At 41.1% G+C, this 72,089-nt stretch overlaps 1 protein-coding gene across 5 annotated transcripts; it reads right to left on the bottom strand.

Moving 5' to 3' along the window:
• Window positions 1-14,414: 14,414 nt before the first annotated feature.
• On the bottom strand, window positions 14,415-53,591 carry MAP3K7CL (MAP3K7 C-terminal like). Of its 5 annotated transcripts, none has more exons than XM_032353578.1 (6): window positions 53,308-53,591; window positions 52,744-52,797; window positions 51,146-51,254; window positions 38,359-38,420; window positions 27,090-27,205; window positions 14,415-15,567 (listed from the first exon to the last, which is right to left on the bottom strand). In XM_032353578.1, the coding sequence occupies exons 2-6, from the start codon at window positions 52,777-52,779 to the stop codon at window positions 15,387-15,389; spliced, it is 504 nt and encodes a 167-aa protein (XP_032209469.1). In that variant the 5' UTR covers window positions 52,780-52,797; window positions 53,308-53,591; the 3' UTR covers window positions 14,415-15,386. The 5 variants fall into 5 exon arrangements, with proteins under 5 accessions (XP_032209469.1, XP_032209459.1, XP_032209479.1 ...); XM_032353568.1 differs by lacking the exon at window positions 53,308-53,591 and having other exon boundaries at window positions 14,415-15,119; window positions 15,358-15,567; XM_032353608.1 differs by lacking the exons at window positions 14,415-15,567; window positions 53,308-53,591 and adding exons at window positions 20,223-21,977; window positions 52,904-52,912.
• Between the last annotated feature and the right edge of the window lie 18,498 nt (window positions 53,592-72,089).

The following is a 72,089-nucleotide window of genomic DNA, read 5'->3' as shown; positions in this document are numbered from 1 at the left end:
TAATAAACTACAGAAGGTCAAGTCAAACCTTTATTTTAATAAATAATGCATAATTATCAGCATTAGTATGCCCTCAAGATTCCATGAGACATGTGTGGACTATGAGTTGCTTATCTGAAACTCAAATTTAACTGGACACCGTATATTTTTATTGACTTAAATCGGGCACTCCTGCTGTCCTATATTGTATCATTTCACTTGTCTTAAGTTACAGCATGAGTCACAGCTGTGACCAGGCTCTCAAAGGCCAAGCTGAGTGTCCAACTGCTTTGTCTCACCTTCAATTCTACCTCAGTCTTCCTAACGCTCCATCACCAAATGCCCAGCGCGGTGCCTTAAAGACCACCGGGAGGACAAGAGTAGGGTCCTCATGCATTCTTCCATTCCTACAGATAGCAAATACCTATTCAACGCCCATACAGCGCCAGGCACTGAAGGATGTTCTGGAGATGCAAGTTTAAACAAGACACAACCCTTATCATAAAGGAGCTTCCAGAAGCTCCTTCAGGAAAACAGACGTGGCAGAAAGCAATCTCAATCAGTACAATAAGTTCCAAAACAGGCTGAGTTGAGCACACGGGAAGAAGGCACGAAACCCAGTCTTCAGGGGTCAGAGGGGTCTTCTGGGCAGAAAAGTAGCTAGGTGAAGACCTAATAATGAACAGGCATGAACCAGAGGGCGTCAGAGCGGGAAGGGACTCCAGGTCCCAGCAGGGAGAACAACCTGAACAAAGCCCTAAGGTAAGTAAGACCATGACATTCATGCTTCACTATTGAATCAGATCTGTCCGTTAGTTCAAGCTTGTTTGACCCATGGATGCCACTGTCTTTTAAGCTGCTTCTTAATAGTTTTTTGTGTTTTTTTTCCTCAAGGACTTCAGTGATGACCGCTCTTTTTCCTCTCCTATCACCTGAGTCTTCTCCAAGCTCCAGGCTGGTTTCTCTCTCCTGCTGTAATCTGTGCATCTTCTTTAAGAATGTAAAGCTGAGGGGAGCCTGGGTGGCTCAGCCCGGGAAGCATCTTGTCTGCCTTCGACTCAGGTCTTGATCCCAGGGTCCTAGGACTGAGTTCCCGATGGGCTCCCTGCTCAGCGGGGAGCCTGCTTCTCCTTCTCCCTCGCCTCTCCCACCCCCGCTCATGATCTCTCTCAAATACATAAATAAAATATTTTTTTAAAAATCAAATTAAAAGAATGTAGAGCTGACCGTGGCCAGCTCACCCGGGCTCACGTCACGCCGTCCAGCCTTCCCGTCTCTGCTCCTTCCAACATTGTTCCCTATCCTCTCCTCAGCTTACTCCTTCCAACTCTCCTTGCCCCGCGGTGATGGGTGCCGGCACCCACAGCTCACCCGCTTTCCACGATGCACCCTCATTCTGTACGTCCTACCTAACCCAGCCTCGTCCGTACAGCAGCAGAGAGGACCCTCGCTCAGTTCCAGCCCTAAAATGGCAAACACGAGAGAAAACAAAGTCACGACCCTGGCAAGAGGGCTGACAGGTGAAAGAGGGAAGTTGGTAGGTAACACCCACTTAAATAAAGCTGCGTCGTCACCAGTATTCTTTGTAGAAATCAACTATTGTTGGTTAGTTTCTCCTCCCTGGCTTGTGCTTCACACTCAGTAAACTTTGATGTAGGAATTCACCATTTTTTTTTAATAAAATTTTTTAATTTATTTTCAGCATAACAGTATCATTATTTTTTCACCATACCCAGTGCTCCATGCAATCCGTGCCCTCTATAATACCCACCACCTGGTACCCCGACCTCCCCCCCCCGCCCCTTCAAAACCCTCAGATTGTTTTTCAGAGTCCATAGTCTCTCATGATTCACCTCCCCTTCCAATTTACCCCAACCCACTTCTCTCTAACTCCTCGTGTCCTCCATGTTATTTGTTATGCTCCACACGTAAGTGAAACCATATGATAATTGACTCTGTCTGCTTGACTTATTTCACTCAGCATAATCTCTTCCAGTCCCGTCCATGTTGCTACAAAAGTTGGGTATTCATCCTTTCTGATGGAGGCATAATACTCCATAGTGTATATGGACCACATCTTCCTTATCCATTCGTCCGTTGAAGGGCATCTTGGTTCTTTCCACAGTTTGGTGACCATGGCCATTGCTACTATAAACATTGGGGTACAAATGGCCCTTCTTTTCACGAAATCTGTATCTTTAGGGTAAATACCCAGTAGTGCAATTGCAGGGTCATAGGGAAGCTCTATTTTTAATTTCTTGAGGAATCTCCACACTGTTCTCCAAAGTGGCTGCACCAACTTGCATTCCCACCAACAGTGTAAGAGGGTTCCCCTTTCTCCACATCCCTTCCAACACATGTTGTTTCCTGTCTTGCTAATTTTGGCCATTCTAACTGGTGTAAGGTGTTATCTCAATGTAGTTTTAATTTGAATCTCCCTGATGGCTAGTGATGATGAACATTTTTTCATGTGTCTGATAGCCATTTGTATGACTTCACTGGAGAAGTGTCTGTCCATATCTTCTGCCCAGGAATTCACCTTTTGTTCTCATTAGCTCTTCCATTACGGCGGGTGACAGACCTAAACAAATGGCATAAACAGTAGCTTGTTTTCTGTACCACATGGGAAGCCAGGAATTTTAAGTGCCGGGTGAAGTGTGTGACAACAGGGTATCTGTAATGGTTAACTTTATGTGACAACTTGCCTGGGCCCCAGAAGGCCCAGATATTGGGTCAGACATTAGCTTGGGTGTTTCTATAGGGGTGTTTGGGGATGAGATTAGCCGTTAAAGTGATAGAATAAAGCACACTGCACCTTCCAAAGTGGGCGTGCTTCACGCTGCACGCGAGGCTTGAATGGAACAGAATGGAGGACCCCCTCCCAAACGGAAGGGAATTCTTTCTGCCTGAAAGCCAGCTCCTCCTAGGTCTCCAAGGACCTGCCTTCAGACAGGAGCCACACCACTGGCTGCCCTGGTTCTCAGGCCTTCGGACTCAGATTGGATACGTACTGCTCTCCGGATGCTCTCCGGAGCCTCCAGCTTACTGACTCACCCTGGAGATTTGGGAACTTGCCCACCTTCGTAACTGCATGAGCCAGTTCCTTGTACTGGTTTTGCTTCTCTGGAGAGCCCTAACAAATACAGTAGAACAGGAAACAAAGCAATCAGAAGCTATTTTGATTAGAATATGTGCTTTTCACAAGATGGGATTGGGAGAGAGACAAACCATAAGTGACTCTTAATCTCACAAAACAAACTGAGGGTTGCTGGGGGGAGGGGGATCATGAGAGGGGGGTGGGGTTATGGACATTGGGGAGGGTATGTGCTATGGTGAGTGCTGTGAAGTGTGTAAACCTGGCGATTCACAGACCTGTAGCCCTGGGGATAAAAATATATTTTATGTTTATAAAAAATTAAAATTAAATTAAAAAAAAGAATATGTGCTTTTCAGTGTGCCTGGGTGGCTCAGTGGGTTAAGCCGCTGCCTTCGGCTCAGGTCATGATCTCAGGGTCCTGGGATCGAGTCCCGCATCGGGCTCTCTGCTCAGCAGGGAGCCTGCTTCCTCCTCTCTCTCTCTCTCTGCCTGCCTCTCTGCCTACTTGTGATCTCTCTCTGTCAAATAAATAAATAAAATCTTTAAAAAAAAAAAAGAAAAAAGAGACTCTTAACTCTAGGAAACAACCTGAGGGCTGCTGGAAAGGGGATGGGGGATGAGGTAACTGGGTGATGGCATGAAGGAGGCACTTGATGGAATGAGCACTGGGTGTTACATGCAACTGATGAATCACTGAATTCTACCCTTAAAACTAATAATAATAATAAAAAAATCCCCAGTCTAGGAACTGAAAAATTTCTCACCATTGTCAAAACTTTTTGTCATCCATCTTTCACCCTTGACAGTTACCTGGTGTAAGAAAAAGAAAATGCCAAGAAGCTGGGGGTCTATTACTTGGTACACAAAAGTAATCACCCTTACTTCCATTTCAGTCATTAAAACAGACCAAATATCCTATTTGCATGTTTTATACACATATATTCGCATCAATACCAACATGCATCACTGCACAAAGTGACAGAGCTTTCTATTTGTAGAGATATTTGTATTAACATACTCTGGATAGATATTGAAAATGAAGGAATGTGGATATGATTAATATTTTCCAAGAACTTTGAACTGGTAGGACAAAGGAAGACACTGCTGTCCAAATAGATAAATGGAGAGCCTGCCTGCTGATATGACTGTGCTCTTGGTCAGCTCCCCCAGTGAAAGGCTGCACCCCTGCTGACTCACACATAGCCTGAAGCGTTTGCATTTCCTTCCTGTGGCAGAATCTTCTGCTTGCACCCCCCCACATAGTTCACTCCACATACTTGCTCTTTTTCTTTCATACTAAGTTCCAGACAATAAGATTGTATTAGTAAGCATTCCCCCAGAGAAAGAGAACCAACAGGAGATACAGAAGGAGAGGGGGATTTATGATAAGGAATTGGCTCATGTGTTTATGGAGGCTGACAAGTTCCCAGATTTGTCATCTGAAAGCTAGAGTCCCAGGCAAGCAATGGTGTCATTCTCCTCTGAAAGCCAGCAGGCTTGAGAGCCAGAAAGAGCCAATGTTTCTGTCCTCGTCTGAAGGCAGGAAAGAGCCAACATCCTAACTCAAGGTAGGCAGGCAGGCAGGAGAAGGATTTCCCTCTTACTCAGAGCCTTTATGTTCTATTCAACTGATCAAATGAAATCTTCCCACAGGGACGCCTGGGTGGCTCAGTCGGTTAAGCCACTGCCTTTAGCTCAGGTCATGATCCCAGAGTCCTGGGATGGAGTCCCACATCGGGCTCCTTCCTCAGTAGGGAGCCTGTTTCTCTCTCTGCCTCTGCCTCCACTCTGCCTACTTATGTTCTCTCTCTCTCTCTCTCTGAAAAATAAATAAATAAATAAAATCTTAAAAAAAAAAAAACTTCCCACATTAGGGAGGACAATCTGCTTTATTCAATTTACTCATTTAAAAGCAAATCTCATGCAAACACATTCTCACACACCCAGAATAACGTTTGAGCAAATATCAAGCACCCCATGGCCCAGAAGCATCTTGTGGCACCTCCCAGGATAGCCAGACCACCCTGTCAGCTGCTCTTCTTCTATGTCCCTTCCTTGCGTAGCCATCTTAAACCATAACAATGAGCTGCTGCCATCTTGGACCTTAATAATGAGGGAGATCCCTCAATAATGACAGAGAAATTTGAGGCTTCCAAGATTTTATGGAGTGGAACCTCCAACTCAACCCAGGGATCTACATCTCCAGTTTTTCATATCATAGAAAAAAACATCTTTCCACTGTTACTTGATGGTGGTGACAGGGGGTAAGGGGCAAGCATGGAATCTGCCCTTCGAAGCTGATTCTTTCTTTTTTTTTTTTTTTTAAGATTTTATTTGTTTGTTTGACAGAGATCACAGGTAGGCGGAGAGGCAGGCAGAGAGCGAGAGAGAGGTGGGGAAGCAGGCTCCCTGCTGAGCAGAGAGCCCGATGTGGGGCTCCATCCCAGAACTCTGGAATCATGACCTGAGCCAAAGGCAGAGGTTTTAACACACTAAGCCAGGTGCCCCTGATTCTTTTTTTATTTAAATCAGTTAATGAACACATAGTGTATTATTAGTTTCAGAGGTAGAGTTTAATGATTTCTTCGTTCCATACAACACCCAGTGCTCATCCCATCAAGTGCCTCCTTCATGCCATCACCCAGTTACCCCCTCCAGCAGCCCTCAGTGTTTCCTGGAGTTAAGAGTGTCTTATAGTTTACCGCCCTCTTTGATTTCATCTTATTTTTCCTTCCCTTCCCCTATATTGGTCAGTTTTATTTCTTAAACTTCACATATGAGGGGCACCTGGGTGGCTCAGTGGGTTAAAGCCTCTGCCTTCCGCTCAGGTCATGATCCCAGGGTCCTGGGATCGAGCCCCACGTCGGGCTCTCTGCTCAGAGGGGAGCCTGCTTCCTTTCCTTTCTTTCTGCCTGCCTCTCTGCCTACTTGTGATCTCTGTCAAAAAAAAAAAAAAAAAATCCACATACGAGTGGAATCGTATGGTATTTGTCTTTCTCTGACTGACTTATTTCACAGCAGATTCTAATCCTAACCTGATGTGCCTCCCTTTTTCTCCCATTGCACATTACAGAATAAGGTTACAAATTGGACAGTAAGTTAGCTAAAATACTTAGGACTGGAAAGAAGGAAAACCGTAAGACCTGCATAGCTCACCAACAGTACAGTGAGGGTAAGAAGAAAACTTCATTCAGCACAGTAATCTTTTGTGTGTCTTTCACAACATCCCATTTCTTTCCAAAAATAACCTTGCGAAGCAGAGAAAGCTTATATTTTTGTCCTCGTTTTTCTCTCTGAAAAATCCAGGATCGCTCCTGCTTGGATGATAATTTGGTTTTAAATGATTCCTCATTTTAAGCTAAGCAAAACCATGCGCTATCAAGTGAACAATCTAATATCTTATTCAATACATTGCTATCAGTTTACAAACATTTATGGGGACCTTTAAAAACCTCTTTATAAATGCAGATTAAGCCTTAAAGCAAGATTCTGAGGTACTGGCAAAATTCTGTTTTAACATGATGGACATCAAAATGACTGCTAAATTTAAATTGCATTTCAATGGAACCCTCTGGTCACTGTGGAGCAAAAGAATCTTGGGCCTGTCATTTGTTGGCTGTACTGAGTTTTCAATAAAGCCGGAAAGCCCCATTGTTGGTGTCACAGTGCATAGTGGCATTAAAGGCCAGGAGAGGGGGCCTGGCTGGTTCAGTCAATGGAGCATGCGACTCTTGATGTCGGGCTTGTGAGTTCAAGCCCTATGTTGGGTGTAGAGATTACTTAAAAGTGAAATCTATGGGATGCCTGGGTGGCTCAGTCAGTTAAATATCTGTCTTCAACTCAGGTCATGATTTCAGGGTCCTGGGATGGAGTCCCGAATTGCATCATCGGGCTCCTTGCTCAGCAGGGAGCCCGCTTCTCCCTCTGCCTGCTGCTCCCCCTGCTTGTACTCTCTCTCTCTCTCTCTCACTCTGACAGATAAATAAATAAGAGCCTTAAAAATAAATAAATACAAATAAAATAGAATCTATAAATAAATAAATAAAAAGTTCAGGAGAAGGCCTAAAGCTGGGAGAGCTCTTTAACTTTAACCCTGTGTTACTCTAACTTATTTGATCATGAAACAGTGTTTTCTTCTCCTTTTTTTTTTTTTTTAATGCTTCACACGTCAAACACTGATGTTGCAAGAGCATGGTTTCAGAAATCCTATACCACTTTCTACTTCCAGAGCACTTTCTTCTAAACAAATGGCAGTTAAGGTCAAGGTTGAGACAGGGCAGGGTACACCCACAGAGCCATCTCCACACCAACCTCCCTAATTAGGATCGATAGATTTATCCAATTAAAAATACCGGAGTTCTCAGTTAAAACTGAACAGCAGATAAGCAGCTTTTTTTTTTTTTTAAACGCAGTGTTTGGGACATACTAATACTATATATATTTATATATCTATTCATTGTTTATCTGATTTCTGAAATTCAGTTTTTTTTTTTTTTTTAAAGATTTTATTCATTAATTTGACAGAGAGAAATCACAAGTAGACGGAGAGGCAGGCGGGGGGTGGGGGGGGGTGGAGCAGGCTCCCTGCCGAGCAGAGAGTCCGATGCGGGACTCGATCCCAGGACCCTGAGATCATGACCTGAGCCGAAGGCAGCGGCTTAACCCACTGAGCCACCCAGGTGCCCCCTGAAATTCAGTTTTAACTGGGCATCTCATATTTGTTTGGCATCCCTGCCCCTAATCCCTCCTCAGGGAGGAGGAGCTGAGGGCCCTCTTGGTTTGTGTTTCTGGACATTTAATGGGGTTTTACAAAGTAGAAAGGATGCTGGGTTAAAATCACAAGCGTGGCTATCCTACTTTTCTTATGCACTTCTGAGCTATTTTTACCTTTTTTAGCTTGTTGGTCATCTGTGCTAAACACCCTCCATGCGCCCCTGCTGATCCCCTGTCCCTGCCTTTCCCTCCTGCTATGTTCCCCCAGGGGACTGCCTATCTGAACTAAAGCCACAAAGTTGACTTGTGATTGGGTTTGCGCCCTGGGAGCCACCAGCAGAAGAGGGAAGGACAAGTATTTATTGCCCAGGCCTCTCCCTGCTAAGCTCAGGCCTCTCCCTGCTAAGCCCTGGGAGCCCTGTGGCCTCCCATTCCCACCAAAGCACAAGTTCTTGAGGATGTGATGGGGAGAAACCTCCCCTCCAGACACAGTCTCTGCCAGGTCCTAGTCCTGCTTCTTCTCCCCTTCATTTTCGGAAGCTTAAGAGAGACTTTCCCGAGGCTACCAGTCCCCAGGGCTTCACCAACCCTCCCGGTTTCCCTTAACTCTCCCCCAGCTTTGTCAATATTCCCTTTGTTAGGTCTTTTCTATTGGCCCCTTTTGAATGTGCTCCTGTTCCCCACCAGGACATTGATTATTCAAGGTAAGACTGAGATTTGGGAAATTCCTCACCTGTACCTTAATCCTAAATCTCAAACTGAAACGAGGTTTGCAGAAAGTCTTGCTTTGGGGATTTTAGCACCACTAATAAAGAGGTTCCTGACTTCACATTTCTGGATCAGCTAGCTAAAAATCAGTGAATGCCAATCAGTAGGTTTTTGGTTTTGGTTTTGGTTTTGTTTTGTTTTAAGATTTTATTTATTTGACAGAGAGAAACACAGCAAGAGAGGGAACACAAGCGGGGGAGTGGGCAACGGAGAAGCAGGCTTCCTGCCCAGCAGGGAGACCAATACGAGCTCAATCCCAGAACACTGGGATCTTGACCTGAGCTGAAGGCAGACCTTTAACAACTGAGCCACCCAGGCACCCCAATCAGTAGGTGTTTATAGTTACTGTTATTTCAACCGCTATTATTGTAGTTAGCACCCTAAATATCTGTATTTATAATGTTGCAATGGTTGTGCAACAGTTTGGGGGTGCAGGCCAGTGTATTCAAATGCTGCAACACTCATTTCTCTCTGTGAAAAGAAGAACATATAATCAGATAGAGATTTGCCTGTAGACCACAGTGACTCCTGGAAAGTCTTGAGTCTTGCTTCTTGCCTAGGATCTGACCACTGTGTTCACCGTGTTAGTTCCCAGAAAACCCTAAATTGTGATTGGTAAACCAGATGTTGTCAGGATCCTTGGGGCCTGACACAATTGCAAGTTAAATGAAAAACAAAAACAAAAGTGGGGAGGAAAAAATGAAAGAAAGAAAGAAAGAAAGAAAGAAAGAAAGAAAGAAAGAAAGAAAGAAACCCTCCCAACTTACCCATGGCCGATTTCTTGCTTTTTCCCAGCTATTTTTAAATGATCAAATCACCATAGTATCTATGGCATTCTAAAGATTGCAGGGCTTGTGAGTCATATCCTTATTTACAGGAATGATGGGGAAAGTCAGCATGTTCAGTATTTACTCCATTTTTGAGAAATGAGCCGACCAGAAGCTGGGGGCAGGGGCGGGGAGGACAGTCTCTTTCACACATAATTTTACCTTGTCCTGCTATCTCTTTATCTTTCCCTTTCCAAGAGTCTGATCTGAGAGAACAGCCACTGCCCGGACATGTTCCGTGACAGACAAAATTGGTTCAGAGAAGCCGATTGCTAATGTGAATTCTTTCTCTCATTCCGCTGTTGAAAACCTTGGTTCCTCCTTTATTCCCACTGGCTCGGTGCTTCGGCTCAGAATTCTTGTCCTGAACGCCTTAGTCCAAAAGCAGCCAATGACGAGTTTTTAGAAGACAGACTCCAGAGGGAACAACTGTGTGTTCTGGCTTGTGTGACTCAGGCCATCGCCTCCCCATCATTATCGTATTATCTACACTTGCAAAGCCACCCACACACAAGGACTGACTAGGAAGGGATGTTTTCAAGGTTTCCAAGAGCAAAATGAAACATATGATTTTAACACTGTAACCTAAAACCTTTTTGAGTATAAGATATCTTTCTTTGAGGGAGCATTTGTTGTTAGCTGTGAGAAATAATATATTCACCCTATGATGTAATATGGACAGTCAGAATGGGAAGAAATTCAAGGAATCGAATGGTTCATGTATCAGCATCATGGTTACTTCACCTCGGATTATGTGCATTTTGAGTTTCTACGTTCACGTGTGATTTAATTTCACTCCGGCTCTGATTGTTATGGTTCTTTAAAATAACAAGAGGGGTGAAAACATTGTCTTAGAAGTTCGAATTGCTTCAGAGGATTCTCTTGCCCATTCTAGGCTTGGAAACTTTGAAATGTTTATTAAACATTTTTTAAAAGGTGGCAGGTAGAAATAGTCATGGAAAAGCAGGAATATTTGTCATCAAATTAAACATATTAATGGTGACTGTGAAGGTAGACTCAGTCTGTCTTTTATTCTGTCAGGACACATGATACTACTGAGGGTTTATTATTCTCTAAGGAGAAAAATATTCATTGAAATGAATTATCAAGTAAAATGTATGCAATAACCTATATAACTAACCCCATCTTCAGACTTTCTGGCCAGCTAGCCAAATACATACAACATAAATACCCTCTATAGCATTTCCAACAATGGAAGGTAAGGTAACTTAAAAAAGAAAAACTCTTAAAACATGTCACTGTAGAAGATAATGTGTTCACATGGTACTCCCTGTGCTTAAAATTCAATGACTTCCTAATGCTTTGGGGATTAAGGCCAAAATTTTTAATGTAATCTTCAAGTTTCTGCTTTATTCTACAAACTCATCCCAAATCACACTCTCCCAACATCTTCATAATCAGCCACATTTGTCTTCCTTCAAGGCTTTGAATATGCCACAGGGCCTTTGCACATTTTCATTCTGTCTAGATGCCTTCCTCCACCTGCCTCCACTTGTGTCTTAAGCTCTTATTCATCCACCAGATCTTAGCTCAGTACTTATCACCTTTAGGAAATCATTCCAGACTCCTTATCTCAGTTAGATTCTCTTTCATATGTGCATTCATAAAGTATGTTTCTTTTCTGCTTGGCATTTACTTACCTCATTTCTATGGTATATCTGTTATCTATTGCTGCATAACAAATCCCCTTGAAATTTAGTGGCTTCATACAACAAACATTTATTATCTCTTGGTTCCTGTTAATCAGGATCTAAAAGCAGCTGGGTTGGGTGGTTCTGGCTCAGAGTCTTGTTACATTGCATCAAGACGTCAGCCAGGGGGGTGCCTGGGTGACTCAATCAATTAAGCATCTGACACTTGATTTCAGCTCAGATTGTGATCTCAGGATTGTGAGATGGAGACCCTCATTGGACTCCACACTGGGTGTGGACACTGATTAAGATTCTCTCTCTCCCTCTCCCTCTGCCCCTTCCCACTTTCCTCTCTTAAAAAAAATAACAATTTAAAAAAAAAAAAAAAAAGGAAAGAGAGAGAGAGAGAGAGAAGATGATGTTGGCCCAGCTATAGTCATTTGAAGTCCTGCCTGGAGATGGGGGGACTGCTTCCAGGTTTACTAGTGTGGCCTCAGTTTTCCTTACCATGGGGGCCGCTCCAGGACTTGCTTGAATCTTTTCAGAACAATGGAAGCCGGCTCATCCCAGAGCAAGTGATCCAAGAAAACAGAAGAGAAGGAAGCCCTAGGTCTTTTATAACCTGGTCTTAGAAGTCACATACTCTACTCCTCCATTCTGTTTGTGAGAAACAAGTCTTCAAGTCCAGCTCACAGTGAAGGGCCGGGAAATTAAGCTCCACCTTTAGAAGGGATTTTTGGATATATTTTAAGACTAACCCAAGACGACTTTTGGGTAAATGTCTACCTCCCTTACTAGACCAAGGGTATCTTGAGAATAGGACCCATGTTTCTCTTGTTCACTGTTGTATCCCTGGCACCTTCTGGAATGCCTGGCAAAGTACAGCATTCAGGAAATCGTTAAAAGAATGGATTAAATGATAAAGGAATGAACCTTTGTATTTCAATCCCAGTGTTAGGGAACTCTGGACAAATTTTCTAATATCAGTCACTGGTTTTGGATATTGGGTTTAATTCCAGCTACCTCTCAGGCTATTGTAAGAATTAAACAATACAGCCTATATAAAGCACCCAGCACCATCTGGCACAGAATGGGGCTCATTAAATATTACTTCTCATCTTCTTCGTTCCAATGACAGAAGCCAACTCCCCAGGCCACACTGACTCTGCTTCTCGCATCCCTCCCTCACTCCCAGACTGTGACTCCACTTCCATTGCTACCATTCTCCGTCTTGCTCCCTGCTTCCTATGCCCTCCTGACAATTCCTCGTCCTTCTGGTATCTGTTTTGTGTGACCCATCCCATGTTCCGCAACCACGTGAAAGATCTTTAAACCTTCCGCATCTCAAATCGTTTTTGTCCAAACCACCCCCCCCCACAACCAGAGCCCAGTGGAATTGCCCAACTTAATTTTCCACGACCCCCCATGCACACTCTACAAGAAGACTACTTACTGCCCACAGATGTGTAGCCCTCGCTCTGTGCTTCCCAACCACTGTCCTTCTGCTTATGCCATTCTTTTCTTCTTTGAGTGCCTACTATAAACCCAATTTATCTTATTGCATTTGTGTTTATTCATGGGTTCCAGGAACTAGAGTGTGTGCTATTTCTGTTACTAAATTGGAAACACATCGAAGCTGGGACTATGCCACTCATTCTTACATCCTCTATTGTAGTTCCTCTGCCCTGGACCAGGAAAGTGTATAATAAACTTCTGTTGAATTGAGTTTGAATTCTAGATAGTTTTTATTTCCTTATTTGTACTGCCTTAATGATACATCCCAGCCCAGTACCAGAATAAGATAGAGCAACATGGTCTGCCCATACCGATGATGAGAGATTTGACTTCTAGCCACACAGGACCATGTTCTTTTCACATCTACATAAACTAAAGGACCTGCAAACAGCGACTCTTTCGTAGAGCAATTGCAGGATGTAATACAGGTTACATTTTCCTTTAATTCTAGCTCCAATGCAAGTATTTTCACCTTGATATTAATAGGACCTCTGTGCTCATTTTTAATGCTCTGTAACGTTTTCATTATTGCTAGTAGCAAGAATACAGTAAATGTATTTGAAGATAGAAAATCCTTAAATTATTCTGGTTTATATCAGTAATATGCAGCAGTAAGTAAGATTGGGGGAAATCTGTCAAATGAAGAAATATATGGGACTGACAATGTAAAATATTTTACCTTTGGACTGCTCTGGTAATGCTTCAAAAGTAGATGATGTTTTCATATTTTCAATGAATAACACACACACACACCTAGGGAAATTCTTACTTTTGAGTCATGAATAGATACCTTTTGGAAGCACATAGTAAATTTTCAGGCTGAGACTGGCACAGACATGAAAACTATTTATTCAGTGTCTCCTTCATATATTACCAGTAGTGTTCAAACATTTTGACAAACAAAATTATTTTCGTTCTGATAGAGCAAAGATATTTTGGAACTATATTTCCCTGTTCCTCCCCATTATCTATAAGGGGCCATGACTGCTTGAATTCTGCAAACAGATGTAACTATCTTCAGACGGGCAATGACCAAAAATGAATTCTTGTGTGTAAATGTTGGTAACATACTCTTCTTCCTCCCAGTTCATTAATCATGGATTTATAGAAACTAAGTGGACAATCCCTCCTTTGTATTAGTATCTATGAGCCTTGGGGTTACTAAAGAAGGAGGTTCTACCAGGATAATAGAGACTTTCATTTTTGGTCAAATGTTAAACCAGCTTCAGGGTGAATAGGCACATGTAACATTGAAAACTTTGAGGTCTATCTAAAAGCTGTATTTTACAAATGAGGCAATCGAGAGTCAGGAGATGGAAGGACGTCATGGACTCTGCAGCACATGGCAAGAAACTTGTGACCCCGCAATGTGCTTCCCAGTGACTAGGCTGGTCCTGGGTGTATCAAATTTGTCATCATGGGTGCATTGGGCCGGATGATTCTCTGTAGTTGGGGTGTTGTCCTTGCATCACTGACCTCTAGTCTCTAGAGACCAGTAGCAGCCCTTTAACCTGGTCATGACAACCACAACAAAATGCCCCTAGACTTTGCCACATGTCCCCCCGGGATAAAATCTTCCCCTGTCCCATAACAGCTGGTCTCTTCTAAACCATCATACTGGCATAATCAACTCTTCTCTTTTATGTTTTCTGGAAAATACCTTAAGATGTTGATGCATCCTATTAAATATTAGAACTCTGAATGATTCCTGTGAGAAACCACAGTCTTTCCAAGAAAAGGGACTTCACTGCTTATTTCACACATTCAGATACAACTAAGAACACAGCCTGACTCGGGGTAACCAAACCCAACTAATTTTTAGCCTAAGAGAAGCTCAGAAAGAGACAAAACACAGACTGACAATTTTGATTCATGTTTAATGAAAAAGAACTTACATGTATAGAAATGGACACAAAACAAAGAGATCAGTTTGGGGAAAGACGGTGATAGGTGGAACAAGGGAAAAATCATTTTATTCCTGAATTTATTCATATATCCTACTTGTTATTCCTGATCCAAAATAGCTCCTCAAATCCAAAACAAAGTCATAGTTACAGTTTTGCGGATGTTTTCATGGGAACTCACCAAAGTCATGTCCAAACCATACTTTTCAATTCCCCCCCATGCCCCCAGAACACACACAAGCAAAGGCAGAGATGTTTACTGGTTGGTAACGTGGCGTGAAAGAAATGCAGCCTTATCAGCATTTTATTCCAACAGCAAGTTAGCACTGGCAGATGTGTTTTTGGCACAAACATGCTTTCTGCTAATATTTTCATGAGAAAGCTTTTATGATAGGCAACCATTTATTCTTAGTACGATCAATCATTGAGGGATTAAACCTAACTCTGGTGAACATAAATATGTGTGCAGACATTTCTGACTTCAGGTCCGAGCACAGTTGAAAGAGTCAAGACGTGAAATTTGAAGATACATGGTTATGAACCTGTGGCAAGCCTCTCACTAGTTTGTTTCATGGCTCAATTCTGTTCAGGATTCTTAGACGAGTCAGTCAATATTCTATTTTCCTTCATTTTGTACCCTGATGTACAGGGTGATCACATCTTCCTAAAGAAAAAAAAAAATCTTTGGAAATGAACAATTGATCTCTGAAAACATATTATGGCCATAGGTTTGTTTTAATCATCTTATTTCAAATAAAATATCCCTTCTGTCAAACTCGATCTGGCAAGCATTAAATTCATTATAGACGTTTGCCACGTGGGTAATAAAAAGGAACAATAAAACTTTACACACTAGCCCTTGAAAATAAAAATCTTTTGGCCAGCACACAACAGTCACCAACCTTCTATGCTCACACTGAATCATTCAAAGTTAGGACGAGCCCTGTCTCTTCTGATACTGTATTCTAAGTTTCTCCAGCTGTTCCACACATTGGGACTGAGCCAACTTCAATGTCCGGTTCTCCTCCATCAGCACCTCGAATTCCCGAGCCAGCTGAGCGGCATCCACCTTCTCCTTCTCTGCCTGATCCAGCTTGGCGATGAGCTCCTTTCTGAAGATCCAGGGGATGGGTGAGAAAAAGAGCACAAGATTTTTTTTTTTTTTAATTTCTTTTCAGCATAACAGAATTCATTGTTTTTGCACCACACCTAGTGCTCCATGCAATTCGTGCCCTCCTTAATACCCTCCACCTGGCTTCCCCAACCTCCCACCCTCTTCAAAACCCTCAGATTGTTTTTCAGAGTCCACAGTCTCTCGTGGTTCATCTCCCCTTCCAATGTCCCTCAACTCCCTTCTCCTCTCCATCTCCCCATGTCCTCCATGCTATTTGTTATGCTCCACAAGTAAGTGAAACCATATGATAACTGACTCTCTCTGCTTGACTTATTTCACTCAGCATAATCTCTTCCAGTCCCGTTCATGTTGCTACAAAAGTTGGGTGTTCATCCTTTCTGATGGAGGCATAATACTCCATAGTGTATATGGACCACATCTTCCTTATCCATTCGTCCGTTGAAGGGCATCTTGGTACTTCCCACAGTTTGGCGACCGTGGCCATTGCGGCTATAAACATTGGGGTACAGATGGCCCTTCCTTTCACTACATCTGTATCTTTGGGTTAAATACTCAGTAGAAGAGCACAAGAGTTAATGCAAGCAAATTAAAGGGTGCAGCAACAGCGTAATGGAAGCAGAACGTTTCCTTTGGCTTTCCTGAATTTCACCATCTCTACTGGCTTCCAGTGACTTCCTTTTAGCTTTTCCAGCTTCATGATTTTTAGCCACCTTATTTTACTCTAGAACCTCAAACAGACATCTCCAAAATACTAAACAGAGACCAAAAAAGCTCAATGAGTCCTTCAATGGTCAAAACAAAAGTGATTTTTTTTTTTTTAAAGAATGTAACAGATCATAAAAATTGCAACTAGTTTAGGGCAGAAAAAAACCAAAAGTGAGTTTCTTATTTAAGATGGGATCTGTTGTCCTGTGGGTAGAACTATAGTTTGTCTCTTACCTTGTCTTTGTCTTCCAAATTCAAATACTGTCTTCCTTTGTTTTCTGCTTCAGAGCTTAACAAAACTTTATTAAGCTTCTTTGAACTAAAGAATCCAACTCCTTCCTACAAATATTATTTTCCATCTCCTTCCCTGCTGCTTATGTGTATTGTGCAGCCCTATTTAACAAACAATGTATCTACGTTTCATGCTGGCCTGACTCTAGAATTCAGGAGGTAGGCTAAGGTTATCGGAAGGAACTTGTAGTGATAAGCTCTTAAATTCAGTTCTCAGTAATTGCGTGTAAATAATTCGTTGATATAAATACACATAATAAGGAGCTGTAGATTCCCATTCTATGTTTAGATTCATCAAACATGACGACCCAAAACAGGTCCACTCCCCTTATGTGAGTTAATTAATCCTGAACTAGATCTAACCAAATTCTTTGCCTATAAACATGTGTCAGATTTCCTTCTCTATAGGTAAAAGCGTAAGAAACCTGGAAGACTGCCTTAACCAAGTGACCAACCTTGACCTCACCAGTAAGGAGATAAATAAGATACCGCCGGCACCAAGGACACATCCTTTTTCTGGTATTTTTGCCAAAAATGCATACACTAGACAACCTCAAATTGATGGAAATTTTTGCAAAATTGCTAGCCTGTAGTCTTCAAATTGCTAGCCTGAACTGTTCCGTATTTAAGGAAACTAAAGAAAAATGACAACTAAGTGCAATGTACAATTCTGGACTGGAAAAAAATTGCTTTGAAGGACATTGTTCAGAAATTGATGCAATTTAAACATGGATTAAGTAGTAGTAATGCATCAATGCTGAAATTCTTAATTTGTAATTATGGTACTATGGTAATGAGAGAATGTCCTTATTCTTAGAAAATGCTGAAGTACTAAAGCATTTAGAACAATGGGGCATGATTAGATAGATAGATTGCAGACAGATAAATATCTCATCTCACTGAAAGAGGGAGAGAGAGAGAACACCAGTAGTATGCAATGTTGACTATATAATAAAGTACAACTGGAGAAGCTTTGAATAATTAGTGAATCCAGCAAAGGATATATGTCAGTTCTTTATATCATTTTTGCAACTTTGCTGTAAGTTTGAAAGTATCAAAATAAAAAGTTACCCAGGAAACGGACAAAACACAAATCAGAGTTGAAGTTCTTATATATTCATCCTTCACCCCATGCACTGCCTTGTGCACCGACTTTGATGACCACTGATCAAAACTAGGCCTTGGCAAGAAAGTGCCCAAAGGGGACAAAGAGAAGATAAGCTAGAACATTGCTATATAAATACAAAAGGTTTCTTATTGCTCTTTGAATTTTCCATGGTATTTAGAACATAAAGGCTCTTAATAAATACTTGCTGAATGAATAATTAAAGAGTAAGATACTTCAGAGACAAATCACGTGTATTTTAAAGACGAGGAAATGGGAATGCACAGTGCTTAACTTATTGGAAAAAAATCACCTAACTCATAAGAAAGAGCCATAAATCAAACCTATCCTTCTCATTAAATGTTTATGGCTCTTTGCCTCTAAGCATAGTTTAAGCAGGAAATGTCAATAATTAAGTATTAGTAAAGTTCCTTATGTAACTGTCCTAGAGAAATTAATAAGACTTAAAACTCAAATGAACCGTGTGACACAAATAATTCTCATCGAAATAGAGTTTTGCTTTCAAATCATGGTCTGGAAATTGGGAGTACCAGGTATAACAACAGCGATGTTTGTGGCTCCATATCTGACCTTGCTTAAAACTCCTCAGGACATCTGTTATTAGTTTTAACTGGTAAGAAAAGATAAATCACAAAATCACAGAATTTGCAACTAAAAGGAATGATCATGATGGTCTAGTTCAGTTTTCTTGTGTTGGAGAAAGTCAGTAATAATTTCTTCCTTACTGGAATCAAGAGGGCTCAAATGATAGGTTTATAAATTAGTTTGATGTATCTGATAAGCAAACATATACATATTCAATGAATACTGTCAAAATGTATTTTGTCTTCTGTCCAAGACATATCTCTATAGATATATTTATGTTCATCCATTAGCAAATCATAATTAAACCTTGCACATCAAGCTATGGAGACAATCTTATAAACAGATGATCTGAGGAACAAATCAATATCTATAATTGGCTAAAATGTGGCTCTGCCTTTGATTGTGTGTTTATCATTTCTAGCACTCCTTTCAGTGTAATATGATAAGGGGGTAGGAGGCCATCATTACAGGAATATTATTTCCTTTTTTTTTTAAGATATTATTTATTTATTTGACAGAGAGAGCGAGATCGCAAGCAGGCAGAGAGGCAGGCAGAGAGAGGAGGAAGCAGGCTCCCTGCTGAGCAGAGAGCCCGATATGGGGCTCGATCCCAGGACCCTGGGATCATGACCTGAGCTGAAGGCAGAGGCTTAACCCACTGAGTCACTCAGGTGCTCCATGGAATCCTATTTCTGAAATCAAGAACCTATAATATAGTTTCCAACATGATGTACTTCAACAATGGAAAGACCTTGACCTTGGGTCCATCAGAGATCATCAACCATCCCCATCCTATACCGCCGTATGCCTGGAAAAGTTTTTGTTTGTTTGTTTGTTTTTGTTTTTTTACTACAACAAATGGAGGAAGGGAAAGTGCAAGTGAAGAGACCTTTGAAACTTTGTGGAAACTAACTCCAAAATTAAAACATGAATTCACCTGTTTCTGGCAAGACCACTACCATTGTTCTTGGGACTTTCAAAGATGACTAAGACATTTATTTGGAAAAGACAAAATCTAAGATGTTTTTGCCATAATGAGCTAAAGAGTTCTGGATAATAATGTGATAAAATACTATCTTCATCATGGGAAGAATTTTATTCTAAATAGTGATTTAGACTGCACTATTGGTGGTTCTTAAAAGATGTGTGTTCTAGTACAAGCATTGATGCACAGGAAAAAAGAAGCAGATGCCTCAAGATGGTGAAAAAGGATGTGAAAATCTACCTTCATTTTATGTGGGTGGGGGAACAATCAATGTTATTGAAATGGAATTGCAAAGCACAGTCTAGACTGTGGTAATTGAAGCCCTACAAATGAATAATGCATAAGAAATAAATGTATTACATCATTTGGGAGCCAAAGGGCAACACTTCTTGCAGGAAGAAGTGAGATTTGTTCTAGAGTTTCTCTTGGCACAATTAATCTTTTGGGCCGGAAAACTCTTTGTTATTGGAGGCTGCTCTATTCACTGGCATCACAGAAGATTTAGCATCATCTTTGGCCTCAATTCACTAAATGCCGGTAGCATCTTTCCCCACCCATGATGATTACAACCAAAAATGTGTCCAGACATTGCCAATAACCAGGGGTCGGGAACTGAGGAATTGGTCTAGTTAAGAACCACGACCCCAAAGGAAATGGAGATTTCCCTTATTGATCACCCCACAAAGAGTTAATCCTGGAGGGGTGCCTGGGTGGCTCAGTGGGTTAAGCCTCTGCCCTCAGCTCTGGTCATGATCCCAGAGTCCTGGGATCGAAGCCCACATCAGGCTTCTTGCTCAACGGGAGCCTGCTCCCTCCCTCTGCCTAAAGCTCCCCCTGCTTGTTTGTTCTCTCTCTCTCTCTCTCTCTCTCTCTCTCTTTTTCTCTCTGTGTCAAAAAAATAAATAAAGTCTTTAAAAAAGAGAGAGAGAGAGAGAGTTAATCTTGGAATAGGAATCGATAAAAGGCAAAATTTTCCTCATTCTACTCCCCCAAAGATTGGAGCCTCTTTCCTTAGCCAGGGAGATCTACTTAAAAAGGCACTCTCATTGAGAAGTGGTAAATATTCTGTCCCTTTTATTATGGTTCCAGGCAGAGATTAGAAGGAGAGATACTGAAGAATGAGATTCTAGGTAGAAGACTGAACATCAGATAATTAGGTGGCATCAAAGGCCCAAATCATTATGACTAGGGCGTATGCTGGTACTGGGTGATACTGGGTGACGGGGTTCCATTTACTATTGCTTTATGACAACAAATTTGCTAATTTCTGGAGGCTGTGTAAATTTTTTCAAAGAATTTTTTTAAGTGCCTGGAATATAAAAGTGAAGTTTGGTGTTCAATGTTTTCTAACTGTGATACCATTTTTCAAGGAAAACTTCACCCTGAAGTGAAGCAAATAAAACCGACCAGATAGGACTTCCTCTGGTTGGTCTTTGGACAGTTCCCTGTGTGACACCCGCTCTATTCCCAGTCTTTGAAATGGTCCCCAGAACATAGCTTAAACATCTCTACCATCAGGGATGTCCTAAAGAAATGACTGTTTCTGGTTAAACATAAAAATCTATCACTATTGGAAAATAAAGAACAAATTAAATGTCATGACGGAAAACAAATCCTAACAGGGCTATTTTCAGACAATGCTGTTACCAATCACATATGCTCCCTTTTCCCCATCCTGATATGTTTCCCTCAATGAGATGTTGCTCTTTCAATCACCGTTATATGATATTTTTAACTGAAGATAGGGGGTCCTGGGTGACTCAGTTAAGTGTCAGACTCTTGGTTTCAGCTCAGATCTCAGAGTCCCAGGATTGAGCCCTGTGCCAGGATTCCCACTGAGCGGGGAATCTCTTGTTCTTCTTCCGCTGCACCCGCCCCTCTCCATTCATGTGCACGCTCTCTCTTTTTCTCTCTCTGAAGTAAGTAAATAAATCTTTTTAAAAAGAGATCTAAAGATATAGGTCTGATATTTTTATGTTACCCCCATATTTTTATGTTTTGCCTGAACCCACAAAAAATTATATAACAGTTTTTTCAATTCCATAATAACCCAACTGGAAAATGGGCAAAGAATCTGAATGCACATTTCTCCAAGAAGACATAAAAATTGCCAAAAAGCCCATGAAAGGATGCTCAACAAAGTTCAGCTATCAGGGAAGCATCAGTCAAAAACACAATGGGATGTCATTCTGCACCCACTAGCCTGGCTATAACCAAAGAGACATAATAAGAGTCAGCAAAGGTATGGAGAAATCAGAACCTTCATACATTTCTGGTGGGACTATAAAATGGTGTAGCCACTTTAGAAACAGTCTGACAGTTCTTCCAAAGATTACCCATTGAGTTATCACATGACCCAGCCATTCTAGTCTGGGGCACATACCCACGTGAACCGAAAACATACCTCCACACAAAAACTTGTACTCAGATGTTCCTATTTAACCAAAGGGCAAACAATCCAAGTTTCCATCAACTGATGGGTGGATAAATAAAATACAGACTGCCCGTCCAATGGGATATTGAGTATGAAAAGTATGCTACATACTACCACATAGATGAACCTTGAAAACATCATGCCAAGTGAAAAAAGCCAGTCGAAAAAAAATGGATATTGTATGACTCCATTTATATGACATATCCAGGATAGACAAACCCACAGAGAGAAGGTAGATGAGTGTGGACCAGTGGCTTGGAGCGGGGGAGAGAAAAGGGGTTCAAGGTTTATTTCCTGGGTGATGAAAATGTTCTAAAACTGTGAGGGTGGCAACACAATTCTGGGAACATACCGAAAACCAGAGTTATCTTTAATTATGTAACATTTTTCATCCTGACTTTTCTAAGAGTTTATCTCTCTTTCTGACATTCTAAGTCAATCTTTTAAATACCCCAGCATCTGGCACACATTTCACATATACAGAAGACAAATGGTTTCTCCTTTGAACAAGATAAAATACCCTATCTGGAGCAAAGCCACCTTTACTAATTGTAAATCTGGTTGTAGATCTAATTGTAGCTTACTCATATACTTTAACTTGCTGTCAAAATATTGGTGATAAATTCCAGAAGTCATAAAATGTCTCCCTCTCACTTTTTCCCATTACATCTACAAAAAGACTGTGTTATATTTTAAAAGTTGAGAAAAGCATGTACACATTCCATTTTATTATATATGCAATTTTACAAAACTACTGGTGCACATTCAAAAGGCCTAAAAAGAGGCAGAAATAAGTGAAACCATATGATAATTGACTCTCTCTGCTGGACTCTGAAAAACAATCTGAGGGTTTTGAAGGGACGGGGGGTGGGAGGTTGGGGTACCAGGTGGTGGGTATTATAGAGGGCACGGATTGCATGGAGCACGGGGTGTGGTGCAAAAATAATGAATACTGTTATGCTGGAAATAAAAAAAATATATATCAGTGATAAAAAAAAAAGAGGCAGAAATAATAGTAGGAATTCTGGACAGATGTCAGAATTCTTGGTAAGTTTTTAAAGCCTTCAATAAAATCGTCATTTTTTTCAATTGAGAAGGAAAAAAAAATCCAATAAAAGTAAGAACAAGCTTTTCATACATCAAATGAGCCAGAAGTGATTCCTTAAATTAAATTCACCGCATGTTGAGTTTATAGTCCAAGAAAATGTTTGACTCTCTTTATCTATCTAATAGACATGATTTAAAATAATGGTTATAATCAACTCTTCTCTCGCCTCTGCAAAGTCTCCCAAACTTGATCCAGGGTGACCCCCTCTGGAGATGAGAGAGAAGTTCAGCTTCACCTGTCCCCACATGGTTCCACCAAAGAAAAACTCTTTTTAAAATACCTGAGTGAGCACCTCTCCTTGGTCTAGCTCATGCTAGCCAATCACCAGAGACAACATAATTGCCCACACTTTATGAAATGAGGGAAAGAAATTCACATCCAAATCATCAAAACACAGAGAGCTAATGAATTGGTTCAGATCCATTTGACCTAATTTATCTTGCTTGAACACAAAGAATGTCCAGGAAAACATCTGTTATGTAATGAATTTCTGCTTCAGTAAAGTGTTCGTGAAAACAGTGATCACCAGGAACCCCTGGAGAACCAGTCTTATTTATTTATTAAATAAAATATATACCATCCTTCCTATGTTAACAATTTATCTTAGCAATTCCTTATTGCTGATATTGACTCTGTATTTTAAATATGGACCCTACAAATTACAAATGACACATCTGTTACAGTGTTTGTATACATAAAGGGTATTACCATGTCTTATAATTAGTCACTTGAAATCACCCTCACTCGTTTTATGCACGTGTCCCTGCTCGGTGGTTGGGACACAATGAGATGTTAAAAGGTAACCATGTTTGTAGGGAATTCTGCACAGGCAGAAAGTCAGGACATAAAGTTAAATAGATAACTACTGATAACACCAGCCCACAAATATGCCCCCAAAAATCATTTCAGGGGCTCCAGGGTGGCTCAGTCGACTAGTTGAGCTTCTAGCTCTTGATTTTGGCTCAGGTTATGACCTCAGGGTCATGAGGTCCAGCCCCACCCTGGGCTCTGTGCTCAGTGTGGAGTCTTCCAGAAAGACTCTCTCTCCTTCTCCTTCTGGCCCTCCCCCAGCTCGCTTGCACATGCCTGCTCTCTTTCTCTCTCTCTCTCTCGAATAAATAAATATTAAATCTCAAAAAAGAAAAAAAAGAACCATTCTGGAGTGTTTTCTTTCACCCAGTAAGAAAGATGAACCCCGTGCCCCGGTTGGGCAGAGATATTGGCTAAGATCTCCTTGAGAGTGGCGTTTGGGCAGGCAAAAAGGAAGGACCCAGTGCTCCAGACCTAGAGCTTGTTGCGTGAGCCAGGGCACAGGAGCAGGAAGAGTGAATAGGCCAACATAGCTGAAGACTAAGGATGAGGTAGAATATTCCACAGGGGTTCTAAGGCCATCCTGAGCTAGAGCTTACAAGCCAGGCCAAGAACTTGGTGTCCTTTTCCAGCAATGTGAAACCACAGGCAGGGAAACCAGTTGACCAGGATTTGAAGCAGCAGGTCCTAATCCCAAATAGCAGAATCAGGAATGGAGAAAAAAGAATTTAAGAGACTTTATTTAAAAAAAAGAAAAGAAAGAAAGGAAAAAAAGATAACAAAAGAATTTGGCCTTTGCTGTACATCTAGCCAATTATTTAAGAAGAAAGTTGGGGAGGGGGAGGAGATAACATCACAGTTTCAAGAAAAGTCCGAAGTTCGAACAGGCTTAGGGGAAACATAAGATTAGTTATGCAGAAACAGCAAGGATATGTTTTCAATAAAAGACCATATGAGTCACCAGCACATCTTATCCTATTTTTTAATGAAACACACAAATATATAAACTTACGAAACATACAATTTAGTGGGTGAATTTGGCATTGCCAAAAAAAAAAAAAAAAAAAAGGCCACCCATGGATTAATTGAAATAGGCCAAGTCCTCCAATACTTTCAATCTGAAGAGTTTACAAATAGATACATGATTACCTGTTTTTTCTGTCTAAACAGCACAGTTCACACACACACACACACACACACACACACGAGGAGATACATTTATAGGCTACTGATTATAGAAGTCCTCCTTTGACTTCCCCATGGGTATTATTAATAAGCTTCTTCAGCTCCTCTAAGAGGCTTTTTTAGGACTCAGATTTTGTGCAAATGTGCAATCTGAGCTTTCCAACCAATTTATGAGAACTCTCAGATCAAAACCAAAGTCTCAGATAAATGAGGGGAAGTTGTTGTGTTTTTCTGATGTCCTCATAAACATCTTTTCATCCCTTTAGCCATAAGCCCAGGGGTGATTTTATGTTGGAAGCACAACACAGAAAGGAAGTAAGAAAAAGATTGTTAACCGAGAGCTCTTAGAGTAAGCGCAAGGTCTAACCCTACAACCCATACCACTCCCCACCATGTTACTCCGTCCAGCCACCATTCTGGGGGAGACAGCTGGGGGAGGGGAGCTCAGGGAGGGTCTTAACAGAGTCCCAAGAATTTTATAAATTTCTCAAAGCATATTTCACTTGCTTTGATTTAAAAACAAGGTAATAAATGCATACCACGTATCACTTCAGGAAGAGAAAGTGGAAAAAAAGGAGAAAGTTAAGGAATCAAAACGTGTTTTGGTTACACGTCAGGCACTCAGCAAAACCTGATTCAGCATCTGCATCCCACGTACTGCGCTTGGCTTCAGAACTACGACGGTGAGCATCACCTGGCTCTCCCTGCATTCAGGGATCAAAAGCACTTAGCAATTACCATGTAGTAGGAGACGCAAATATTAGCCAAAAGATCTCACTAATAAATACATAAGGATGGGCTAAGCAGTGCTGGGGTGACAAGATGTCTGAGGCTTTGAAAGCATGAAAGAATGGGGATCACTGGGGTAGACACTGGTAGAACCGAGCGCAATTAAAAGGAGGAGAATTCTGCAAGAAAAAGCTACATGTGATTAAAATTAGAATGTTTTATGTCCATCAACAGATGAATGGATCAAGAATATGTGGTATATATACACAATGGAATACTATGCAGCCATCAAAAGAAATGAAATCTTGCCATTTGCGACAACATGGATGGAACTAGAGCGTATCATGCTTAGTGAAATAAGTCAAGCAGAGAAAGACAACTATCATATGATCTCCCTGATATGAGGAAGTGGTGATGCAACATGGGGGCTTAAGTGGGTAGGAGAAGAATCAATGAAACAAGATGGGATTGGGAGGGAGACAAACCATAAGTGACTCTTAATCTCACAAAACAAACTGAGGGTTGCTGGGAGGAGGGGGTTTGGGAGAAGGGGGTGGGATTATGAACATTGGGGAGGGTATGTGCTTTGGTGAGTGCTGTGAAGTGTGTAAACCTGGTGATTCACAGACCTGTACCCCTGGGGATAAAAATATATGTTTATAAAAAATAAAAAATTTTTAAAAAAAATTAGAATGTTTTAATTAATTTAATTATTAGGATTCTATAATTTCCTACAGCAGAACTGGAATGCTAATGGAAGCTATCAGATTAAAACAAACAAACAAACAAACCTCCCCGGGCTACTGGACTATAAAATGCAGTTAGTCGACTCATATATTTACATTATTCCAAAGATCTGTCCTACAGGCTCCCTTACTTGACTTGATGCAGGAACTCCTCCATTAAGCATCATCAAAATTCCCTCCAAGCCAAAGTGCTCTGGGGCCTTTGGGCACATGCACGGGGAGCACAGTGTGACTCTGGGTGGTATTCTGGTATTTTTAATTTCTTGAACTAAAAATGCTTATTAAAAATTTAAGTTTCTGGGGGCACCTGGGTGGCTCAGTGGGTTAAGTCTCTGCCTTTGGCTCAGGTCATGATCTCAAGGTCCTGAGATCGAGCCCCACATCAGGCTTTCCGCTCAGCAGGGAGCCTGTTCCCCACCCCCCTACTTGTGATCTCTCTCTCTCTGTCAAATAAATGAATAAAATCTTTAAAAAAAAATTAAGTTTCTATATGAAAAAAATTAAAAAAAATTTTTTTTTAATTTAAGTTTCTGGTCAGAAGTCTTCCTACTGTTTTTCTCAGTACTCCATAAAGCAAAGCATTTTGTCTTCAGCAGTCCCATCTGGATCTTTTCTGTCATCAAGCATGATATCCACAGAAGTGGCCTAGTAACCTCTGACCCACAGACTATCCCTTGCCCCCCTCCCTCCGTCCCTCTCACCCTCAAGCTCAGCGCGTTCCTTCCCTGCCTCCCCCAGGGCCATGACCAGCAGACAGCACTCCGAGGCAAGAGCGTTCAGGGGGGCAGTACTCACTTCCTTTCCTCAAGCAGAGCGATTTCCTTTTTGACCTCATTGTATTCTTCCGCTATCTGGCAGTGCTGTTTGAACACCTGCATGGATTCCGCGGAGTCATGGCAAGGCGGCAGAGGCTTCACAAACAACAAGAAGAAGAAATCAGTCCATTTCTGCGCATCAGAATGTATTACCAATGATTTCGCTCCACTGATGTCCTTTAGAGGGATTTATTTATTTATTTATTTAGGCGTAAGAATAGCATTGTTGGTCAACACTGGACAGAGTTTGGCTGATTCTACTAGACTGAAAATAGGGAGGTGCCCTGACGTTTCCCCACGGTCACCTTCCAGTGTTGTTCATGGGCTTTCTTAGGCCTGTAAAAATAGGTCATCTAATAATTCTCTACTTCTCCCCAGAAATCTTAAACTCCGCCCTGGAGAAGGGCAGTGGCGGGGGGGCCTATTTCAGTGGTCTGCTTTAATCATCCCCTGCTTTCGACACCTGTAGCCCAGAGGCATAGTCTCATCTTGGGGAATGGAGTAGCCCTACGAGAAAGGTTCTCTTCTGAGAAATGCAAACAAACTGAAGAAATGTTGCTGGGCTGGAAATAGAGGATTAACAAACCCCATGAAAGACCCAAACCTCAAGTGAAACAATGCTTGTCACATGTGAGGCCAAAGAGAATGTGGATTTTTGTCTTTTTTTTCTCTTTCATCCACAAGGAAAACAAAGGCCAGGAGGGAAAGCCTTTAAACCCTAAACATGTGGAAAATCCTACTCCTTTCCAGAAGTTATTTTTTAAAGAACTAGCTTTCCTTGAGTTTGTAATTCTAATTTTTACTTCGGAACATATTATTAAAAACATTACCTTAAGAAACACTAGCTAATAGTCTTTTAAAGAGTGTTTAAATCACAATAATTCACAGAAAATGGCATATACCTCTCAGAAATAACAATTTCATTGCTGAGTGGGCTCTCTGGTTGAATCCTTTTCTTGTTATAGTCTATATATCTAAGTATGTGTCTGACTAAGTAATATTTTCACTAATTTTATATTCAGAAATTAGGAAGTGATGCATTTCTTCCTGTTTTCTCCTCTCTTTATATTCTTTGAGGACAAAGATTTCTTTAGGTATTGTATTCAGCAACCCCACCCAGGATGTAATAGAAATTCTATGAAGTTCTATAAAATCCTATAAAGTCTGATCAACAAATAAGATGACCCCTCTTATTTATCATGAGGCCTCTGATTAGAGGTTTTCTAAAGGAAATAAAATTTGAAATAAATTTGCATAAAATTTACCTCCATGTGGAACATTTCATATCCAAATTCACAGAAAATCTAATAATAATTGCATTATGGAACATCTTTCCCTTCTGCCCCATGAACACATTTACAACATGAACTCAGCCTGTTGGAACCATTATCATCTCTCTTTATAGAAATAAATTGAAAAGTACTGCCCAGTAATATTACAGTATAATGCACCCCATGAAACAAAGCTCTTGCCAAAGGAATTCAGAACTCCTGGCTCCTCTGGTCTATGTCCTAGAAATCACCACCCCCTCATCAATTTTCACCTGTTACCCTGGCAGATTACCAGGTATAACAGTAAGGAGAATGAAAACAATTTACTCCGGGCACCCTGGCCAAGTTGCTATTAAATCATCTGTATCCTCTGTCCTCACTTGAAAGCCCTAAGACTCTTCGCATCCTATTTCCTGTCCTTACAAACATCATGTAGACTATATTCAGCTCATTCCGTAACTTGCCACCACTTGTAGGTCCCTGAGTCACAAAATCAGCATAGTCACCTATGTGACAGCCAAAAGATTCTAGGATTCTGTGCAAAGGGTTCATGTCCTTAAGAGGAAATAAATGAATGTAGCCACGTACAGGAAGAAATGCCCTTGGCTGCTATGATCAAGAAGGAAAACTGAAAGTTACATATACGTGTGTCTGTGTGTGAACATACAACACTATGTCATAAAGTTATATATATAATTTTTTTAAGTTCACATATATAATTCTCTTAAGAAGAGAATATACATTTACATATATAATTTTCTGAAGAACAGAGTGCTTTTCCCCCCTTAGCTTTCTACTTTGCAATCCATTTTACTAGTGGGAATTTTTTTTGTCTGTTCTGATTTACTGACACTTCTTAATTGTGGGAAATTTGAAGATCTCATGTATAGGTAGTGTGATCGTGCTGCTAAGGGTATTGGGGATAAGGACAATTTCAGAATAGATTCAGTATCCTCATATGCTCTTAGAGGATAATCATGCTACTTACACATAACACTATTTTCAAGATTTCCCACGATTAAAAAGTAGTGCCAATTTAAAAAGGAAGAGCCAAAAATACTTAGTGTTCCGTATCTCAGGGAATAAAAGAATGCCAGGTGTCACTTCAAGCGTTCAGCTCCCACAAGCTCTGACTTCACCCAACCTGGCATGTAACTCAGCACCACTTTCAGTTCTCTCAATTTGTATGAAAGCATTAAAGACCAATAGAGTAGGTTTTCTTAAGCAAGGAAGGAAGTTACGTTGCACAGCCCACCACAACATTGTAAAGTCATTTCATTAGATGCCGGGGGCTGGGAGAGAAGTGGGGGAAATGAGAAGCTATTTAATGGGTATAGAGTTTCAGTTTTCCAAGATGAAAATGTTCTGGAAGTTAGTTGTACAATAATGTGAATAGACTTAACATTACTCAACTGTACACTTAAAAAATCACCAAGAAAATGTGCTATGCGTTTCCACCACAAATTTAAAAAGTTAATGCAAAAAAAGAAAATTATCTTTAGAGCTTTCTACTATTCCTACTCTTCTGGTTTTTTTTTTTAATATATTATTTATTTATTTGACAGAATGAGAGAGATCACAAGTAGGCAGAGAGATTGGGGTAAGCAGGTTTGCTGCTGAGCAGAGAGCCTGATGCGGGGCTCAATCCCCGGACCCTGAGATCATGACCTGAGCTGAAGGCAGAGGCTTAACCCACTGAGCCACCCAGCTGCCACCCCACTCATCTTCTAAGAATTGCTGCAAAGATTCACTTCTAAGAATTGTGGCAAGGATTCGCTATCTGAGGCTCACTTCATATGCAACCTAATGCTCCCTCCTTCCCAAATTTCTCCCCAGGGAACTTAAAGTTTCTCATCCCTTTATGTCTACAGTCATTCATCACAAACCCTAAATGTCATTAGACAAAACAAAGTACCCCTCGCAGCAGGATGCACTGTCCTTGGGAGGCATTGGACGTTTATCCCAGCCAAAGAAACTCATCAGAGCATTTTTAAAATACATACGGTTCCCATCCCAACACGAATTCTGATGAAGAAGAGTATTAAGATATTTAGGTTTAGGGGAGCCTGGGTGGCTCAGTTGTTAAACGTCTGCCTTCGGCTTAGGTCATGATCCCAGGGTCCTGGGATCGAGCCCCACATCAGGCTCCCTGTTCAACAGTAAGCCTGCTTCCCCCTCTCCTGCTCCCCCTGCTTATATTCCTTCTCTCTCTGTCTCTGTCAAATAAATAAATAAAATCTTCAAAAAAGAGAGATATTTGGTTTTATACCCCCCCAAAAAAGTATAGCTATAGGTAATGACATTTTGTTCTGTACAATATAAAACACTGTCACTGCTTGTCACTTGCGTTTGCATGTTTGTGTGTGTGTGTAGCATCCCAAGGTCTTCCCTGAGGGTGACTCTCTCTAACCTTCTTATAACCCCACAAAATAAGAGAGGACATATGACCACCAGCATTCATTGAATAAAATGAAAGTATTTGCCTGAGGAAACAGATTCTTAGAATTTAAACACAAGAATTGGGTTTCTGGGGCAAAAATGGAGCTATCAATGGGTTTATATCATGTGATATTTGAAACACTGGCATTCATGAATTAATCAGTCATGCATGGGTAAAGATAGCATTTAACACATTTTCACACTGAAAACTAAAAAATAATGTAAGACAATACTGGTGGTAACGAATTGAAAAAATCTATTAGCTATTTTTTTTTGAAAATTTTTTGTTTGTTTTGGTTTTTTTGTTTTGTTTTGTTTTGAGATAGAGATCACAAGTAGGCAGAGAGACAGGCAGAGAGAGAGGAAGGGAAGCAGTCTCCCTGCCGAGGAGAAAGCCCAATGCGGGGCCCGATCCCAGGACCCTATCCCAAAACCCTGGGATCACAACCTGAGCCGAAGGCAGAGGCCCCAACCCACTGAGCCACCCAGGCGCCCCTCTATTAGTTTCTTGGGATAAAAATTAACACATATTTTTGCTTTACTGCTCATTGCTTTGTTTCGACTATTCCGTCCAAGAGGCTTTTGTAGTCGTCATTCGCTGGGAACAAGCAAAGAATAAATAAACTCTTCATGTTGACAGGGAATTTCTTTTCACATTAGGAGAAAAAAAATTTTCCTTATTTTATCCATAATTACTACCTCTTCCCACACTCTGGATACATTTCTCCCACACTCCTGCCTAAAGGATGAACTACTGCATCCCAAAGACAAGGAGTCCAAAGATACTTGATTTGAAAGTGAAAAGGTAAAGGTATCCTTCATGCACTAGAGCACGTGTCCTGTGGAATCACAGAGACGACCCTTCATTCCCCTTAATGCTTTGGTATCTAGCCTAATCACAATACAGCAGTTCTAAGAAGGTTAAATCAAGATATTCTCCTAATAGCAACTCAAGCCAACTTTGAAGCACATTTTTCCGAGACCCACATTGAGGTTGGGATGAGGTCAGAGCCCAGGAGGGGGCACTTGCTCCACACTCACCCCCTCTCCTCCTCTCCACCCCATCCCGCAGCTGCCTGAGGATGGAACTTGTAAGGGCTTTAAATTACACACACAGTGAGTGAATTGCTACTACCCCTGGTATCCACCCAATCAACAGGACAGATTTAACAAGATGAAGTAAGAGAGAAACCGCAGGCTCCTGTTCCAAGAATGCTGGCTTGAGCCACACCATCCCATCTCTGCTCTCTGCCTGGGAGTTTATAGCAAGCTCCTCCTGAAATGGACTCCCGTCCTCTGGAAAGCGCCCCGTGGGAAAGAACCAAGCCAAGCATCTTTCTCTGCAAGGGGCAAAGCCAACTTGAGTGCTTCCGTTTTCTACTTGGCTTCTTCAAATACTACTGGCCCCATCTACTTCAAAAAATGTAAGAATTTAACTTTCCTCTCCCAGCTTCCCACACAGAAAATTATATTTAGGAAGCTAAATATTCTACAGTTGCTGAGCAGACTTTTTATTTATTCCTTGAATCTCAGTGTTATCTTTATGGGGGGGGGGGGGTGGAGGTATCTGGTTTGAATTTATGTTGCATTTTAACGTCCCCAAATGAAAAGGTACAATTTGTTAAAACTAAAAGGAAAAAAAAACATCATCAGGACTAATCACAATATTTGAAAACTCTGTTATCTTAGAATTTAAAACACTTCTGAAACTGTTTTAAGAATTGGCACTTCTATAGTATCTACCTGATGGCCAGAGTCAACACTAGTCATTGTACCGCATATTTTCTATAGAATTAAAATGATGGATATTTAAGTCATTTTTATTAACGTAAGCAATATTAAAAGGAGAGATTACTCAAGAGTGTCTCAAACTTTCCAATAAAGCATCTTATTGGATGGCTATTAGGCTTCTCAAAATAAGCAAATAAATAAATAAATAAATAAAAGTAAGATACCATAGTAAAGCTCCAAGGTATCTGGCTATATTTTCCATGTGGTCACAGCAGCCAATGAATGATAAAATACTTTTCAGCATGCGTATAGGGAAGAAAATGCAGACATTTTCAGTGTTTTCTATGGGATTATTTCCTAATTGCGTTTCCAGATGGATGTTCAAGACCAGCATAGCAGAATTCCAGAATACTAAGACTTCCCCATTCGCTCTCATTTTCCTTTCCAAGATATCAAGCAATACACTGACAATAAGACCTTGAAGAAATTTCTGGAGAGACTGTTCGGATAACAAGATATTACAGCACACAACTGGAGCTAGGAAATTGTTTATTTGTGGAGGTGACATCAGTTTCTGGACTTACTAGACTCTGTCTGAGAAAAGGCAAGTTCAGTGTGTACCACAGAGACACCTGTCACTGTCTTCTCAGATTAGAGGACAGGACCTTAGGAAGGACTGAAGCTGTTGCTCAATTTGGCTTGAAAAATAAAGCTATATTGTTTTCAAAGTATCTTAGCTTAATGGAGAGAAGAAAGCATCAGAACCTGTATCCCTAACTCAAATATCCAAAGAGATGATTCTCTTGTCGGTTTACACATACAAAAATAAATGACTAGTTCTTAAATACTTCATTTAAAAAAAAAAAAGATTTCACTAAAGAAGGAAATTAACATAAAGTGAGCAATTATTTTGCCAAGCACTGTGCTAGATCTACTCATTACCACATTTAATTCTCACAAAGTGTGAGATCAATATTGTCTCCACTTTGCAGTTCAGAAAAGTGAGGTTTAGAAGAAGTAAATAATATGCCCCAAATCGTGAAAATGGTACATAGCTGAGATCCAAATTCAGGGCAATCTAATGCCACTGTCTCTATTCCAACCATTGTAATTCCCCATTAAGGAAGTTTGTTACAATTTACTTGTTACCATATTCTCTACCTGATTATGAAAGCATATTTTTCACTGCAATGCAATTAAGACCAGATTACAGCTCAGCTTTGGGTCATCTATAGGTCAAACAACAATCTCCAAAACACAACAATATGGTTAAATTTTAAAACAAACGGGATGCCAACTCAGACCATCCTTCAGAACAAAAAGGGAGGTTGGGCATACCCTTGTTTTCCAATAGAAGGAAACTGGAGCCTAAAGAAAAAAAAGTGATTTTTAATCATTCTTAGAAGTGGACATAGAATTGAGCCTCCTTTCTTTGGACTTTGTGTGCTAAACCAGCTCTACCCAACTACTGCCTCTAATAGCCAGAGAGAATTTAGAAACCAAGTTCTAGGAAAGGAATCTGCATAAAATAGAATCAACCTACCCATTGCCCCCTCGCTGAGGCCTAAGGCCCACAAACAAACATTATAAAGAGATGCTCCTTTTAACACCTACCTTACCCCAAAGTCTCTTGCCCAACCTTTTGCTTTAATAGAGACATCAAGAGAAATGTTTGTCACGGCTATTCTTGCATAGGGCTTTTTTTGGCTTCTGTGAAAATAGAAGTACCATGAATTACATGCTCCAACATGTCCACATTCTTGGCAAAGCAACAGAAAAATCTAGGGGGTCAAATTGTGAGAGACTGTCTACCAAATAGCTACTTTATAGCTCCATTTTATAAACAACACAAGAATGCGTAAGAGATATCAGAAAGTCAGAACCGACTTGACAACGTTGTCCTATAACCACATCAGGGCCACCTCACAAACCAGAAACAAACAAACGAAAAAACCCCTCTACCTATCAAAGTAATTTAAGCACTCCACAGGTTTCCCAAAAGCTATAAGGGAAAGAAAGCTACCAAGATGCAGAATTCCAGATCGAGTCAGAAATAGCAAATTTACTCAGCTCAAAATCTGGCCCTGGGTTTCTCATCTCTAAAGTGGAGACATAATAGTTAGCTTACACGATTATGGCGAGGCTCACATGAGTTTATCTGTGGGGAAACGTCACTTGTCTAGCGACACTGTATGCACGGTGGGATTTAAATCTGAGGCTATGCAGAGAATAGCACTGGCAGTAATCACCTGGCATCATTTATTTTTCATTTGGCAAGTTTTGAAGGCTCCTGTAGAGATAATGAAGACTCAGTTTATCCTCGAGCAAATAGTGACAACCACAAGGCACTTCCTCTGCCTTTGTAACCTAACTTTTATTCTTCCATAGAGGATTATGATGGTCGGTAAAATTCCAAGAGCCATTACTGTGTGATGAAAGCCCATGACACTGACTGTGAAGATGGTCTGTTCCACAGAATGGATTGCTGCTTTCCTACATAAAGCATTTTCATTGCTTCCAGTACAGAGACTTCCTGCTGAATGCCTTAAATTTATACGCTTATGCAAAGCATGGAAAGCAGAATCTGGTTTTAGATGTGATTTTTTTGTCTTAGCTTTCCCCCTCTCAATTCCCACCATTTGGCTTTTGAGTCATTCATGCCCTGGAGTATAGAATAAAGGTAGTAGGTTACCACCCCAGGCAAAGGGGACCCTAACCAAATGGTTAGGACATGGACAACTGGCAGATGTTTATAGCAAATTCGATCAGATCCTTCAGTCAGTAAGCAAGCACTTAGATGATTTTAGGTGTGAAGCTGGGATTGTTCTCTCTATTCATGAAGAGGTAAAACAATACCATATTTTAAGGGTAGGGAATTGGGGGATCAAAACCCATGAGTCAGAAAGTAGTATCTCAACTGCTTCTCTTGTTAAGGATCAATGAAGATGAAATAGTCTCATTGGATTAAAATAACTAAATAGACCTAATTTCTAATGTGTGTGTGTGTATATATATATATATGTATATATATATATATATATATAAAACATAATTAAAACCATAAAACCCAAATGGATCTCGAGATGTTCTAACAGAAAAATGTCTAGAGAATTGCCAAGGGCGCTATGAATATCTTTTAAAGAATAATCTGTGAAACAGGGAAGACCATCAATGTTCCCAAAGGAAAAAAAAAAATGTCAATACAAAAAAAGTAGAATTAATGGGGCGCCTAGGTGACTCAGTTGTTAAGTGTCTGCCTTTGGCTCGGGTCATGATCCCAGGGTCCTGGGATCCAGCCCCCTGCTCAGCGGGAAGCCTGTTTCTCCCTCTCCCCCTCCTGCTGTCTGTGTTCCCTCTTTTACTGTGTCTCTCTCTATCAAATAAATAAATAAAATCTTAAAAAAAAAAACCAGTAGAATTAATGATCGATTGTTGGATGGAGACCATAACCTAAACATGTTTTTCTTGTTTTATTTCCAAAACATGTATACTCGTTATTTTCACCTAGCTGCCATGATAATTAATGAAATAACCTTGAGGTGACAATAAAATCAAGAAGAAAAAAAAAAAAACTGGGACTTGGAGGAGAAATATCTCGTTTTATGTTATAATCTCTAACACCAGTAGCACGTGCACAGCCGTTTTGTGAGGACAGAATGAAAGTGGGGAAAGTTGTGTGTATAGAACACATCGGGCAGCAAAGCAAACTGAGAGCTGAATCGTTCTCCATGGTGAGAAAAAGTGATATTGGAACGATGTTAGCTATCAGGAACTAGGGGAGCTGGGTTGAAGACCCTGCATGGGGAGCAGGAGAAGGAGGGGATAAGGTGGCTGATAGCCACAGAAGAAATCTTCAAGGAGAACAGCTCTGTCCTCTGACAGCTGTGTGGTGATCAGCATAACCCTCCCACTTCCGGCGCTGTCCAGTAATCTCGGCATAACGGATCCCGGTCTGTTCAGCGGACTTTCAGTTGGAGGGCTGTGACGATGCCCAGGACCATGGCAGAGGTAAGAAGGAGGACTCTCCTCCGAGCAGCCTAGTCACGCTGGAGTCTTGCTGGGTTCTTGTTTTTTTTGTTTGCTTGTTTGTTTTTGTTTTTGTTTTTTTTAAGAGACCCTTCCAGTACTGGAACACAGGCTCTTCTGATCTGACCTGGCTACTTCTAGGTTTTTAACTCAGTGCACTGAGTGCTGAAATCAGAACTGGAACCCATCAAAAAGAACATTGCTTGGGTTGCACCAGGGCTCATTTTTGGTTCTTCCCACCTCAGTCAAGGACTGTTCAGGACTGGGGGTCACGAATGTGAATGACGTCAGGATACCAGTCACACCTGCAAATAGGAAAAGCTGTGGGGTGTTAGACAATGGGGGCCATGAGGCCCGATAGGAAGTAGAGGATGCAGATCCCTCCTAAAGGCTTTCAAAATCCATACTTAGAGGGAAAAATAAAGTAGTGACTAAGTAAATATCTGTGTGCCAGATTCAAGTCCCCTATTCAGTTTGTCTAAGTTTGACTGCAAAGTGAGGTGCTCAAGAGCTCGTCTGACCCACAGCCAATATCCGCGTCTTCTGGGCAGAGCCTCTTCCTAAAGCCATCTTCACCTGGAATCACCATATATCATCTAAAGAAAACTGAAATGTCATAAGTCAGCCCCTTTCAAAGGATTCTGGTGTACTAAAATGGGATCTTTTTGATAAGAGCATCCGTACCTAGGCACACAAAATAGTTCTTCTGTGGACCAAAACCACACAGCATTCAGAATGTTTAACTTACAATAATTATATTCTACAGAAAGTTGTCAGAGGACTGGGGAGGGGCTGCGGGCAGAGGAGGGAAAGATTATTCTGAAGCTCCTATCCATCCCCTACCCCCATCCATGACAAGTCACCTCCACACAGTTGGCCCCTAGTCACTAATTCAGAATGGGCAACCAGTGCCATGGTACAGAGAGAGACATTCTCAGCGAAAGACGGCAGGGACCAGCCCTGTTCCCAGGCTCCAGAACTCCTTAAAAGTAGGTGCTTGCCTATTGGGTATTTACCTCAAATATACAGATGTAGTGAACAGAAGGGGCATCTGTACCCCCATGTTCATAGCAGCAATGGCCACAGTCGCCAAACTGGAAAGAACCAAGATGCCCTTCAATGGACGAATGGATGAGGAAGATATGGTCCATATATACTATGGAGTATTATGCCTCCATCAGAAAGGATGAATACCCAACTTTTGTAGCAACACGGACGGGACTGGAAGAGATTATGCTGAGTGAAATAAGTCAAGCAGAGAGAGTCAATTATCATATGGTTTCACTTACTTGTGGAGCATAACAAATAGCATGGAGGACATGGGGAGATGGAGAGGAGAAGGGAGTTGGGGGAAACTGGAGGGGGAGACAAACCATGAAAGACTGTGGACTCTGAGAAACAATCTGAGGGTTTTGGAGGGAAGAGAGGTGGGGAGTTGGGTGAGCCTGGTGGTGGGTATTATGGAGGGCATGTATTGCATGGAGCACTGGGTGTGGTGCATAAACAATGAATTCTGGAACACTGAAAAGAATTTTTTTTTAAAGTAGGTGCTTGCTTACACTATAAATTCTTGATATTCTGGTGCTATAGCCAGATACCCAGACAGGGAGGTTAAATGCGAGTTGCATGACTTTGGAGTTCTAAAAGTAGAAGCCTGGATGACATGACTTGGAAGCTCCCCGCTCTGTTTCCAAGTCGTCCTTTCTCAATGAGGCCACGTGTCCATTCACTACATCTGTGAAGCTAAGGAGGAAAAAGGAAAGACTCTCAATATATCCTTACCTGTAGCTGCTGGTCTAATTCTGGAAAGACCAGAGGAATGGCGTCTTCAGAAGGTGTATCATCTAAAATAAGAAAAATAAAAGGATTCTTCACTATAGAGCTCTTTCTCTCCTGAGGTGGGGGGTGGTGGGGGGGTCCCGTTCTCACCATCTTTGGACTTATACAATTAAATCATCAATATATACTGCTTTAATTATTCTCATCACTTCAGGCGGGGCCACAGAGAATACAAAAAAAAAAAAAGAAAAAGAAAGAAATCTTGTTCATTTTTGATACAAACAGAAGCCTGGAGAGCATAGATGACCCGGCCAAAATTCTGCAAACAAATACCAGAATCCTCCACAGTTCAGTCTGGTGGCTCTACAATTGAGAAGCACTGCTTGTCCTTCAAAATTCTCACAGTAGCCAAAACCAGATTCCCTGGTATGCAAGAAAGTGCTTTAACAAGGCGCTAATGAGGTGACCAGAGCAACCTCAATGGGACAGAAGAATGTGTTAGTGAAAAATAGAAGTTCGACTCTGAGTGACTCCGAAGTTGGCAAGCTTTGATGTCCTTACCACAAACCACCACCACCAGGCAGCAACCCAGTCAGAGAGGTTCTTCCCTGCGCAGGAGGCAGCAGTCCCCACCTGAGGCCCCGTGCACTGCCTTGATGTGGGAGAGCCAAGAGCGCTGAGGGCACTCTGACCTCAACCGCCCTCACTGATGACGGGCAACGGGCAGGTGTTGCTGGATCCAAAGACGTTCTCAGAGGCCTCCAAGGAAACCCGAGAGGAGTTTGGCCTAAAATATTCAAATCACCCCCAAATGTCTTCAAGAACAAACTGGGACCCAGCTGCGCTACAAGAGGACAGCCCCTTGACAGCAGAACCTCCTATGTCCAGGTGGACTCTGGCTCTCCCGGGCCATCCATTCCCGTCTCCTCCGTGTTGGCAACACCTACCCCGAGACAGACAACTCTGAGAATAAGACAAAAGACAAGCTAAAGAATCGTCTAAAAACCGAGTCTCTTTTACATTGTAACAAAAGAAAAGGAAGTTCGTGGCTTTTATGTTCTCACTCTCATAACCCAATCTGTTTATAAAACTGTGCTGTTCTATTTGAACAAGAGCACGACTATGGGCCGTACCCAATGAAGAAACAAGTCTCCTCTCCCTACTCGCTGAAAGCAGAGTCCAGAATAAAACACAGCATGCAAGGAGCTCCTGGCTTCTAAGGCAGTAAGATTCTTTGAAGGCATCAAAGATAATTACCAGAAAGAGAATTCAAAGGAGGACAGTATTTGCCTCTGCCAAGCACCTCACGGGTCACCGCAGTTAATAGCCTCTGGTATATTTTAGTCAAGAGTTGTATAAGAATACTTCCATTTAAAAGTGGCTTACGACAATGATAATGCATCACCACATTTGAATCTCCTTTTCCCTGTACCTATGCCAGACGAGAGATGCCCGCAGGTTCACTAACACTGTTCTGCTTCACAGAGCATGGAGAAATGGAGAAATCTCCCCAGGATCCTTGCTACGGGCTGGAGGACTGCATCAAGAGGACCCAAGGAGATCTGAGCCCCGGCCCTCTGAGTGCTCACTTCCTATTCAGAATGACAACTTCCGCCAGATACTGTGGTTTTCAAGTCCATCCCTTCATCGGCAAAGAGCTGGACAAAAAGCAGAGATATTCACTTACTGCTACTGACCCTTTACAGGTAGCCGTCGTGATGAAACCTATCATTTGTAAAACTAACTTGGGTCTAAGGCAGATTTAAATGTACTTCAATAAAATATCAATAAGCCAGACATCATGATTATGTCAATTCATTGATTTCGAGGCCAGAACAACTTGGCACCGGTAAATGGGAACATATTATACGTTGACACCCCAACCCTAATAATCGTAGATGAACAGGCACTCGTTAGAAGGAGAAACCACTTCTGTAAAGTACCAGAATAGATAGTGCCTTCCAGAATCCTAAAAGTCAGCCAGGAAGGGAGCTCAGGGCTTCCTGGGATTTAATCTACCTTGCTGTCTATGAAGTCATATACCTTCCTGCTTAGTTATAAAAACGAAGAAAGTTATTCAATTGCTTTATTATAGTAAAGTAAGTAGCCAATTCTGATATGACCTGGAATTAATACAGTGCATTATAGAAATCTAATCAAACCGTGGCACTTATATGTAAGCACGCTGATAATTTTGACATGGCTTAAGGCTGGATTTCTTGAGTTTAAAAAAAAAGTCTAACTCACTGACATAGAAACATGTAACAGATGTTGTAATAATGTTGAGCAAAATAAAGATAAGACTTTGGTTAAAGAATGGTTCACGTTGGATTAATCCAAGCGGGAAATGGCAGCGGAAATAAGAAAACCAAAGACAGATGTAAGGAGTCTGGAAGCCAGGGCTGCCTTTCACTGCCCGAGGCCATCTGGTTCAGCAGGCGTCCCTGCCCGCCAGAACTTTCAGGGCTTGTGAAGCCGCTTACAAAGCTGGTCTGAGTTGATGTGCGGTGTGTTTACTTTTAAACAGTGGCTGCCTTCTTTGACTGGTTTTAAAAATAGGCAAGTATTCTAAAAGCAGAATGATGAATCATAGGATTGGGCCAAAAGGAAAGAAGGAAAATGATTCAAGCAGACTAGTAGCACAGCTGTTCTACCAACATTTGGCCAAATCGTTGTAAAACATTTTGACAGTGACATTGGATCGGAGTTCCTGACAGCAGTTAGATTTGTTTTGAAAATTCAGAGGCACAAAGTGGATTGTACAGTAGGTATGCAAGAGACCCTCTCTCGGGCAGATTTGGCTTTTTTTTTTTTTTTTAAAGGAGAGCTGTTATAATATGACAAAATCAGAATGCAAGTACATTTTTATTGAAATATATTTATTTACCAAATAGTCATTGAATGCCTATGACGTACCAGGCAAGTAGTCAGGCTCTTGCTAAATTGGCAAATCACTTTATCATGTTTTTTAATATATTATTATTCTTAAAAGTGATTCATCAGCTTCATTATTCAAAATGCCCCTGTGGGCTTTAATGGACCAAGCAAAGTGTATCCTACAAAATTTTTGAATATTAGAATATAAAGGAAATAATTTAAAGATTTTGGGGGTTTTTTGTGGGTTTTTGTTTTGTTTTGTTTTGTTTTGTTGGGGGGGTTTTTGTTGTTGTTTGTTTGTTTTTTTGTTTTCTTTTTTTTTTTTTGGATAAGCAGATGTTTGCTGTTTTGCAAAACACAACATGACTAAGTCAATGGTACTTAAGATAGAACTTTCTTACTGGTATCCCAACCATTAAGACATGCCATAGTACATTTTATGATGGGCTCGTCCTAGCATCTATGGAACAGCTGTTGAGTTGCTTTTGTGGTTATTCTGTTTCAGATTTCTTTAAACTATCTTCTCTGTGTTTCTCCATGAATCAGATAAGTGGGAACCGCTGGGGCTGTAATCCAAACCCTTGATGTTATTTAGCAATGAGAGCTATGTGGTTAGAGTTTTCAGAGAATGCTGCAGCTGGACAGGGCTAAGCCATCATCCGGTCCAGGAGTCAGTGAAGAGCAAAGGACAAGGGCCCCAACGAAGAAAAAGAGTCTCATAAGATGAAGGGGTATCTCTTTGCCCAGGGTCTCCACTATACTACTCCACTCTCCTTCACTTTCTGGTCCATTGGCTCCAGACTTTTTTATATTTCACGACAGTGCGTTTTCCTCAAAACATTGGGAATCATGCCTTAGAGTGTCCAACTTTTTATTCAGCAGGTGAAGATGACTCAAAACACCTACCATGTGTCGTTAGGATCTCTTTAAGACAGATAGAACATTTTAGCCCCCAAATCTTAAGACAAAGGTAATCAAAGAATTGTGTCCATTATAAATGGATAAATTTAGCTTTAGAGACAAAAGCAAACACACACCAAGGAAACCTCCCTGCCATGCCCTTGTTTCTTCTGTTGTACATCGAAGAAGTGAAAACTTCATCAAAGCCAGACCAGGTCTACAAAGCAGCAGTTGAGAACCACTGTTCTGGGCAACATCTTGACTGGACTTTGGGATCCATTATCTCCCCCTTCCACTGGGCTCTCCAACCTGGGCATAACTGTGGGCAAATCCTTGGCAGGAAGAGTTTAGGTTTCCACACAGAGTAGACCTCAGAACAGAGACAAGCCATGCTCAGAGGACATGCCCCATCCCAATCCCTAACCAGAAACTCAAGAGGCAGCTCTGCCCGGAATCCACTCCATTTGACTGCATTTTCTGTAGTCAGACCTGGCCCCATGAGCCTGTGTCTACGAAGACTCACAGAGACCTTCCCCCAGCTGGGTCCTGCTCCTGGTGTAATGCTCTAACAATGCTCTAACAAGAGGCCTTGAAATTCTTAGAGAGTAGCCCAGTGGTTTTTGTACTGTGCCTCCACAAATTATGTAGCTATCCTGCCAGTTAGTGTCCTGGAGATCATCCTTCAAGGCACCAGGGACAGACTCACACTTAGGAGGCTGATGGTTTAGACAATGGCTACAGTGCCAAGACTCATGCAAAAACGTTCTTGGAACTGTGAAGACTCCTAACCACTCGAGACCCAGTGGATCAATCCACATTCTATAGGACTCAGGTCAGGCACTTTTTAATGTGGACAAGCAACATAATCTCTTCAAGACCTGGTTTCTCCTCCCCTTTCTCAAAAACTTATTAGTAAAGGAATGCATGTCAATTCATTCAGCCTAAAGCCTGATACCTAGGAAATAATCTAGAACAATAATGAATGTTTAATATAACTGAGCTTACTTTCCATTCCTTTTCAGCATAAACCCAACCAAAGGGGTAATGGGGGGCAAGGGACCTGCATGTGGAAGTGTGCACATGAGAGTATGTGTATGATGGTTGGGGGTGAAAGTATTATTCCTCGTCTGAATAATACAGACTGGAGGCAGGGTGAGAATCATTGTTTCTGACTGCTTAGCTCTCCCCATGCTGGTTAAGAGAGATTTCCCTGGTGCAGCCACAACCTCAGGTCTCGTGGGTTTTCTGTCTCCATTTAAATCTGAATTTAGAAAGGGTTTCCCTTTAACTTCCTTATTAAAGCAAACACTTTCTGTATGAAATACTATTTTAAAAACTTCTAATTTATACATGAAAGGTCTTTGAGAACTTTCATTTTAAATCTAAATCAAGATTCATATTTTATTTTTAGAAATAAGTGATCTAAGGTTCTCAACTCACATTACCAATATATCAGAAAAAAGTGCTTACTTCGGCAGCACATATACTAATATATCAAAAAAAAAAAAACTTTTTAAAAATGTCTGTATACCTTGGTTCTTGTTAGAACATCACGTCATTTTGAAACACATCAAAAGCTTTTTGAAATTTTGCTTCCTGCCTGTGAAACATTGGACATGTGAACCCTTCAATACACACTGGATTTTCAGGGCCCATCAAATTAAAAGTGTAGACATGGATACGGATACTGGTATCAGTTTCATATGACACCTAGAAGATTGCCAGTTCTTTATAATTAATAGTAATCATATCACCTCAGCCAGTACCTACAAACAAAATCATACATTAAGGGATTCCTGGGTGGCTCAGTCAGTTAAGCATCTGCTTCCAGCTCAGGTTATGATCTTAGGACCCTACCACTGAGACCCTCATCAGGCTCCTTGCTCAGCAGGGAGTCTCCTTCTCCCTCTCCCTGCCACCCGCCCCCCTGCTTGTGCACACTCTCTCTCTAACAAATAAATAAATAAAATCTTTAAAACAAACAAAAAAAAAGATCATACATCAAACAGACTGAATTTCTCCACACAGAGAGACCTGATTCAGTTTAAAGACAGGTTTTATGTTTCTTAGAAACATACATCTAGCCACTATTATTGTAGCTATGAGTTTGTGAATCTTACCAGTTTATTCTTTTGTAAGAATATTTTTACTTATTTAGCTTACAACATATTTTCCCAGAAACATTTGCTTCGAAAAGAGCCAGTTGGAGATCTATTTATTTCGCAGCACACCACCAGATAAACTTATCTCGACATTTCCTCTTTCCTGCTCTATAAAAATACAACGCAACTAACCCTTCTCTACCATTTCCCATGACTACTGAGAAAGCTCTTTGCTGTCAGAAACAATCATGCTTCTCTCTCATTACACGGCCCCTACCTTCAAACAGGTAATCAAGCAAAATCAGCCCCAAGGGCCCGGCTTTGAACCCCTTCCTACTACTTATTAACAGCTTGATTTGAGGTAAGTTCCTTAACCTCCCTTAGCCAACGGTCCGCATCTGTGAAATGGGTATAATGACATCCTCCCACAGAGCTGCTGCCAGTCTCATCCTTAAGCAACAGATACAAATGCATAAATCCGGCTGTATCTCAAAGAAACTTCATCCGTATCAGAATAACAAACTCAAAGTGGTTACAGATATTATATTATTGATTTTATAGTATTTGACGATTATGTTTCTACTATGGTTCTCAACTGCATGCTTTGTAAAAGATGTAAATATAGGAGATCCCTGCCCCCTCAACTCCCCCCAGATGGACACATGAGGGCTTTTGACTGCTTGTTGTTACAGAGTGCTAAAATAGCTTTGGAGGCAGGGTCAGAGTTAGGAAAGGTCACTTGAAAGAGCCCCAAACGGCTCCCTGAGCCCCTATTCTTCTAAACACCATCCGGACCCTTCACTGGCTGGTAAAATTCCAGGGGGAGCTTTAAACCTTGACTTCCTACCAATTCCCCTGTGGGTATTTAAAAAATAAAGAAAAAATATATGGGGGGGGAAATACCCCGAGAGTTTATTTGTTTGTTTTTAAAGTAAACCTCAATATTCATTCACTTAATGCTTAGTGTGAATGAGGCTTTCCAGTCTTTCCAGAGATACAAGGATTGAGACCATGGAGCCAAAGAAGACAGAAAGCATTAGGGTCCTGAGGAGGGAGAGGGAAATAATTCTCAAAGCTACCAAAGGTAGAAAAAGTCTAAGGAAAACAATGATGACAAGAGACCTTTCACCGGCGTCACGATTCTGCTGAGAACCAGTTGTGCACGTGCACACTCGACATTCACACAACGGCCAGTGAAATTAGATTCAACGTTCACTACTTCAGCTGCTCGACACAATTCCCGCTGCCACACAAACACCCTGATATGTGAGGAGAATAGTAGTACTTCAAAGAGATATTGACAGAATGGGTCTTGGATTTTTTTTTTAACTAAGTGTCATATGATTAATTCATGGCCAGATATGAAAAATTCTAATAGTCTGAAAGAATTTTTTTAAAAACAAAATGTTGAGGGGCACCTGGGTGGCTCAGTGGGTTCTGCCTTCGGCTCAGGTCATGGTCGGAGGGTCCTGGGATCAAGCCCCACATCGGGCTCTCTGCTCAGCAGGGAGCCTGCTTCCTCCTCTCTCTCTCTCTCTGCCTGCTCCTCTGACTACTTGTGATCTCTGTCTGTCAAATAAATAAATAAAATCTTTTTAAAAATAAAATAAAACAAAATAAAATAAAAACAAAATGTTGAAAGCTACCGTATTGGGCTGATACTAGTATACTTGACTCCTCCTAAAATAATAATAATAATAATAATAAACCCTAAAAACTTAACAACAACAACAAAAAAGCCCCAAAGCCAAGGTCTAAATTTACACATGAGTGTAGCAGATTTAATAGCTTGACTGAAATAAAGGAAACTCTCAAGTAATGAACACGAAATCCTCATGTCTGTCCAACTCCAAATTCTCTCCAACTGGAGAAGAGCCAGTGATTCTCTAATAACCCAAGAGATGGGATTCATGTTTCTATTCTGCACACTTTCTATTGGGAAAACTAACTCCAGAAATATCCTAATTTAGAAAGTTAACTCTTTGGAATTCCCAGGTTAGAAGTAATGCCAATCATATCATTAGTTTATTAAAAAGAGTCATTGATGCCTTCAGGAACTGTGGTTAGCTGTGTTACTTAATGAAAGGTTCTGATGATGGGCTAGAAGTGGTGATTGTATTTTAAAGAGCTTTTTCTACACCACTACCACCACCCCCCCCCCCCCACTTCCCCGCTAAAAACTTGTTTCCTGTATTTAAGCCCCTGGAGGTCCACAGTCTATCTGGAGTTTGTGGCACATTCTGCTATCAATAGACTATGATCAACGCCCCATCCAGAGCCAGTCTGTCAACAAGTCCTTTCAACCCTCCCTTCATAACGCTCTGAATTCAGGCATCCCATTCCATCGTCTGATCTAGGCACTCAGTACTTGGTCTCTGTACCATTACAAAAAGCCTCTTCCGCAAAAGCCTCTTCCGCGGCGCTTGGGTGGCTCGGTGGGTTGAGCGTCTGCCTTCGGCTGGGGTCATGATCCCAGTGTCCTGGGATCGAGCCCGAGTCAGGCTCCCTTCTCGCCGGGAAGCCTGCTTCTCCCTCTCCTTCTGCTCTTCTACCTGCTTGGGCTCACTTTCATTCTCTCTCTCTCTCTCTCTCAAATAAATAAATAATATTAAAAAAGAAAAAAAAGCCTCTTCCATTCTCTCCTCTCTATCCATTCCAGACTATTCAACCAACCGAACATTTACCATTTTCATCCTATCACTCCCTTGCGCAAGAACTTTAGACACTCGATTTTTTCGGATCAAATCCAAACCCTGTTGTTGAACTTTTAGGATTATATTATTAACCCTAGCCAATGGCTATATACACAGATATTCCAGGTAAAACTCAAAGCAGGTTCATTAAATGATACGCCACTCTTCTACCCCCCAGACCTCTGCTCCAGCTGATGAGAATTTTACTATCTCATGAATATATCATGCCTTCCTGACCTTTAGGTTTTGCTCAGCCTTTCTGTTTGGAAGGAAAAGGAAGAATTTTTAAAAGTTATATAGCCCATGGGGTGCCTGGGTGGCTCAGTGGTTAAAAGCTGCTACCTCCAGCTTGGGTCATGACCTCAGGGTCCTGGGATCTAGCCCCTCATTGGGCTCTCTGCTCACGGGGAGCCTGTTTCCTCCTCTCTCTGTGCCTGCCTCTCTGCCTACTTGTGATCTCTGTCTGTCAAATAAATAAATAAATAAATAAATAAATGTTATATAGCCCCCCTTTTTTTTTTACCTGGTACCCAGAGATGGGTCCTTTCCTACACTGCCTTTTAATACCCCACACTTCTTCAAGAGCAGGTTGAATATCACATCTCCCAAGAAGTTGTTCAAGCCACAGATATTTTTCCCCCAACTCTCTTTATGAAACCTATGGGAGGGATCATGGCATACTTTGCATTTGCACATCTCACTCACCTGTGGCAGAGTGCAAGAGCATAGAAACTAAGTTCAGCTCATTGATAAGAGGAAAGACGGGGGTACCCAAAATCCACCAATCGCATAACCACTCTCTACATAATCTCAGGCCAGTTGTACTATAATCTCCATCGTGACATTAAGTGGATGTGGAAGATGTAGGTGAGACATAAAACTGCTTAAGACATCTAGATTTTCCTTAATACTCCAGAACCGATTATCATAAGTACAAGGACCATTTGAGTCCTGAATCTGTGTCAAGCACTATGCTAAATGCTTTCCCTATATAGTGATATTTAATTGTTATAACCACTGCATGACTTATCACTATATACATCTTGTGGGAAACTGAGGTTCAGCAAAATTGAGTGACTTGCCCAAGATCACACACATCGTGATAGATAGAGATGGGTCTAGAAACCATGTCTCCGGGATTCCAAAGCCCTATGTCCTTAACCTCTACACCAAATCATGTCAGAAAAATAGGCAAAAAAAATTCTAAAATAACTAAAGGAATGAGCACTGTATTAGACTCATAAGAAATGAATAAATTTAATATTAACAGGCAAAGAGGTCTCTTTTCTCATGGACTCTGCATACCCCTCAATGATCAGTCCATAAATATGGAATTACTTCCCAAAATTCCATCTAGTTTCCCTATTTACCATGGGAATCTAGGATGTTTGCCTTTGTTTTCCCTCTAAATGTGTGCTCTAGAATGCGCTGGAATTCAAAAGGCATGCACAGGGTGCGTGACTGCAAGTGTCGCTCAGTGTGACACTGCACAGGCTCCTTACTCAAGAATTCAGAGGGAGTGTCTCCAAATATCTGAGAAGCATCTTTCTGTGTACTCACGACTTCACATGCATACAGAAATACAGATTGCTGGGCCTCCATCTGTCCCTACTGTCCCAGAATATACAAGAGTAGGGCCTTGGAACATGTATTTTTGGTGAGTACTCTCAGGTCATTATTTTAAGAAAGGCTGAGAAACACAGAAACCTACTCCTGCCTTGGATTCTCAAGTTAGATGCCTTTTTAGAGATGTGAGGACACACAGATCACAGGGGAAAAAAAATTTTTTTTAATTGTAACCGTTTATTTATACATCTTCCCATGCATCTTTTTGTGGAGCTAGAGAGTAGGGATTACTTAAACAACAACCCCTTTTGGAAGCTCCCGTATCAATAAACATGAATTTTGAAAGTGGGCATTCTTGGGACGTTTGAAAGACTGGGAAGAATCAATCTAAACTCACTGATTTAAAAAAAAAAAATGTAAGAGCTCCTAGTCAGGGGCTGATACCATTCAAAGGATGGTGGCAAATTAATGACAAGTTGTGTATCTTGTATTTCAAGGAAAAATCTATGCTGCTCAAAGATCAAGATCCACCTCTCCATGGCTCTTTTCTGTACATAAACTAAATTATGTTAATATAAAGATGAGGAGGGCGCCTGGGTAGCTCATACAGCTAAGCATCTGCCTTTGGCTCAAGTCATGATCCCAGGGTCCTGGGATCGAATCCCGCATCAGGCTCCCTGCTCAGTGGGGAGTCTGCTTCTCCCTCTGTTCCTCCCCCCTGCTCATACGCCTTCTCTCTCTCTCAAATAAATAAATAAACAAACAAAATCTTAATAAATAAATAAATACAACAAAGAAGAAACAGTATATGCATTTGTCTCACCCAAAATTATGATATAATAACACTGCTTGGAATAACTAACCTTTATGTACCGAAATTGTCTTTGTAAGACTGCTGATTGTGACCAGACTTGTTCTGCTCACATGGCACATAATCACAAGGAAGTAAATTATACTTCTCTGTCCCTAGATTTGGGGGCTCACATGTATCTGTCTTGAAAGCAAACCACTCAAGCATGAACTATTCCTCAAAATCTTACATTTATGAAATGCATGAAAGCAGGAGGGGTTCCTCTTTTTCTTTTTAGAGTAGTGATATAGAATAATAGAGTTCAGATTCATAAGTCTAGAGACCTGCATTTAAATCATAATTCTATTACCTACTAACAGTGTGGTCTCTGGACCTCAAGCTCTGTGTCTGCAAATTGGCAATACTAATGTCTATATTACATGGTTATTTTTGTTAACATTTACTTATTTATTTAAGTAATCTCTCTACCCACTGTGAGGCTTGAACTCAGGAGCCTGAGATCAAGAGTCACATGTTCTACCAACTGACCCAGCCAGATGCCCCTACATTGCATGGTTATTTTGAAGATTTAAAATAATACATATGAATGCCTAATACAAAAGAGAAATGCGAAATGCAATTAATGTTAGTCATCCTTTCCTTGTTGGGTTGGGTGGTTTGCCTTTTGGGAGGATTTCCCGTTACCACTGCATTTCAAGGCAACCCCTGAGCAGAGATATAGGACAACAGCAGGCCATTGGGAAGAGGTTTGAAAGAACAGGTGACGGAGAGTCAAGGCTTCACCTCTTCTCTCTCTAGAACAAATCCTCTGCGGGGGGCTGCACGGTCCAGGAAAATGGAGGCAGATGTACCGTCACCATAATCACTTGGTATTAGTGAAACCTGAATTGGCTGGGTAATGTCGGACTTCACAGAGCCCAGATCCTTACTCTGCATTATTTGGGGGATAAACTTGCTTCTTCTCAATTATTACTTCTTAAAATATTACCCCTCGAGGGGCAGCATACAAAGAAAAATAGATGACTGATTGACGGATAGATAGGTAAATAGACTCAGTCCTCCAAAGTCCCAAGGTTGAAAGAGAAATGTTTGAGTGTGTGATATGGATTTTATCAGATGACAGACTGACAGCCAAGGCTGATGCCAGCGAAAGAGATCCAAGCGTTCCCTTCCTCGCGTCTGTGAACTCACACCACCTGAGGTCCCCATCATAGGGGGTGTAATTCAATATGTGTGTTAAGAGGTCACTGAAGGGCTCTAAGTGTGGCAGCCTCACCTCAGACCTTACTATTTCAAGAGGGTCTGCCTCACCTGTCCCATTCATCACTCTTGGCTGAAGTCTGTTTGTTCAGCCGGAAGTGTGGGAGCAGCAGTGAGAAACCAGCATTTGGAACTCGGGCTCCAGGAAATGCTGCTGGAACCGGGACAGGGATTATTTTTACATCACCTAACCAACTGCCAGAGCTTTAATAAACGTCTCCTCACACAGTTTCAATGATGACATACATTGCAATTGTTAGAAATTGTTATAGCTCCGGGAATTTTATGCTAAAAGAAAGTTAAATAGGGAAAGCAAAAAGTGCTAAACAACTCCTCTGGTTGTGCTAAAACAGCCAGACATCAGAGGCGGGAGACGGAGGGTGGGGGGAGCTGGGGGGGGGAGCACCCCCAGAGGCATTTCTGGAAGCCACGCTCCAATAATGCTTGATGAAAAATCACACACCCCATCATTAGGTCATGGCAGGCATGCTTTTTTTAAACATCCTCTGTGGAGCAGGAAAGGATGACCACAAAGCAGTGACAGGCAGGGAGATGGCCCCCGCCCCGGGTACAGAGCTTACCTGAGGCATTATCGAGGCTGAAAGCAATGCGTACTGGCTTATCCGCAGGTACCCTGGCTGTGCTGATCATGTGGGCACCTGAGCCTTGGCCTTCCCCTGGGTCTTCCAGCTGTAAGGACAAGGGAGAGCCATTGTCACTTACCCAAGTCATCCCTCAAATACTCAGAGGATCTTGGGAATTGGAGGGAAAGTTAGTAAGCATTGCATTCATATTTTGAAGATACTCTCAGTTCCTAGCTCTCTTTCCCTACATGGAAAGTATTCACCTGCCCCTTTTAAAATTCTTTTTCTGTCTTATAAAAAAAATTGTTTTGGAAATACATATCTAGAATAAAATATACAACGTAGAGCAAAATCTCCACCCACCTCACTTTTTTAGTATCTCTTCACACTGACTGATCTAACCCTGGCCTTCAAGTTCTTATATAGTGTTTTATTTTTAATTGAGGAGGATAAAGAAGTCCTAATAGGGCATCAGATGGCTTCATATTAAATTAGCTTCTCACACTCAAAAGCCTAAATTGGACCTGAATTATTGATCTGAATTATTGAGTGATAAAGAATGAATATCAAGAACCACTTCAAGAAATCCAAAGACATTTTAAAATATCCCGCAGTTGTAATATGAATATTATGTGCTTTAAATATCTAGTTAACTACTTATAAATCTATCAAATTTTTATCAGGTTGCACATCTTAACAATGCATTGTGCAAGCAAAAAAAAAAAGGACTTAAAAACATCCTACAGATGTTTCACTGTACCTGCTAAATTATCATTAATAAACTCAGATTGAATGAATGGAAAAACATCCTACAGATGAGTTGGGATGGGCAAAAATACATGCATATTTCCTTGTTATAATAATAGAATTTAGCCCAAATACATTTTAACCAAGATATTTGATAATTTTTGTTCAGTGGGACTAAGGAAAAGAGATTGTTATGAATACATGATATCTTCATTATTTAAACACACATATGCAACTTTTCTATTTTTAATCCTGCTTCCCCTAAACTCTCTACTTTCCTTCTCATGTAGACCATAAAGCAAAAGCTCTGAGTGATATTTTTAGGAAAACGTCTCTAAAAATGGCAAAATATAAATCATCTCTTTAACCATCCCCAGCAAGATTCTGGGAACTGTTTAGCAGGACATTTTCTCAGAGCAAGGTTTCCGACTCTTTCCCATAACTTTTTTGTATCTAAAAATAGTGTCTAGAACACTGAATTTGTTTTTACACATATTTATAGAGCAAACTCGAATGCATATATATATACACACACACACATACACACATATATTTAGACATACATAGATATGGAATCATCCTACCCAGTATATGGAAAGAGAACAGGCTTATACTAAACACCTAGTAGAGCTTTGGAGAAAAACCGGCAGCTGTTTATCACCCAGTTAGAATCGTATTTGGCCCATTCATTTAAAACCACAAACAGCAATGAACCATAAAGCACTCCGAGTCATGTCCTTCTAAGTTAGAAAGAAAAATAATAACATGAAACATTCAACTTAAGAAAAGGGTAATATAAAATTGCTGTTACTTGACTCTGGATTTGTTTTATCTTAGCTCTGACATACATTTCTGTGTAGTCTCCTCTGCTTAGAATCAACCATCTTGTTAGCCACCTGTTCCTAGGGAATAGAACAGACTGTCTCAAATTTAACAAAACAAACAATAAAAAAAAAAAAACCTTAAAGTTGTAGCTAAGAGAAAAAGTCTGACTGTTATACACTGTACCATCACCAACCCATCATATCCTAACATCTAAGGATGAAAAGCTCTGCTCTTTTGGCTCAATCTCCCAATGCTTTCCTGCACCAAGAAATAAAGCACGAGAGGTGGGAATTTGCCTCAAGGTTTCCAGCGCGGGGAAATGAAACTGATAAACACAGCTCGTAAGAGCCCCTCCCCTCCACACAACCGAGAACATCTGTCTGCCTTGGAAAGGATGACAGCGGCCAAGTGGGGTGGATTTTGAGTTCCTCACGGTGTCAGCCAGGAGAGCCCCTCAACCAACTTGCCTTTTCATCACACCGCCTGGGGAAATGGACCACTGATTCCTCCTCTAGGCTGTACCAGGGCTTCGGTTAAGTTGCTGGTGCCCCGAGCGTTTCGTTCGGTTTCCACACCTGTTGCCTTACCTCACTTAGTTGAGTGTCTGCACTTGTGTCATCCAGGGCCAGCCACTGCCTTGGCCAGTCGTTGCCTTTGTGGAGTGAAGACCTAGTAAGAGAGCAGGCTGCACCTGCTGCATAGCAGTCACGGGCAGTCTGAGGAGCAATGACAGCTGTCAGAGCACGTCACTGCTACCTGCTCTCCCCCAGACCCCGCGTCCAACGGGCCTCCCTGTTCCGCTTCCCTCCGCAACCCCTCTCTCCTTTCCTTGCCTCTCCACCAGCCAGGATGTGGTCATGCTTCTAGAAAAAGCAAGTGCAAAAGAAAACCCTCCTCCTGTCAGAGGCATTGATAAACAGCAAGTTGTGGAGAGTCCAAATGTTTTAATTCATTAGTCCTGGCAAACCTAAAATACAAACAGACTTGCTTCACAAGACAGGAATGTCTTCAGCGTGACCCAATCGGTGTCTGTGTCTATTCCAGCAAACTGGCAAAGATAGCATGACTCTAGTCAGCAAAAATGTCGGCAGCTCCAATCGGCTCAGCAAGACCCGGCCAACTCGGACAAGCCGCAGGCTGACTCTCAGATGCTAGCAGCAAGGATCCCGGTTAAGAACGTGGGGCTTGAGATGGACGCGGATGGGCTCGATGACTCCATCCCATCTACAAACACACCCGACTGCAAAACCAGTCCATGGGGAAAAGGAATGGAGCATTTCACTTGTTCATCCTCTTTAATAGCTATAAATCTGCAGGTGCTTTAGTTTAAGAGTTGGATCATGATGTTGAGTGAGGTTGAATAATTAAAGATAAACAAGTACAAGCCATAGACAGAAAGAGTTGTCTTTGCAAACGAAGTACCAGATAAAGAGCCAGTGTCCAAAATCCGAAAAGAACTCTTTAAACGGTAGGAAAGCAAACAAACCAATTTTTTAAAATATGCAAGAGATCTGAACAGACGCCTCACCAAAGATACACGATGGCAAATAAGCATGCAAAAAACTGCTGAATGCCACAGGTCATTAGAGAACTACGAACGTGAGTAACCAGTACACACATATCAGGATGGTCAAAACCAAAACAAGGACAGCAACCCAATACTGCTGAGGACACATAATGGCCCGGCCAGCTTGGAAGACAATTCGGTAGTTTCTCACAAAACTAAGAGAACTCTTAGTTCTCTTAGTTCTACCCTATGACCCAGCAGTCCTGCTCCTTGGTATCTACCTAAGGGAGTTGAAAACTACTGTCCACACAAAAACTCACACCCGGATATTTACGACCACTTTCCTCATAATTGCCAAAACCCAAAGCCAGACAAGGCGTCCTTTGGAAGGTGAATGGATAAACCAGCTGTGGTCCATCCAGATAGGGGAATCTTATTCATGATAAAAAGAAAAGAGCACTCAAGCCACAAAAAGACATGGAAGAAACTTAAGTGTGTATCTTTAACTGAAGGAACCCAATGTGAAAAGGCCAGAGACTGGGGGCACCTGGGTGGCTCAGTCTATAAGCATCTGCCTGGGGGCGCCTGGGTGGCTCAGTGGGTTAAGCCTCTGCCTTCAGCTCAGGTCATGATCTCAGGGTCCTGGGATCGAGTCCCGCATCGGGCTCTGCTCAGCGTGGAGCCTGCTTCTCCCTCTCTGCCTACCTGTAATCTCTGCCTGTCAAATAAATAAAATCTAAAAAAAAAAAAAAAAAAAAAAAGCATCTGCCTTTGGCTCAGGTTATGAACCCAGAGTCCTGGTATCAAACCTCACATCGGGCTCCCTGCTCAGGGGGAAGCCTGCTTCTCCCTCTCCCAGCACCCCCGCTTGTATTCCCTCTTTCTCTCTCTCTCTGTCAAATAAATAAAATCTTAAAAAAAAAAGAAAGAAAGAAAAATAAAAGGTTACAGACTACATGATTCCAACTATGCAACACAGGGAAAGGCAAGATTAAGAAGACAGAAAAAATCAGTAGTTGCCAGAGGTTCAGGGGAAAGGCAGCAGCGTGGGTTAAACAGGTGGGACTTTTAGGGTAGTGAAACTATACCAGTGATGCTGTACTATACTATACTATACTATACTATACTATACTGTACAGTGATACTATAATGGTGAATACATGTCATTAGACATTTGTCAAAACCCACAAAATATACAACACCAAGAGTGAACCCTAACCCAAACTGTGGACTTTAGTTAATAATACTGTCTCTATCCTGCTCATCATTAGTAACAAATGTACCATACTAAGGCCCGATGTGAATATAAGTGGGAAAAAGCATCAGGAGGGTATAAGGGAAACCTCCTTTTTATTTATTCTTTTCTGTAAGCCTAAAACTGCTCAGAAAAAGAAGTTTAATAAATAAGTAAAAGGACTTAGCAGATTGTTGCTCAGTCAGTTGATCTCAGCCCAGGTTGTAATCTCGGGGTGGTGAGTTCAAGCCCCTCACTGGGCTCCATGCTGGTCATGAAGCCTACTTAAAAAAAAAAGTGGGGGGGTGCTAATTTCTTATGATATCCACAGCAATAAGCTACACAGATTCAGATAATTAGAGCCTTCACATAGAAACCTATTTGCATTTCTAACGGCAATTCTTTACAGGAATCATTATTACTCTTGTTGTTTTATGGTTAATAATATCACCTGACATAATACATTATAATTTATCAAAGGAATCTTATCCACTATCTCATCCTCACCTTCCCTGTAATCCTAAACATAATCATGGTCAATATAGCCATCCTTACCTACAGGTGAGCAAACTGAGATTCAGACAATACAAGTAACAGTCTTAAGGATAAATGATCAGTATAGAATAAAGAACCCAGATAGGATCCAAGTTTTCTAATTTTTGGTTCATCCTATTTCCACTACACCAGGATGCACTCTGTATTAAATACCCAACTGAACTCTTTCATGAACGATGCCTGACTCTTAACTTTTGTCTTGGAGAAGACAAAAGTATAACTTGCTTCAATGGTCTGGCATCCAGATTCATTTAATGTCAGCCATGTTTATCGTGACTCCCCAATGAAATCAAAGTTGGGCATCTTATCTGTGCTGATGGCGAAGGGGGTACCACGTCCACACTCGCTCCCAAATCAACCCCTCAGTGCACCTTTAGAAACGCTGGCAGCGACATTGACATTGCCAAACTATTTAGCAGCTGGAAGCATTTGGATTCCAGTGAAGCTGACCCTTCAGAATGGAAAGACCCAGAATGAGGTAGCACCTTCCTCCACTGCCCCATCATCAAAACCCTGGAGGAACCACCCAGAGACAGAAAAGGAAAGTTACACATTAAATACAATAGAACAATCACTCTTTATGTTATTGTCAGAAGCACCTGACAGTTGCAACATTGATCTTTAGGCAGACAATTCCTCTGTGTTAATTAAAGCAATCCTGGGGACTGCCCAGTTTGTGGGCCTCGGTGTCCATGGCTCCGCCCTTGTCACATCAAAGATGACATCAACAGTGATATGGTGGATGCCCAGTTGATAAAGAACTATAAAGAGAAAGATTTCATTAAAGGATAATTTGGCAGCAACCAGAAAGGAACAAAAAGAACACATCCAAATAATCTAAATGTGCTCTGTCCAAGTCTTATGATATAAATTCAAGGTTTTAAGTAGTAATTAATATTCACTAGCTCTTCTGTTCCCATAGGAGCAACAATGTATTTCTTGGCTCTTTATCTAAACATTTTCAAGAGAGTAACAAATCTGAAACCCAAGTGAAATTCCTTCCCACAACTGTAACCCAAAATAACTACATGGTATTTTAAGAATTTAATAGAATTGTACTAATTCAATCAAAAAAGGATTGTGAGTATACATCAAAATAGTAACAGATGAACAGTATGTCTCTGAGTAAAAGCAATGTGTATAATTTTTATTTTCTTCTCTTCAGCAATAAATGTATTTTATTATGAGGTGAAAGATAGTTTTTAATAGTATTCTAGGAGCTTTTCAGAAAATGAAATCCAAACTTGCTTCTGAATTGTGGTCTGTGATATGCACAGAGGCCCATGGGACAGGTCATCATTGCAGTTAATGTGGCCTGGGGGTGCCTGGGTGGCTCAGTGGGTTAAAGCCTCTGCCTTCAGCTCAGGTCATGATCCCAGGGTCCTGGGATCAAGCCCCACATCGGGCTCTCTGCTCAGCGGGGAGTCTGCTTCCTCCTCTTTCTGTCTCTGCCTGCCTCTCTGCCTATTTGTGATCTCTGTCAAATAAATAAACAAAATCTTTAAAAAAATTAATGTGATCTGAATGTCTTGATACAATTCAATAAGCATTTGAGGAAGATTTATTTACTTACTTATTTATAGTAATCTTTACACCCAACACGGGGCTCAAACTCCCAATCCTCAGATCAACAGTTGCACACTCTTCTGACTGAGCCAGCCAGGTGCCACTCATTTGAGAAAGATTTAGTGTGCTCCAGGCTAGTGTTTCCCAAACTTGACTCATCACTGGGCCCATGCCTTTTAAAAATCCTATTCCTAGGCTCTGCCATGGCAATGACTCAGTAGGGCTAGGATGGGTCCAGGGTTTTGTAAATTTAAATAAGAAATACTAATGCCTATTAACAGTGTTTAGGGAATGGTTTAAAAGACATTCCTGACCCATGGTTCTAAGGAAAGACTGATTATTTCATGTCATGAAATAACCAACCCTTAAACTATGTGGGGGCTTCGGGGTGCCAACAGCCCCCTGCTGGCAGTCAATCGTCCACACGTAGCTTTTGATTCCCCCCAAAACTTAATTACTCATAGGCTACTATTGCCCAGAAGCCTTACTGTTAATATAAGTAGCTGAGTAACACATATTTTGTATGTTTTATTATTATATACCCTATTCTTTTTTTTTTTTTTAATCTGAGGAAGTGAGAGAGAGAGAGAGAGAGAGAGAGAGCAGGGAGAGGGAGAAGGAGAAGCAGGCTCTCTGCTGAGCAGGGAGCCCAATGTGGGTCTCCGTCCCAGGACCCTAATGTCACGACCAGAGCCAAAGGCAGATGCTGAATGTACTGAGCCACCCAGGTGCCCCTATATACTCTAATCTTACGATGAAGTAAACTAGGAAAAAAGAAAATGTTAAGAAAATCATAAGGAAGAGGAAATATAGCACTGTACTATATAAAAAAAAAATCTGCTTATAAGTGGACTTGAATAGTTCAAGCTTGTGTTTTCCAAGGGTCCTCTGTATTTTGTGCAGAGGAGAATTCAGGCTAGCAGAACAATCATCTTTATACCACTAAGCTCAAGGCTGAATAGATGAGAACAATTAAACCACCCAATGGGTCCTGCTGGGAGTTTGTGACTCCCTCATTGCAAAGGACAGACTCTTCTGGGTCCCCAGCCTGGCTCCGTCTCTTGTTGGTATGGGACTTTGGTAACGTTGCTTAACTAATCTGTGCCTCAGTTTCCCCAAGTATGGTATATTTGTCATAGGCTGTTTTGATTATTTAAAGATCAATAATGCCAAGAAGACAATAAGCACTGTGTAAGTAAAAATTATTATTTTAGGGGCAAAAACATAGGGAAACCCATACGCAACTGGTATCTAGAGTTAGAAGGCCTAGGTTTGCATTGTGATTCTGGGCAAGTTTACACTAAACACTTCACATACCAGTCTCAATCGTCACTTGGAACAGGGGTTGACACACTTCTTCTGTAAAGGGCCAGAGGGTAAATGTTTTAGGCCTTGCATGTCATACCGGCTCTGCTGCAATGACTCACCTCTGCCATTTCTGCTGTCAAAAGCAGCAATAGACAACACGTAAGTGGATGGATGGATGCCAATAAAACTTTATTTATGAAACAGTAAATAAATGAGCACAGCTGTGTTCCAATAAAACTGTACTTATAGACAATGAAATTAGTTTTTCATACAATTTCCAAATGTCACCAAATACTGTTCCCCTTTTGATATTTAAGGTTTCTTTGAGATATAACTGACATATGACACTATATTAGTTTCAGGTGTAAAGCATAATGACTCAATATTTGTATATGCTGTGAAGTGATCACCACAATAAGTCTGATTAACATCCTCACCACACATAGTTACTTATTCTTTTTCTTGTGATGAGAACTTGTAAGATCTACTCTCTTAGCAACTTTCAAACCTATAGTACAGTATTGTTAACTGTAGTTCCCATGCTGTACATTACATCCCCAGGATTTCTTTATTTTAAAACTGGAACTTTATATCCCTTTCATATTTGTCAACTACTTAAACATATAAAATCCACTCTTAGCTCATGAGCTAAACCAAAACAGGCAGTGGGCCAGATTTTTCCTGAGGTCTATAGTTTTAGGACCCTTAATATACAGAATGAGCCCAACAAGAAAGTATAGGATAACTCATGGTTTCCCAAACTAGAATAATACAGTGTGTATGTGTGTGTGGGGGGGGGGGGGGTATGGGAAGCATTTTTATATAGAATTTTAATGGTTTTATACTATATGTTTATCATTTATAGTTGATTAGATTTTACATATGTGTCCCAATTTCTGTAATAACTTAGACATCAGGGTCATGGAGAAGAATGAGATTATCTTTAATATTCTTGACTATGGGAAATTATATTTATCTTATATTTCAATGTTTGCCTCTTTCCCAAGAATATAAACTAGAACTAATAAAACCAACTTTTAATACTTGTTATGACAAAAAAAAAACTTGTTACTACAGTAGAGATTTATTTTATCATTTTAATATTATCCTAAGGAAAATGTGAATTTCTTCTCACCTATAAATATCCCAGTATGTACCCCATAGGGCAAGAATAGTCCCTTCTTTAGCACATCTGAAGAGGGTATAATACCAAATAAAAGCCCCCATAGTTGCCCAACATCATCAACATCCAGACAGTGCTCAGATCTCCAGTTTTCTCACAAATATCTTAAATTATTTTTTCAGTTCATTTTTTATTTTTAATCAAGACCCAAACTAAGACTGCATACATGACTGGTTGCTATTGTTTTTACATTTTTTAAATCTACAATTCATTTTTTGGTAATTTATTTATTTTAGAAACATAGAGGTTCCCTCTAGACTCCCTGTAAGTTGACAGTTAGATACAGAAACTTGATCAGATTCAGGTTTGATTTTTTTTTTTTTTGGTGGGGGGCTGGGAGAAGCAGGACTGTTTCATAGGAAGTAAATACTATTCTTTTAAAGAAAAAGTATTCTCCAATATTGACTTAGATAATTTTGATGATAATGTTACCTAAGAACAAGCATAAAACTATGGGCAAGCTTCTCACGAAACTTATTAAAATCAAATTGATAAAGCACTTGTGTTTAATTTATAAATGTGTATAATTAATTTATAAATTAAACACAAGTAAAATACCATTTAACCCCATTAATTTAAGATGACAGAAGGCTTCCCTGAAAATAACCAAGTATATGCAACTTGAATATAGTAGTCATTTGGAAGGTATGATTCATTAGGTTTCCTCTGTCCACACTGCTACAAGCATGATGACTAGTTGCTTATGGGACTTTCTTCTGCGACCTACTTTGAAATTCATGCTTGACTGGTGTCCATGACATCCTTGCCCTTCACACGAACACACATGATCAAGAAAATGCTCAGCACCTGGTGTCTGCAAATATTGGCGTCCTTTTTTCTAACCACAACTGCTTCTTTTGCACCATATTAACCCATGAGCACAGCCTGTTAAAATTGGAAGTAGATATAACCTGAATATTTTTCTGACATTTCTCAAATGAGCTTCAGTTTTAAGGTTACATCTTTACTGAAATTACTAAAGAAAAGCATTGAACTACTGCTAAAAATCCCAGACACTGAGCTGTATGGTCCATTAATTATTGTGGTTGTCTGTCTTCTTGGTGTATGTCTTTATTTTGAAAGCCTCCAACTGTGAGAGCAGAACAAATGGCCAGTCAAACCTCCCATGTGATTGAGGGAGAGTAAAAACAAGCTTTAGCTTTAAATTAGGATTCGAATCAGAATTCGTTCAGGTATGAGAGTCAAAAACCAATTTAACATTGGCATAAATAACAAAAGATATTTATTGGTTCTCATGACTAGGTAATTCAGGGACCTTCTGATTTCAGAAGTGGATTTATACAAAGGCACAGGGACATCAGGAATATGTCTCTTTTCACCTTCTGGGTCATCTTTCTCTAGAGTTAACTCCATTCTCAAATGGAGACTCCCCATGTGGGGGCCATAAGCTATCTAAACTCACATCCTATCAACTTTAAAAGCCCGGTCAAAAAAGAGAATATCTTGGGCACCTGGGTGGCTCAGTGGGTTAAGCCTCTGCCTTCAGCTCAGGTCATGATTTCGGGGTCCTGGGATCTAGCCCTGCACTGGGCTTTCGGCTCAGCAGGGACCCTGTTTCCCTACCTCTCTCTGCCTGCCTGAATGCCTACTTGTGATCTCTGTCTGTCAAATAAGTAAAATATTTAAAAAAAAAAAAAAAAAAAAAGGAAGGAAGGAAAGAAAAGGCCACTTAAAAATCCTATGCTACTATCTTTGGAAGTAGGATATATCAGTGTCCCATGAGGCACTCAGATTTCAAGATGGTGGTGAAAATGACCTTGGTGGGTCACCTCACCTGATGGGGCAATAACTTCCAGACCTCGGCTAAGTTCTTTTCATATACATGACATCACTTAACCACAAAACACACCTTTAAGATGGCTATAGTCATTTCTGTCTTATAGAACAAAAAAACTCCAAAAGTTTTAGTAATTTGCTCTAAGTTGCAGAGCTAATAAAGTACTAGACCATTTTTTTTCCAAGATAAATTTCTTCATCTACAAACCAAAATCCTGTTCAAGGCATATGGCTGAAGTTGCCTTTGTAGAAGATGCTTTTTCCCATTGCCAGAATGGGAGTCTCAAAAGTCATTTCTTTATAAAGAAGAAATGCAAAGTCTCAAAAAATGCAGGGTGTATTTATTTTAATAATCAAATTTCAATAGATACAAATTTTGTCACCTCATCCAATGAATAAAAACGAGTTATTCCTTGTGCAGGAAATCAATATGAAGCCTCCATAATCAGCAATCTGAGAAACACAGAATATTAGACCGGACTAGGATCTTAATCCAACTCCTTGGGGCAACTGAGACCCAGAAAAAGAAGGTTATGCCCTCGGACTAGAGAACAAAAAGGAAGGAGACGAGCATTAAAAGTTCACACCTGTTCCAACAGCATCATCCTCTTTATAAGCTTAAATTTATACCAACCAAATATTACTTTTGAAAGCACAATAAGGCTCTTATAAGGTATGGATTTATACCATTTAAATTTTGAAAGAAAGGCAGAAGTGAAGTAGGAGAAATTTCTGATCTCACTGATTCTTCTTACACAAAACATCATTTCCCTCACCTCTCCATGCAGAACTGATCACCAGATTGGGTGACTCCTTCCCAAATGTGTTTCACAACATCCAGGTGGTGATATCGTCACCAAAACAACATCATCGTTTACCTTCCTTTAAAAAGAAAGGTCTGAATCACTATCATACACGGATGAAAAGCATCCATTGGACAGAAGCAGGTTTGGGGGACACTGACTCCCACAGACCCCTTCCAAGAGCCTGGGTGGGACCCCTGCAATGGGTTCACATGCTCATATGTCTTTATAAAATCTGCAAAACTGAAATAGATTAGCAACATTGGTTAAGATTTCCATCTCTTACCAATTCTACTTCCCCTCTGTCACATTTCCTCTTGTGTTGAGTAGAAATGGATTCGCAGTAGGAATTGGACTAAGGGGAAGTTGAACTGGAAATATAAGTACTATCCATATACACCTGCGGTTCTCTGCCTCAGTACAGAATATATGTCTAGCTGAGCCAGTGTGGGAATGGCTTCCAGTACAACCCCACCACCCACTGTGCCAACTCACAGTATGACAACACCAAGGTGCAGAGCCATTGGTCATCTCATAATACCAGTGTGCCTTAGAGGGCATGCACCATTTTCTAGACTTCTCCAATAAAATTCCATGAGCTTCAAACACTACTAACCAAGATCCATGTGTCCATTTCTAAAGAGACTTACAGGTAAAATGGCAGCTCAAACATTTTCATTTCTAAAGCCCTACTAAAATGACAGTAAATGGGGCACCTGGGTGGCTAAGTGGGTTAAAGCCGCTGCCTTTGGCTCAGGTCATGATCCCAGGGTCCTGGGATCGAGCCCCACATAGGGCTCTCTGCTCAGCAGGGAGCCTGCTTCCTCCTCTCTCTTCTGCCTGCCTCTCTGCCTCCTTGTGATCTCGGTCTGTCAAATAAATAAATAAAATCTTTAAAAAAATAAATAAGAATAAATAAATAAGATGACAGTAAAGTTTTTTCTTGTAATTGGCTTTTGTTTTTATTGGTTTTGATTCTGCTTTTAAGCATAAATCCATAAGGATAGAGAAAATAGGGACAAACACAACAAGAACAAAGTTTTACAAGCTGGAAAGCAGGTGGAAGGGTACTAAGAAGGGATGAGTAGGCGCTGATATCTGAATCAAACCTTATCAAGGTAAGTTGAGATTCAAAGTAGATTATAATCTTCATAACAGGAGGCAAAAAAATAGAAGAATCAGTAGTCGGCAAAGTTTGGGGGCTCCCAGTCACAATACTGGAAACCACAAGGAAATGGAGCTAATCTTGAATCACCTGAAGATAAAGTTATTTCAACCTAGAATTCCATATCTGAGCAAACCAGCAATCAAGAGTGAGAATCAAAATCTTAAAAAATAATAATAATAATTTATATCCCATACACTTTTCTCAGAAAGCTATTGGAGTAAACTAGAAAAGAGGAGTCCTCAGACACGGAGACAAAATCAGAAGGGAAAATACTTTGAGGATGACAGTAAAGAAGATTAGAGTGACCCTAGGACAAGAAGCAGAGGGCAGTCCATCGCCAGTTCCTCCAGAGGCATGTCCGAAGACCACAGAAACGATTGCTTAGGAATAGGAAATGGTTAGACTTTGTTGGTATCCCATGAGAAGAGATTTATACTGTTGGCAGAAGAGCAGACATTTAGGATTGAATTAGTGACAATATATGAACTGAAAAAGGAAACAAACAAGAAGATGAACTCAAGGGCCGTCTGTAGCAAAGCAGAAGGAACAGTAGTTGACTATTTGCCTCAGCCGTGACTAGCATTTATATGACCTTAAGAATGTAAATACCAAATACTGATCCAACTAAAATCGCACTGTTGAAAAGAGGTGGTGTAGGAAGGGTGCCTGTGTGAGTGATGGCACCAGGGTACAGGGAGGAAGAACCCGATCCTCATTCTCCCGCCAGCAGATAATGACACGGACCCAAAAACGCAAGAAATGGTAATGCAAACGCGTGGTGCAGGGGTGGGAGGTAGAAACCAACATCATTCTAGAAGGCAGTTACCTCTGGAAGGGAGAACTGGGAAGGAGCGCTGAGCGCTGTTAGGATTTTTCAACAAATCTTGCGGAAATACTTAACTCGTCAGCGTATGAGCGTGTCAAACTTTGAGAAAAGTTAAGATGTCCAAGGCTCCATTTGGGGGCCGCGTCTTGCCTAAAAGATAATATTCACCATTCCAAGTCCTTCTCACCTGACCTCTTCTCCTCTGGTCTCAGCTCATGGCCTTCTCTCCCTACGAGGGGCCACACTGAGCCCTCAGTGCCTTCAAACACGACAGCCTTTGTGCCTACTTTGTGCTCTTGCCAATCAAGGCCATCTCTGCTGTCACCTCCACTGTAAAGCCAAATGAACTCACTATTCCCAAAGCCCTTTGTGCACACTCACGCTAAAACACTCAGCAGCACTTGGTGTTGCTTCCATCTCTTTACAGGTTGGCCCCCTTTCCTCCATGAAACTACAAGAGCGAAGGCACATTCACAGTACCTGGTCCATAGCAGAAGCTCAATAAATATTACGGGAACTAAATCGAATCTGGGATCCAAGTGTCTAGTGGAGAAGACACCCAGAGAAAGCAGGGATATGGGAAGAGAAGTTAAGAGTTACCAGTTTATTCTGTCGGTTTTTCTAATTTTGTCTACTGCCAGACCTGAACTGATCTTAACTCTAGATCTGTTTTTGTGAAGAATCAGTAGTCAAAAAGCCACAGGTATGACCAAATGAACTGAGGCATCCCTGCCCTAAAAGGCACGCCTGAAGAACATACCACGTCATTGTTGACAGTGGGCCTCGGTTTTGCTGAGTGGCATACAGTAGTCCCCCCCTCTTACCGGCAGTTTTGCTTTCCATGGTTTCAGTTCCTGCCAGGGAACCACGGTCCAGAAGCCGATGACCCTCGTTTTGACGTATCATCAGAAGGTCAATAGGAGCCCAGCGCTGCATCACAATGCCTACGTCATTCCCCTCACTCATCTCGTCATGTGGGTACTTTATCAGTTCACATCATCATAAGAAGAGTGAGTACAGTACAATAAAACATTTTGAGAGACAGTCCACATTCACATAACTTCCATTACAGTGTATTATTATCATGGTTCTTATTCTTAGTTATTCTTACTCATCTCTTACTGTGCTTACATTATAAATTCAGCTTTATCCTAGGTACACGTGCACAGGAAAAAATACAGCATACGGAGGGTGTGATATTGCCCGCGGCTTCAGGCACCCACAAGGGTCTTGGAAGCCAGCCTTCACGGATAAGGTGGGATTACCACACACTCTCCAGGCCAGAGCTGAGTCGCTCCAGAAAACAAAGGGAATTGAAAACGCTGTGTGAGAAAGAGGAAGTGAGAAAAGAGACCAGACAACAGGATGCCAAGAAGAGAAACATGAGATTCCAAAGGAATAGTCTACATTTTTCTGGGCGGTATGTAATCCGTCTCCCTAGGAAACATACAGTAAAATCCACCTTGTTCGCCAATGCTTTTGGACATGTGTATTTTGAGGAGGTAAAAAGGTAGCGAGTCTGGGAGTGCCTGGATGGCTCAGTCAGTTAAGCGTCTGCCTTCGGCTCAGGTTAGGATCTCCGAGTCCTGGGATCAAGTCCTGCATCAGGCTTCTTGCTCAGCGGGGCCCCTGCTTCTCCCTCTCCCTCCGCCCCTCCCCACCACTCATGCGCCTCTCTCTCCCCCTCAAATAAATAAATAAACTATAAAAAGTAAAAAGTCGTGAGTCTAAACCCAAGGTCACTCATGGGGAGACAACAGAAGTTACCCAAAGGGCTCAGCCACTTTGGAGTATGACACCTGATACTCCTGAGTAGTGTCACAAAGGCCAACGACACAGAAAGTTGCAAGACTCATCTAAATGGGAAGCTGCTGTTACGGAAAAATGTTGCTATTGATGGTGGAGGTATTTAATTAGTTAAATTGACAACCCAAACGTTTCCATTTTATTACCAGCTTACATAGACTCCCCGTTTTCAGAGGTAAGAGAAAGGTAAAATGACTTGGAAGGGCAGTAAAGAAGATACACATTAGCAATTCACCTTTTTCGTGGAAAAAGTCACCAACATGAGGGTAAAAGAAAAATGACCCAACACAATGTTTCGGTCACCTTTTCATCTTGGTTCTATCTCTCACTCACTTAGCCACATTGACATTGTTACTTTCCATCCCAGGGCCACAGTTTCCCTGATCTGCAAGTGAGAGATTTAAAATTGACCCACTGAGCCACCCAGGTACCCCCATAAAATTGAGGCTCTCTGAAATTTCTATAATTCCAAATTCTTTCATTTGGGGAGGTAGAACAGCCCTAAAAATTAAAAAAACAAATTATCCTCAGAATTCCTTCACTAGTTTTGATTCAGTAAAGGGGCAACTGGTTTGTAACAAACCAAAAATACATTTTACAGCAACCATCAAGAACAGAATGAAGATAATCCCTCTTCTTTTTCCTGTTGAAGCCAGTTACCAACACCACCCCCAATTTTCCTGCCAAACCCATTTAGTCATCGGATATTTCATACCCCAGCAAAATCCATTCAGTCCCTGATTATACTGTGAAACCGGAGGAAAGTGACAAGGAAGAGATCATGTTTTGTTCATCAAAACATTTTTCAAATTAAGCCATCACATCCTAAAATAGTGGATTAGAATCACCCAGCAGGACTTCTTCCTGAAAGCATGCAAATGCATAATCTTTGTTTAGAAGTGGAGTGTCAATTACTTGTGCAGATACAAAAATGACTAATAGCTAAAGCCTAATAAGACACCTGTCAATTTCCCTTTTTTTAGCTTGGCCACTTTCAATTCACAGAAGTTGCCCAACACTAACAGCATTTTGCTGACCGTTCTGTGTGTGCTTAGGCGGTGATAGCATTCAAACGAAAATGGAGTTTCAGATATTTCCATCCGCTTCTTAAAAATACATTTTAAGAATTACAGTATTAACCACAAATGAATGGCTGCCTTGCCTCTCCAAAGAGATACAGAAATAGCATCGTTAAGTCCATCAGAGAAGGGACAGCTTCCCATCCTTGGTCCAGCTAAATGAGAATGAAGAAAACTTCCTAGAAGAGGCTACAAATAGAAACAGACATTTTCCTGGAACAGAAAATTCCCAGTGAAGGACAGGAGATGATCTCCTTTTGAGATCTGAGAATATTAAAGATATTCTATTAAATATAAATATAAGAAACCCATCAATAGTGAGGACAGAGTTCACAAATGCTTCTGTTGTCTGAGGTGAGGGCATCCCTCATTAACAAAAAGCCTTACTCAAGACTAGCATAACCAAGGTAAGAATCCAAGTGAGATTTCACAGGTTGCCAGACTAGTCCTAATAATTTAAATTTGACAAGTCTGTACTATAAGGTCCTTGATGGACAGAGTTCCATGAAAATGGAAGTTGTTTGTAAGGAAAGCTTTCCTGAACATGAAAATAAATGTATTGCTTTTAAAAGTCCTCTGGACTTTTAACTGTAACTACTTCATCTTATGAATGTTAAAATTCTATATATATGAATACATATAAATATGTATATTCAATCATTTTTATTTACTATTAAAGTATAATTGACATACAAAGTCATATTAGTTTCAGGTGTATAACATAGTGATTCAACAATTCTATATATTACTCCGTGTTCACCATGTAGATGTAGTCGAATTTTTAAAGAGGCTTATTAGCATGCTTTTAGAATTCCCTTTCCAAATTTAGATTCTGCAATTCACATGAACATACATTATGTTCCCTTTTATCAAGAAAAAGAGTAAATGAAGATGAATGAGAATATAGAATGAATAGTATTTTGTATTCCATTTAGGTTTTTTAAGCAAGGGTTTTTTAAAAATTTATCTCCTATCCATCTGAGCTGTTTTTAATAATTTTCTTTAAGTACACATTAAGAGCAAAAAATAGAGTAATTTTAACTAGGTCTTTCCAGCGTAGTCTCCATGAACATTAACAAAGAATTGGAGCACATGTGATTACATTACTAATGCTAGAACTAGATTTCTTTTAAATTACCCAAGTCATTCCCTGCTTTAACCCATGAAGAGACTCATCCATCATTTATATTTACATGTATCTTTTAAAAATAATTTACACCTATAAGTTCCATTCATATTTTGAGGATAAGATCCCAGTGTCATTTACCTGACTCTTCTAAATTCCTGAAGCTTAATAAGGTGAGAATACCAAGGTCCATCCAAGGACAGAGTTAGCACAACTTTAGATCTATTCTAGAGCACTAAAGCATTGTAAGTAAAAAACAAATCTCATAAACTGCATATTTCCGTGGTCTAGCACTGTGGATGGAACAGAAAATGCATCCAAAAATGCTGAATGAATGAATAACCTTTGCTGAAAAAAGCATAGAACATATGTAAATAAACCACGTAGGAAGCCATGGGACAGAGCCTAAGCCTCCATTTACCACCAACTCACTCAGTTTCCTTCAAGTGGTGACAACCTCTTCAGTTCTCAGAATACCGAATTGTCATTTTTTAGATCTAACTAACATTTACATAGATTGCATATATGCTAAATGCTGCTTTGAGAACTTTAAACACAGGGGTGCCTGGGCGGTTCTGACTCGGTTTCGGCTCAGGTCATGATCTCATGGTCTCATGTGAGACTGAGCCCCACCTTGGGCTCCACGGGGTATGGAGGCAGCTTGGGATTCTCTCTCTTCCTCTCCTCTGCCCCCCATCCCCCACTTCACCACTCTTTCTCTTTCTCAAATAAACAAAAAAAAATTTTTTAATTTTTCTTTAAATACAATGATTCATTTAATCTTCACAATCCTATGATTAGGGCCAGCTTCCTGGGCAACAACAGAGGGCCTCCCTCCCCCAGAAGGGCTCCACACTTGGTTTAATGCTCTGCTGTCGCCATCTTGAAATTGGAACAAGGGGCCGAGCATTCACGTCACTGAAATTTGAACAAAGGGCTCTGCGAACTTGGTAACGAATCCTGTCTATGAAGTGTTAGAACTATTATCCTTCCCATTTTACAGATGCAGGAACTGAGGCAAAGAGAGGTTAAGTAACTTGCCCAAGGCCCCCAAAGTTGGTCATTGTTGGAACCAGGATTCAAATCCTACCCACCTCTGAACAACCCCCACCCCTGTCCCGCCCCGGGTGGGAGACCCTGGAAGCTCTTGCGCTCAGTTCCTCACTGGTTCTGCAATCCTAGCTTAGTCCTTTACTGAGAGGAATGTTGTTTTCACTCTTTCCTCCTTCAATCAAGGCTTTTTATAGCTACAGAATCGCAGTGGATAAAGAAAAAGATATGTTGCATTCACAAACAAGCCGAATTTGAAAAAAGAACTGCTTAGCTAAATGAAAGGTGAGAGTGTTTGAAATGGTCATGGCAGGGGCTTAGCTATTTAAATGACAAGCCAAACAGGATACCTTTGGGGCTATTTCAGGCTCTGATCCCCAAATTAGAGCTTTTAGGAGTGGGATCCAGAGCCCTACATGGGAAAGAACAAGTTAGCTGGGAATGGCGATGCCCCAGCAGAGGCGGAACACATCAAAGGGAGCACTCCCGTGGCTGCCTTTTATAGAAGTGAAAACAGCCCAACTGCCCTGTTGTGCATCCCCTCAATCCCCGCCCCGCCCAAAGGGGAGCATAAATAAAAGGTTTGCATCAGCTGAGGATCAAATACTAAAGAAAAGCATTAAGATATCCCTAGGACTCAGAGTCAAAGGTCAGGTGGGAGAAAAGTATCTGGCCTCCCGTGGCTCTTGAGTTTCCTGCCAACCCTCTTCCATCCCCATCTTCTATCGAAGATAACTGTGCGTTTTTACCTTGACTAAAACCTATGAGCTCAAGCGGATGGACTGCAGACATTCCTCAGGAATCCCGGGCCTGGTCCAGACCACTTAAACTCTGAGAGTTGTTATTGTTGCTATTATTATGATTATTATTATTAATTATCAGACCACCTAAACTCTGAGAGTTGTTATTATTATTATTATTATTATTATTGGCTGTTGTCTCATTTTCTGTCTGCGCTCTACATTTGGTTTTGTAAGCATCAGAATAAAACTCTTTTGTTTTATTAATTGCAAAACTATCTTCCAAATACAGGTGAATAAAAAGACCAACCAGATTTGGGCACAAACGTTGTCTCCAAAGAGAACCCTGGAAGCTGCTGCTTGGAACCCAGCACACTCCTTATCGCAAACTGCCCTTGCAATGGGCAGACCAGAACCATGTGAGCTACACCGAAGAGAGAGACCCAGTAATTGATGGTGGAGTCTTACATGAAGTGAATGATTTTCAAGAATCTGCGATTCTCGGATAAAACCGCATGTTTTGTGATTCGAGTATGTCAGTCCAATACAGGGTCCCGTAGTTCTCAGACTATTGTGATTTTTTGATTGGTCAGTAGGGTCTCTGTACATTCTAATATCTAGTCAATTAGCCAGCATCAGTCTTCTTAGGAGGTCTCCAACCTCTGTCTCCCTCCTAAGAACCACCAAGAACCAAGTAAGAATTCCCAAAGAGGTTCCCTGTCCCCAAGTCCATTCTGCATTTGGCTGATGTCAGATATCCCGCCTCCCCCCAATTCCTTTCCATGACATCATTGTTCCACATGCAACCAAAAGTCAGAAGCACTGACCCTGAAAGAGCAAATTTGAGGATGCACCTATGAAGGCCATAGTTGGCAGCAGGGAAGTTTGCAAGGATGGTGACTGACCTGGACCTCTGGACACAAAAACCATCTGCAACCACGCAGGTCGCGGTCTAGGTTAACATCACATCACTGCCCCAGGAATCTTGGAAGACGAAGTTGTAAATAATTGGAGTGTTTCAGGAACTTCCCTAAAATTCACTTTAAAAGCATTCACTTAAAAATTTTTGCCTAAAAAACACTATCCAGTGGTCCTTGATGAGTAAATAACCACCTCTCAGAATGGTAGAACCCTCAACCCAGTCCTCAGATGATTCTTTACGCTTCCTGACAGGTGGCGTTCTCCGTTTGTCCACTAATTCTAAACCTTTATATAACAAATTGCCCAATCCCAATCAGTTCCCACCAAGTTGAAAGACTCCCCTTAAACCAGGCTTTAAAATCCCCCCTTTACCCTCTCACTGCCAGGAAGCTACTGACTCTGCTTTGCTTTATCAACATTTTGATACTTGCAGGCTCTGTTCAGGGAGTCAGTAATCACTACTCCCTTCCCCTTCACAACCAGCTCCCACCTATTTGTCTCCCCTGAGGGCACAGATGCCACATCACCAACAACTGGATACAAGGGAAGCCTCGAGCTCTGTGAAGAGTTGCAAAGCAGAGGAGTGGTTGTGTGCTTTCTTCCCAGGCAGCTGGGCGGGGACCTAGGAATCACCTCAGCCTGCAGGAATTTATGGACCTCCCAGAAATGGTCTCCCTGTCCTTCTGAGCGGTGAGCTAAC

The sequence above is a fragment of the Mustela erminea genome, chromosome 1, assembly GCF_009829155.1.
Source record: "Mustela erminea isolate mMusErm1 chromosome 1, mMusErm1.Pri, whole genome shotgun sequence".
In the NCBI taxonomy this organism is placed as follows: Eukaryota; Metazoa; Chordata; class Mammalia; order Carnivora; family Mustelidae; genus Mustela; species Mustela erminea.
This window is presented reverse-complemented; position numbering and strand designations above follow the sequence as displayed.

Coding starts and splice junctions, on each gene's coding strand:
- MAP3K7CL (XM_032353578.1), bottom strand. CDS start 52,779: ATGGTTGATTCTAAGCAGAGGAGACTACACAGAAAT. Junction 27,206..38,358: donor AATTAGACCAGCAGCTACAG/GTAAGGATATAT, acceptor TTGTTTGTGAAG/CCTCTGCCGCCTTGCCATGA. Junction 15,568..27,089: donor GCTCTGCTTGAGGAAAGGAA/GTGAGTACTGCC, acceptor CTGGATCTTCAG/AAAGGAGCTCATCGCCAAGC.